Below are 72089 nucleotides of genomic sequence, written 5' to 3' on the forward strand. Positions count from 1 at the left end.
TCGAAGGGCACACAACTGGTAAAGGATGACCCAGCATTTGTGTATTTTTTGTTTTGCTTTGACTTTTTTTTGGTGTGATTCTAGAGCCTGTGTTAACAATGCACAATGTGTGTTCTCAGCTCTCAATGATGAGCTTAGACCTCAGAGAGCCTTGGGGTGAGTTTTTTTTTTTTTAAGATTTTATTTATTTATCATGAGAGACACAGAGAGAGGCAGAGACATGGACAGAGGGAGAAGCAGGCTCCTTGCAGAGAGCCTGATGTGGGACCCCATTCCCGGATCCAGGATCACACCCTGAGCTGAAGGCAGATGCTCAACCTCTCAGCCACCAAGGCGTCCCCTTAGGGTGAGTTTTGGAATATCTAAATATTATTCCTTTAACCTAGTGCTTCTCAAACTTTATTATGCATATGCATCATTTGGGGATCTTTAAATGCAGATTCTGTTCAGTGGGTCTGGATGGGGCCCAAGAAACTGCAGCCCAAGAACCTCCCTGGTGACCCCGAAGCTGCCAGTCTCCAGCTTTGAAAAGGAGGAAAGGAAGCTAAACAACAGTAAATTCTGTTAAGTCAAGCTGCAGTGCAGAGGGCATATCTGCATCTACTTGCTTTGATTGGCTGGACACTTCCAGCTGCTGTGTATTTACCCTTCAGGGGTCAGCTCACTTAATTAATGAGCTGCATAAACTGTTTCATCAATTTGCCCTCAGTGGATGGAATTACAAGAAAGAATCTCTTTGTCTCTTCCTGATTTTTCTTCATGCTCTGGAGCAGGCTGTGAAATAGGTAATTTATGCCAGCGGTTACAGATTACACGTTTATTTAGCTAACTGAGAGCAATAATAAGACTCTGCAGGAGGCAGTACGGGTTTCCAGGTTGATGGGATGCTGACAATCTCTACTCAGATGTAGCAATTATGCAGGTTTCCGTGGTCTCCTCATGCAACCCCAGGTAGAAAAGCAATCAATCCTCATGATATTAAATGTGAATCTGGCTAGTGACCTATTGGTGTCCTTTTCAAAGGATTTCTAGTTCTTCTATATTTTATTTCTGGGCACATAGGAGAAAGCTGAACTGTGTAATTAATTTGATAAGCTACACATGTCAGAGGCAGTAGCACCCCTGATTGCTTCCTTCACCCTGTGTGGGACTCAGGATGAAGACACTCTTTCACTTGGTGTCTTGGCTGCTGCTGCTCTGGTAATCCCCAACAGCATTTATTTTGCACTGATAAGGAGGGGAAATGAAACTATGGTAGTGCCAGCTGATCCCCGGGACCCTTTCTACCTATCTCTCTGGGCCAAGCTCTAGGAGTTACACAATGTGACAAATGGTACCTGTAAGGTCATTGCTCTCAACCTAAGTAGGACAAAGTGACAACAAGGCATATCTCTACGGAGGAGATATTATGTGGGACACACTTGACTTCTGTTAGGTTTATAAAATTTGGGCAGATTATCTTTATAAAGAAGATTACCATATTAGGTGCAGACCCTCTAGTGGTCCTGTGCAAGGGAGGGACTCTGAAGCTTAAACTTCATTAGCTCTCCAGCCAGTTCACCTCTGCCTGTCTTATTGCTTTTTGATTTATCTTCATCTTCAAGGCCTTATATTTTCATTACATTTCTGCCACTCATCATGTCAGCTAAATATATTTTCTTTGCTTGTCTTGTCACTTCATGAGTCCTTGTCTGCTCTGGTGGCTTTCCAGGCCATCATCATCTGTATGGCCCAGAATGACTTCCTGAGGTTTCCTGTGGCTCCAGAGACACTTTAAAAACCAGAATTGCTTCAGGCCTCATTACCTCTTCTCATGCACCTACTCTTCTTCCAGTAATTTTTTGTTGCTTTTTTTTTCCCCTCCAGTTTTCTCCACAAGCCTACAAATCAAGAGGAAATTTTCTTATTTACTGCTACAAAGGGTCTTGGTGGAGTAACATTTAAATGGATAGCTTTGGTTTCCACATTTCATCCAGCAGTTAGCCAGGTATGTCCCATTATCTTCTTATTCACTAGCTATAATGTTTATGGTCTCTAGTATGTGAAAGGTACTAGCATCCCCAGCACTTCATGTGCCATATCTCATTACATTTTTTATATTCCATTCAAAGAATGATTACTTGTGCTGGTGAGCTTCTCCATGTTTCCTGTAGACCTAAATGAAAGTTGATATATTTCCAAGAGTGGGGCTGTGTCCTAAATAGTGCTAGATTTTTTCTTCCCTGGGATGGTGGTGCCAGTTTGTATTCCCACCAAGAGTGCAAGAGATATCATGTTTTCTTATATCCCTGATAGTATTTGATATCATTCTAGTTGTCTAATGTCAGTCTGGAGGAGGATCATTGGTATCTCTTTTAAAATAGTCTACTGTGTTTACTTTTCAATCCTTTTAACTTCTTATTGAAATATAATAAACATGCAAAAATATATATTCTGTTCCCTTTTTACAAAGATAAGATCTATATTGATGACAAATGATCATAGTATTGGGTTTTTTGGCACTTTAAGTTTTTATTTTAATTCCAGTTAACATAACGTTATTAGTTTCAGGTATTTAATATAATGACTCAATAATTCTATACATTACTCAGTGCTCATCATGATTTGTACTCTTAATCCCCTTTACCTGTTTCCCCCATTCCTATACCCATCACCTTCTGGTAACCACCAGTTTGTCTTCTGTAGTTAAGAGTCTTTATTTTTGTCTCTTTTTTCTTCATTTGTTTATTAAATTTCACATGAGTGAAATCATGGTATTTATCTTTTTCTGACTTATTTCACTTAGCACAATACTCTCTAGCTCTATCCACATCATTTCAAATGGCAAGATTTCATTATTCTATGGCTGAGTAACATTCTATTACATATATATATATATATATATATATATATATATATATATATATAATCACATCTTCATTATTTGAACTATTGATGGACACCGGGTTGCTTCCCAAACAAATATCATGTTCCTTTGTTTATCTTTCTGCTGTACAAGTGGTTCTTTTACATTCCAGAATTTACTTACTTGTTTTAAATGTTAGAAATATCTTCTGCTGGCCTGCCTTAGATCCTTAGGTGTTTCTAATGTATTAGAGCTTCTATAAATGAGGACTAGGAGACCTGTATGTTTCAAAAGTAATAATCAATAAAAAGCCAGGGACCTTGTCTTTAAAACAGAAAATGTTTCCACCCATATAGTAAAAGGACTGCAAACTCCAGTCAGTGGTTAGGCATTAAATAGGGTAGTATTTGGTCATAAAAGTAAAAAAGACCATCTTTTTGGACTTTTCAGAAAAGCTAGAAAGAAAAACACATTAATACGCAAACTTAGTTGATCCGATACAACACCTGTTGGTGTTGCTGTTACTTTTCATGAAATAAAGTCTACTTGGCAAATATAATTGCTTTACTTTAACCTTATTGCTTTGCCTGTCTCTTCACTCAAGGGTCCCTGGTTGACAGCTTGATGGCTGCTAAATGGTTTTTTTCATAGAATTAGATCCAAGTGAGTCTACTAAATTAATTGAAAGGGCTTTGGATTTTAGACCACCTGTTCCTCAGCTGTCTTAAAGCTATAGGCATGGCAGATAGTCCACTGGGTTTAATTTACCTTACTTCTTGAAAACAATCAAATTTGTAAAATATAGAAGGAAAATGCAGCATTTAATTGGAAACAGTAAAGACAAACTCCTTGGATTCCAGTATCACTTTTACTCTGATACTTAAAATAAGCCATTATCCAATGCAAGGTAGTATGAATGAGGAACAATGTCACCAGCTAAAATTTACCACAATGACCTCTGTCTGAGAAGGGAGAAATATATTCCACGGGCTCTAAGAAGCGATACTTGGAGAGCCTGTGAGCAGCTCTCACTCATATAGAAAGCTGTTAGGACATAAATGCAGGCTGCACCATACAGCCAGCAGACACAAATTGCTAGAGAGAAAAGCAGTTTCTGTTTTTAAAGATTCAAGTCTGTGGAGTTCCTTGGGCTGGGCTCTTATTCCTTTAAGACACGCCCACAGAGATAAGCACACCTGCTTTCAAAACTACCAGCCACACAGCTCTCAGATGTGAAGGGAATTGAGACAATTAGATAAACTGCAGGAAAAAGAACAGAATTTCAAGAGTAGTTTGGTGCCTGAGGTGACTACATTCCAATTTCTTGACACTGCAGGAAGACAGCAATGCCTCAAATGATGCCTTTCCAGAAAGGAAATGAAAGTATATGTGGGTTCTCCCCTCCCTCAGACATCTTAATTCCATAGAGGCTAAATTAACCTCTTAAGGGGAATGCAGATGAGAAATGTTCATTGAGTATAGGAATATTTCTTTCAACAAACCACAAATATGTAAGTTATAGATTTAGAAGATCAGTTTAATAGATAGGCATGAAACCAAAATTTTTCTTCTCTTAGATAACACTCTATTTGTTATGACTTTCAACATGCCCTACTACTAAATTTCAAAAACAAAAATTTACTTATGGTAATTATTTTATAGACTGAGAATTACCTAGCTTTCTGTATTTGGAATATGGAACCTGGAACTGTGACAATCTTTGTGTTATTATCTTTTTACACTCTCCAAATGGGAGATTGTTGAATACTTGTGTGTAACTAATGCATTATCTCTGACACTCTAGGATACATACCCATTCCAGTGGAGAAACATGGTATCACTTACTGCAGGAGGTCTACTCATAATTCAAGGTGGAATTAATTGCCCAGGAACCAAGAGCCCCTCTACATAAAATGATTAGAAAGACTTCAATTTCATTTTTTAAAAAGTTTGCTGTGCTAAAATACATGTAGAAAATTTGCCATTTTAACCATTTTGAAGTATACTATTCAGTGACATTAATTATACTTAAATGTGGTGTACTTAATCACCATGACCTATTTCCAAAACTTTTCTGTCATCTCAAACCCTGCACCCACTAAGCAATAATTCCATTTGCCCTCTTCCCTGTTCCTAAAAACCTCTAATCTACCTTCTGTCTCAGAATGTACGTATTATAGATATTTTATGTAAGTGGAGTCATACAAATTTGTCCTTTTGTGTCTAGCTTATTTCACTTAGTGAATTATGAGAATCAGAGAATTGATGTATCCTTGAGGCAAGACAGTCAAGGTAGACTGATATCCCCTCAGGAGATAATACTTCTGCTATTTTCTGCTTATCAGAAAAGAGAGAAGAAAGCATTATTCTGATCAGTAGTTACATATCTTATACCAGGGCCATGTTGATTTGCTTAAGTAAAGCTATCTTCTAGAACAACACCAGTCATTGGAATCAACTCCTGATTAAGCTGTCAGCTACCTTTATTGTCCAAGATCTTATTACTAACCAGTCCACAATATTGGTGTTTTCAACAAGTACTTTGAAGGATGCCATTCTTGTCTGCAGCTCATTTGGGTATCAGATATTATATCAGTCAGAGATCCCTTGTGGATAACTAACACTCTTGATAGTTTAAGCAGATATGGAATGTAATTTACAGGACTAGATTTATAAAACTGTTGAAAGAGCCAGGAAAGGAGCCTCCAGGCTGGGCCTCTTGGGATGACTCTGAGAACAACATAACACACTGATTCATAAAGAAAAGTGCTTCCTTTGCCTCAGCCAGGAAATTGTGCCAATTTGTAGGAACAAATCTTAGTTAAAATATGGGAAACAGAAAGCTCCTCCCAGAACATTAATTTTAGAAACATCATTTATGATGTGGAATATCAGAAATTGCAACAAACTTTACCTTCTGGGGGCAGGATAGTTCCATTGTAACCAGTACCTGCAAAATAGATGCCTAGCATACTGCATCCTTATTTAAATCCAAATTCAAGTTAGAGCAAGTATTTTCAACTGATGGAAACTAAATTGTGTCCAGACTCTTAGCCATAAAGACAAGTACAGCTTTTATTTTTCTGTTCTCTGCAGTATAAAATTTGTTCTATAAGCCTGGAGTATATAGAGAATGAATCTGTCATATTCTCAAAGAAGACAATTCTAGCTCCATGATATGTTTTCAAAGAATTCCTAACACCTACAAAAAGGTAAACTTTTTCAGTGTTTGAACACAAGATAATTAAATATTAAGTGGACTCTGATCATAATAAGGTAATATATGCAAAACTGGACACTAATGAAACCCGATAAAGGAATCATCAAAAGCTACAGGAGTGATTTATTTAATCATTGCTTCAAAAGTAGGTTACTATCTACTCAAAAGGCATTAAACTATTGTGTGGCATTAATAGATTTTTGATCAATGACTTGCTTTCTAGTACCCTCTTAAAACCAATAAATGTATAATTTAAGTGCAACCCAGGCAATAAATGCAAATAACTGTACTTTTGTAGGCAGTGTATACTTAGGTCTTGCTCTCTTATCTCTTCAGGCACTCTGTCTTTTGATTGGAAAATTTAATCTATTTACATTTAAGGTAATTATTAATTATGAACTTAGTGCCATATTGTTAATTATATATATAATTATATATATTTTATATATAATTTGTAATTACTTTGTTAATTATATATATAATTTATATATATATAATTTGTATGTATTATATACAAATTAATTTGTATAAATTTATATATAATTTGTCTGTTTTGTAATTACTTTGTCTCTTCTCTTGCTTCCTTTGTTTGTGATTTCATGATTTCTCTACTGGCATGCTCAGATTCCACTCATTATTTTTTGTGTACCTACTATAAGTTTTTGCTTTGTAGTTACCATAAAGCTTACATAAAACATTTTAGAATTTTAGTGGTCTATTTTAAGCTGATAAAAATAACAGCTTAAGTTGGAATGTATTCTAAAGTTCTACACTTTTACTTATACTACTCCCCATGTTTTGTCATTGATGTCACAGTTTATATTTGTTTTATTTTGTACATCCATTAACATGTTTTGTTATTTTTACTACTTTTATTTTTTTAACCTCATAGCAGATTATAAGTGATTAGCCTACCATCGTTACAATATTATTTCTAATTTAACTATTTACCTATGTAATTTATACTTTCATATGTTCCCCTGTTACTAATTAGGGTCTTTTTTATTTCAGCTTTAAAAATTCCCTTTAACATTTCTTCAAAGTCCAGTCCTGTGGTGATGAACTCCTTCAGCTATGGTTTATAAGAAAACCATTATCTCTCCTTTAATTCTGAAGGATGTCTTTGCTGGGTAGATTATCCTTGATTGGCAATTTTTTATTTCCACATTTTGTTGGGGTTTTTTGTTTTGTTTTAAATTAATTCCAGTTAACGTATAGTGTAATATTAGTTGCGGGTGTACAATAGAGTAATCCAAAAATTCCTTATACAACCTAGTGCTCAACACAAGTTCACTACTTAATCCTCATCCCCTTATGCTCCCCTCTCTCTCTGGTAACCATCAGTTTATTATCTTTAAGAGTTTGGGGATGCCTGTGTAGCTCAGTGGTTGAGCCCCTGCCTTTGGCTCGGGGCGTGATCACAGTGTCCTAGGATATAATCTCTCATCAGGCTCCCTGCAGGGAGGCTGCTTCTCTCTGCCTATGTCTCTGCCTCTCTCTCTGTGTCTTAAATAAATAAATAAAATAAATAAGTAAATAATCTTTTTTAAAAAGAGTCTGTTTCTTGATTTGTCTCTCTCACTGTCTTGTTCCCTTTGCTCATTTATTTTGTTTTTTAAATTCGACATGAGTGAGAGCATGTGGTATTTGTCTTTCCCTGACTGACTTATTTCACTTAGCATTATATTCTCTAGCTCCATCCACATCATTGCAAATGGCAAGATTTCATTCTTTTTATGGCCGAGTGATATTCCATTGTATTTATATACCATATCTCCTTTATACCTTCATCAGTCAATGGACACGAGGATACTCCCATATCTTGGCTATTGTAAATAATGCTGCAACAAACATAGGGGTGCATGTATCCCTTTGAATTAGTATTTTTGTATTCTTGGGGTGAATATCTAGTAGTGTGATTGCTGGATCATTGGATAGTTCTATTTTCATCTTCCTAAGGAACCACCATACTGTTTTTCACAGTGGCTACACAAGTTTATATTCCCACCAACACTACAAGAGTGTTCTCCTTTCTCCACATCCTTGCCAACACTTGTTGTTTCTTGTGTTGTTGATTTTTAGCCATTCTGATGGGTGTGAGGTGATATCCCATTGTAGTTTTGATTTGCATTTCCCTGATGATGAGGAATGTTGAGCATCCTTTCATGTGTCTGTTGGCCACTGGTAGGTCTTGCTTGGAGAAAGTTCTGTTCACGTCTTCTACCCATTTCTAAAAGGATTATTTAGGGGTTATTTTGGTGTTGAGTTTGATAACTTGTTTATATATTTTGGATACTAACTCTTTATTGGATATGCTGTTTGCAAATACCTTTTCCCATTCTACAGGTTGCTTTTTAATTTTTCTGATTGTTTCCATCCTGTGCAAAAGCTTTTTATCTTAACGTAGCCCCAATAGTATATTTTTACTTTTGTTTCCCTTGCCTCAGGACACATCAAGAAACACGTTACCATGGCCCATGTCAAAGAGGTACCACCTGTGTTCTTTTCTAGGATTTTTATGGTTTCAGGATTCACATTTAGGTCATGAATGCATTTTTAATTTATTTTTGTGTATGGTGTAAGAAAGTGGTCCAATTTCATTCTTTTGCATGTTGCTGTCCAGTTTCCCAGCATCATGTGTTGAAGAGACTCTCCTTTTCTTATTGGATATTCTTTCCTGCTCTGTCAAAGATTAATTAACCATATAGTTGTAGGTTCCTTTCTGGATTTTCTATTTTGTTATTGATTGATATGTCTATTTCTATGCCAGTGCCATACTGTTTGGATCACTACAGCTTCGTGATGTAGTTTGAAGCCTGGAACTGTAATGCCTCTGACTTTGCTTTGCTTTTTTAAGATGGCTTTGGCTATTTGGGGTCTTTTGAGATTCCATACAAATTTTAGGATTGCTTGTTCTACTTCTCTGAAAAATGCTGTTGGTATTTTGTTAGGGATTGCATCAAACGTGTAGATTGCTTTGGGTAGTGTAGACATTTTAACAGTATGTGTTCTTCCAATCTATGAGCATGGAATGTCTTTCCATTTCTTTGTGTTTTAAATTTCTTTCATCAGTGTTTTGTAGTTTTCAGAGAACAGGTCTCTCGTCCTCTTTAGTAAGGTTTATTCCTAGTTATCTTATTATTATTATTTTTTGGTGCAATTGTAAATGGGATTGCTTTTGGTGTATAAAAATGCTACAGATTTCTGTACATTGATTTACTATCCTGTGACTTTACTAAATTCATTTATTGTTTCCATCAGGTTTTTGGTGAAGTCTTTTTGGTTTTCTATATATAGTATCATGTCATCTGCAAATAGTGACAGTTTTACTTCTTCCCTACCAATTTGAATGTCCTTTATTTCTTTTTGTTCTCTGATTGCTATGGATAAGACTTCTATTACTATATTGAGTAAAAGTGTTGAGAATCCACATTCTTGTTCCTTAGGGGAAAAGCTCTCAGGATTTCTTCATTCAAGATGATGATAACTGGGGTTTCATAGATGGCCTTTAATATATTGAAGTGTGTTTACTCTAAACCTACTTTATTAAGAGGTTTTATCATGGATGGATGCTGACTTTCTCAAATGCTTTCCTGTTTGAGATAATGAAATGGTTGTATCTATTCTCTTATTGATGTAATTTATCACATTGATTGATTTGCAAATGTTGAATCACTCTTGAATCCCAGAAATAAATCCCACTTGATCATGCTGAATGATTTTTCTCATGTATTGTTGATTTGGTTTGCTAGTATTTTGTTGAGGATTTTTGTCTCTATTAGGGATATTGGCATGTAGTTCTCATTTTTAGTGATGTTTTTATATGGTTTTGGCATCAGTGTAATGCTGACCTTACAGAATAAATTTGTAAGTTTTACTTCCTTTTCTAATGTTTGGAATAGTTTGAGAAGAATAGATATTAATTCCTTCTTTAAATATTTTTATTTATTTATTCAGAGAGAGAGAGAGAGAGAGAGAGAGGGAGGGAGGCAGAGACACAGGCAGAGGGAGAAGCAGGCTCCATGAAGGGATCCTGACGTGGGACTCGATCCTAGGTCTCCAGGATCAACCTCAGGCTGCAAGCGGCGCTAAACCACTGCACCACCGGGGCTGTCCAATTCCTTCTTTAAATATTTGGTAGAATTTACCCGTGAAGCCATTTGGTCTTGAGATTTTGCTTGTTGGGAGGTTTTATGTTGTTGTTGTTTTTTATCTGTTTCAGCTTTCTTTGCAGGCTATCAATCTATTCAACTTTTCTATTTCTTCCTATTTCTGTTTTGGTAGCTTATGTTTATAGGAATTATCCATTTCTTCCAGGTTGTCCAATTTATTGGCATATAGTTTTTCATATTGTCTTATAATTGCTTATATTTCTGTGGTATTGGTTGTTGTTTCTTCTCTCCCTTTTGTAATTTTATTTTTTTAGTCCTTTCTTTTATTTATTCATATATATATTTTTGTTTCATGATAAGTCTGGCCAGAGGTTTATCAATTGTATTGATTTTTTTTTTGAAGTACTGTCTCCTGGTTTTATTGATATATTTATTTTTTTTAAAGATTTTATTTATTCATGAGAGAGAGAGAGAGAGAGAGGGAGACAGACAGACAGATGGCAGAGGGAGAAGCAGGATCCATGCAGGGAGCCTGATGTGGGACTCGATCTTGGGTCTCCAGGATCACACCCTGGGCTGAAGTCAGTGCTAAACCGCTGAGCCACCTGGGCTGCCCCTGATTTATTTATTTATTTCTAATTTCTAAATCATTTGTTTCTTATCTAATCTTTTTAAAAGATTCATTTATTTCAGAGACAGAAAGAGAGCAGAGGGAGAGGGAGGGAGAGAATCCCAAGCAGACTCCCTGCTGAGTATGCAGCTCCACATAGGGCTTGATCCTATGACCCCAAGATCACAACCCAGGCTGAAATCAGAAGTCAGACATTCAACCCACCAAGCCACCCCATATTTCTAATATAATCTATTATTCGTCTCCTTTAGGTGTAAGGTTGGGTTGTATATTTCAGATCTGTCTTGCATTTTTCTTTTTGAGAGTGAAAGAGAAGGAGAGGTGAGGGAAGAGGCAGAGAAAGAGAGTGAATCCTAAGCAGCCTCCCCAGTTAGATTGACATGGGGCTCAACCTCGCAACCCTGAGATCATGACCTGAGCCAAAGTCGAGCCAGATGCTTAACTGACTGAACTCCCCAACCACCTCAAATTTTCTTGCTTCTTGATGTAGACATACATAGCTATAAACTTCCCTCTTAGAACAGTTTTGCTATATCCCAAAAGTTTTTGCCGATTTTGTTTTCATTTTCACTTGTTTTCATGTACTTTTTTTCTTTGATTCCTGGTTGACCCATTCATTATTTAGTAGCATGTATTTTAACCTCCTTGTATTTATGGCCTTTCCAGATTTTTCCTATGGCTAATTTCTAGTTTCATGGTATTATGGTAAGAAAAGATGCATGGTATGACTTTGACATTCTTGAATTTGTTGAGATTGGTTTTCTGGGCTAATAGGTGATCTCTTCTGAAGTCTGTTTCATGTTCACTTGAAAAAAAAAATGTGAATTTTGCAGTTTTAGGATATAGTGTCCTGAATATATCTGTTAAGCCCATCTAGTCTAGTGTTCCATTCAAAACCATTGTTTTCTTGTTAATTTCCTTTAGATTATTTGTCCATTTATGTAAGTGAGGTATTATAGTCCCATACTATTATAATATTATTATCAATTAGTTCCTTGATTTTATGTACTTGGGCGCTCTTGTGTTAATGAATAAATACTTAGAGTTCTTATATTGAACCATACCCTTTATTATTATATAGTGTTCTTCTTTGTCTCTTGTTAAATATTTTGTTTCAAAGTTTATTTTATATAAGTATTGCTACTCAGCTTTCTCTTGACTTCCATATGCATGAATATTTTTCCATCCCCTCCCTTTCAATCTGCAGGTATCTTGAGGTTTAAAAATGAGTCTCTTAGACCAGTTTAGGTTTGGGTGACTCATTGGTTAAGTGACCAAGTATTGATTTTGGCTCAGTTAATGATCTCAGGGTTGTGAGATTGAGCTCTTCTCTTTGCTGGTTGTGGAGTCTTCTTTTGATTTTTCTCTCTCTCCCTCTCCTTCTGCCCCTCCTTCCTTTTTCTCCTACTCTCTCTACCTATCTGTCTCCTGACCCCTCCCAAAAAAACCCTAAAAAATAAAATGAGCCTCTTGTAAGAAAAATATAGATGGGGAAAAAAAAGGAAAATATAGATGGGTCTTTTTTTTTTAATCTATTTTGCTACTTTGTGCCTTTTAATTGGAGTATTTAGTCTACTTACATTCAGATTATTTATTGATAGATATGTATTTATTGTCACTTTATTATTTGTTTTGTGGTTGTTTCTGAAGATTTTCTCTGATCTTTCCATGTCTTTCTTTCATGTTTTACAGATTTCCTTTAGTGATATATTTGGATTTATTTCTCTTTACTCTTTTTTTTTTTAAGATTTTATTTATTTATTCATGATAGAGAGAGAGAGAAGCAGAGACACAGGCAGAGGGAGAAGCAGGCTCCATGCTGGGAGCCCGATATGGGACTCGATCCTGGGACTCCAGGATCGTGCCCTGGGCCAAAGGCAGGCGCTAAACCGCTGAGCCACCCAGGGATCCCACTCTTTCTCTTTACTCTTGACATGTTTATTAGTAGTTTTTGACATGTGGTTACCATTAGGTTTGTATATAACCTGCCTCTGTGCATAGCAGTCTATATTAAGTTGGTAATTGTCCAAATTTAACCCCATTCCTTACTTCTTTCCTCCCCACACCTATGTATATGTTGTTATATATTATATACTTTGAGAGGTCCCTGTTTTTTTACAGAAATATTCATTTTATTGCTTTTGTGTTTCCCACCTTATACTGTCACTTTTGATGTCTCCTCCTCTCTCAACGAGTACCTTTCATCTTTCTTGCAGGGCTGGTTTAGTGGTCATGAACTGAAGTTTTTCTTTCTTTGGGAAACTCTTTGTCTCCTTGTATTCTGAATGACAGCCTTGCTACAGAGAGTGTTCTTGGCTGCAGATTTTTCCTACTTAGGCAGTCTGAATAAAACATACCCCTCCCTTCTGTCTTTCAAAGTTTCTGTTGAAAACTCTCCTACTGGCCTTATGGGTTTTCCCTTGTAAGTTCCTGTCCTTTTTTGTCTTGTTGCTATTAAACATTTTCTTTATCACTGTATTTTTCCAGCCTATTTGCACTATGTCTTGGTGTGAATCTGCTTTTGTTGATTTTGATGGGACGTCTCTGTGCCTTTTGGATCTGGGTGTTTGTTTCCTTCTCTAGATTAGGGAAGTTTTCAACTATAATCTCTTGAAATACATTTTCTGCTCCTTTTCTCTCTGCTCTCCCTCTGAGACTCCTGTAATAGAAATGCTATTATGTTTGATGGAGTCACTGAGTTCCCTAAATCTACTCTCATTTTGCATAATTCATTTTCTTTCCTTTGTTCAGTTTGAATACTTTCCATTATTCTGTCTTCTAGGTCACTAATTCATCCCTCTGCTCTTCCATCCTGCTGCTCATTCCATCAAGTATGTTTCTCCTTTCATTTATTGGCCCCTTTATCTCCACTATGTTATTGCTTATGTCTGTGGTAAGGGTCTCACTCATGTCTTCTACTCTTTTCTCAAGTCCTTGTGATCATTGCTTTAAATTCTCTATCAGGCATGTTGTTTATGCCAGCTTTTCTTAGATCTCTGGCAGTGGCTTTGTCCTGTTCTTTCATTTGGGACAGATTTCTCTGTTTCCTCATTTTGTCTGCCTGTCTGTGCCTGTTCCTCTGTGTTAAGAAAGTCAGCTGTGTCTTCTGCTCTTGACCGTAGTGACTTTAGGAAGAAGAGTTCCTGGAGTGCCCTGTAGTTCAGTGTTCCCTGTTCTCCAGAACCTGGCACTCCAGAAGAGCTTGCCATGTGTGTTGCTTATGCCCTGCTGTTGTGTCTGAGTCATCTTTCCTTTCAGTGTAGTTGTCTGCACTGACTCTCTGCCTGTTATGGTCTTTGCTTGGTCTCTGTGGTGTGAGTGGGGCCCAGACAGGCCAGCTCTGAGGGGTTGTGCTGAAGTACTTCAATGTGGGGTGGCAAGGTTAGAAAAATTTGTGCTGAGTCACTAGTCCTAAGCCAGATCCCCCAAAGGGCAGTGATGCCTGGGGGCTTTATACTTGGGCAGCTCAGGTGCAAGGCTGGACATAGTCTGGTGATGGCTGGGCCCAGCATGCTTTGGTGGTGACTCAGCTCTGTGAAGCAGCTGGGTGTGGCATAGTGGCTGGGTACTGTATGGTGTGCAGCTTTCATCTGAGCCCACTGCCAAGGCTAGCAGACTTGGAGTGGATAAGTCTTCAGGAGAACTCATGGGTTTATTGCACTGCTATCAGGTTACTTAGCAAGTGACTGTGCTGTCCCACATCCCCCAGATGGCCCTTTGTTTATTCTAGAAGACCGAGGAGGAAAACTGCACCTGCTATCTCCCTCGTTTTCAAGATATCACCCAACACATTCTAAAATCAATATGAACAGGTCTATCTTCCATTTGTTGCTGGTGTTGTATAAATCGCCATGTTTATGTTGCCTCCTTGTGCAGGCTGCTGTCTCTTTAGGGTGACAATCCAGCTATCACTCACCCTCCCACAGGAGCCTAACTTTAAGACGACCCTGGTTCCAAGTTGCTCAACTACCTCTTGTAATGATGATATTTATTTTTATTCTGTGTAAATCAATTAACTAACACAGATGGTCAGTTCAATTACCACATAAATTTTGAATTATATGACAAATAATGTTCCCAAGTCCTGTTACTTGAGAACTAGTTATTGTTTATCTTGAGAATATGTATCTAATGGTTAATGTCTGCTTGCCTATACAAAGGATAAGATTAGTTTCTGTCTTTAAAACCTGGGTGGACTGGCTGTGGTGTAGATCACATGCTCATTAAACTTATACCCAAAATAAAACCAACTTCTCTCTTTTATCTTCGTGGAGGTTTTCTGGAATGGGAAGATTTTGTTTTACATTGTTGAGAAACTTTGAAAAAATTATTATAAAACTTTTGTAATTAAAACAATATAGTATTAGTTCAGAGATAGAGATTTCACTAGAATAGAGTTCAAAAACAGACCCAAACACATATGGACATTTAATTTATGACAAATATAGTACTATCTCATAATAGGAAAAATTAACATTATTTTCAATATGCAATGCTGGGCAGAGAAATATACATATGAGATGAAATATTTACTCTTTCACACTATTACAAAAATCAGTTATGGTAGGTTTTAGGCCTAAGTGAAAAGGTGAAATAAAAAAGCTTCTAGAAGATAATATAGGAGAATATATTCACATCATTAACATGAAACTTTACCCCCTACACAGCATTAATTACAATAACTTACCAAAGACATAGAACGTCAAAACATAGACTTTATCTGTAACATATGCAACTGATGACATGTTATAAATAATGTAAAAAAGTCATAATTTAACAATAAAGTAGAAAACCTAATATGAGAATAATTGACCAGACTTAAATCTTAATTTCCTAAAAGACGATATCCAAAATGCCAATAACCACGAAAAGGTGCTCATAGTCATTAAGTCATTATGAGAGTATAATTTTAAAAAGACAGTGAGAAAGCTTGAGAGTTCCTACCCTGTTCTAACAAAAGTAAATATTTGGGAAAACTAAAAGATCAACAATTTTTCTTGAATTCATAGATGAGGACACAGGGAAAACTGTTGTCTCCAAGATTGGAGAGACAAATGAATACAGGGAATCATAGCTTATTAGTGTGGAGACTCAGGAACTAGTGCTGGCAGTAGAAAAGCCCAAGCTGTCAATGATAAATTGTGGGGGGCTTAGTGTAGAAAACTAAGTTTAAAAATTCCAGGGGACTCAATCCTAAGGGATCCCCACAATTTTGTAAGATTTACCTTCAAAAGATTGACCAGATTCCCACAGTAAGTGTCTGAGAAAAATCTTCTCAGTCTTCTTTGAAGTGGAGGGGAAAGTGAGCCATTTTGAAATGCTCCAGAGCACTTTGTTCTTTGCAAGGCTTGTCTCAGAGGAAACTAGTTAATAAGACCCTAATCTGATAGAGTATTATTGAAGCCTAACTGACCTGGGGAAGTGAAATACCCAACTCCAGCCAAATTTAACGAATGTGTGACACTTAAGGGGGGAGGAAAAAACCTGAAAAGTCCTTGTGAAATTCATAGTTCGAGGCATAGACTCACTGAGCATCTGAGACCTCATCCTAGGACTACAGAACATTTCCCCTCCCCCATTCTTCACCACTATAATGTCTAATTTATAGCCATTCCTTTTACTCAGTACATAATGCCTATCAAAAAATTATAAGACATAAAAAAGGCAAAAACACAATTTGAAGATTCAGAGAAAGCATCAGAATTAAATATGGTAGAGAATATTAGAATTATCAGATCAAGAAGTTCAACCATGATTAATATGCTAAGAGATAAAGTAGACAGTATGCAAGAACAGATGAGAAACGTAAGCAGAGATGGAAATCCTAAGAAGGAACCAAAAAGAAATATTAGAGATGAAAAAAAAAAAAAAACGCACTGTAACAGAAATGAAGAATACTTTTGATGAGTAACAAATAGAAAGTAGTAACAAATATGGTAAATAGTGATTCAGGAGAAGGGAGGGGCAGGATGGCGGAGGAGTAGGGTCCGCAAGTCACCTGTCCCCGCCAAATTACCTAGATAACCTTCAAATCATCCTGAAAATCTATGAATTCGGCCTGAGATTTAAGGAGAGACCAGCTGGAATGCTACAGTGAGAAGAGTTCGCGCTTCTATCAAGGTAGGAAGACGGGGAAAAAGAAATAAAGAAGCAAAAGGCCTCCAAGGGGGAGGGGCCCCGCGAGGAGCCGGGCTGAGGCCGGGGCGAGTGTCCCCAGGACAGGAGAGCCCCGTCCCGGAGGAGCAGGAGCTGCACCGACCTTCCCGGGCGGAAAGGGGCTCGCAGGGAGTTAGAGCAGGACCCAGGAGGGTGGGGATGCCCTGGGGCTCCCGGGGACACTAACAGACACCTGCGCCCCGGGAGAGTGCGCCGAGCTCCCTAAGGGCTGCAGCGCGCACGGCGGGACCCGGAGCAGCTCGGGGGGCTCGGGGGCGGCTCCGCGGAGGGGGCTGCGGGGCAGGAGCAGCTCGGGGGGGCTCGGGGGCGGGGCGGGAGCAGCTCGGGGGGCTCGGGCGGCGGCTCCGTGGAGGGGGCTGCGGGGCGGGAGCGCGAATCCAACAGCGCAGGCCCCGGAGCACAGGGCGCCCGGACACAGCCCAGGATCCGGCCTCCCCCGGGACAGGCAGAGGCCGGGAGGGCCCAGGACAGCGAGGTCGTTCCTGCCCGGAGCTGAGCAGATCAGCGGCCCCGCCCCGGAGCCTCCAGGCCCTGCAGACGGAGAGCTCTGTGGTTACTGCGGGGGCTGACTCCAGGGCTCCAGAGCTGGCCCCGCCACTGCTGTTGTTCCTCCTGGGGCCTCACGGGGTAAACAGCCCCCACTGAGCCCTGCACCAGGCAGGGGGCAGAGCAGCTCCCCCAAGTGCTAACACCTGAAAATCAGCACAACAGGCCCCTCCCCCAGAAGACCAGCTAGACGGACAAGTTCCAGGGGAAGTCAAGGGACTTAAAGTACACAGAATCAGAAGATAGCCCCCGTGGTTTTTTTTATTTTTTCTTCTTCTTTTTGATTTCTGTTTGCTTCCCACACCTTTTTTTCCCTTTCTTTCTTTTTCTTTCTCTTTTTCTTCTCTTTTTTCTTTTTTTCTTCCTTTTTTCTTTTTCTCTTTTCTTTCCTTCTTTCTCTCCTCTCTTTTTCGCCTTTTCCCAATACAACTTGTTTTTGGCCACTCTGCACTGAGCAAAATGACTAGAAGGAAAACCTCACCTCAAAAGAAAGAATCAGAAACAGTCCTCTCTCCCACAGAGTTACAAAATCTGGATTACAATTCAATGTTAGAAAACCAATTCAGAAGCACTATTATACAGCTACTGGTGGCTCTAGAAAAAAGCATAAAGGACTCAAGAGACTTCATGACTGCAGAATTTAGATCCAATGAGGCAGAAATTAAAAATCAACTGAATGAGACGCAATCCAAACTAGAAGTCCTAACAACAAGGGCTAACGAAGTAGAAGAACGAGTGAGTGACATAGAACAAGTTGATGGCAAAAAGGGAAACTGAGGAAAAAAGAAACAATTAAAATATCATGAGGATCGATTAAGGGAAATAAACGAAAGCCTGAGGATGAAAAAGCTACGTTTAATTGGGGTTCCCGAGGGTGCCAAAAGGGCCAGAGGGCCAGAATATCTATTTGAACAAATCATAGCTGAAAACTTTCCTAATCTCGGAAGAGAAACAGGCATTAAGATCCAGGAAATAGAGAGATTCCCCCCCCTAAAATCAATAAAAACCGTTCAACACCTTGAAGTTTAATAGTTAAGCTTGCAAATTCCAAAGATAAAGAGAAGATCCTTAAAGCAGCAAGAGACAAGAAATCCCTGACTTTTATGGGGAGGAGTATTAGGGTAACAGCAGATCTCTCCACAGAGACCTGGCAGGCCAGAAAGGGCTGGCAGGATATATTCAGGGTCCTAAATGAGAAGAACATGCAACCAAGAATACTTTATGCAGCAAGGCTGTCATTCAGAATGGAAGGAGAGATAAAGAGCTTCCAAGACAGGCAGGAACTGAAAGAATATGTGACCTCCAAACCAGCTCTGCAAGAAATTTTAAGGGGGACTCTCAAAATTCCCCTTTAAGAAGAAGTCCAGTGGAACAATCCACAAAAACAAGAACTGAATAGATATCATGATGACACTAAACTCATATCTGTCAATAGTAACTCTGAACGTGAACGGGCTTAATGACCCCATCAAAAGGCGCAGGATGTCAGACTGGATAAAAAAGCAGGACCCATCTATTTGCTGTCTACAAGAGACTCATTTTAGACAGAAGGACACCTACAGCCTGAAAATAAAAGGTTGGAGAACCATTTACCATTCGAATGGTCCTCAAAAGAAAGCAGGGGCAGCCATTCTCATATCAGATAAACTAAAATTTACCCCGAAGACTGTGAGAGATGAAGAGGGACACTATCTCATACTTAAAGGATCTCTCCAACAAGAGGACTTAACAATCCTCAATATATATGTCCTGAGTGTGAGAGCTCCCAAATATTTAAATCAATTAATAACCAAAGTGAAAAAATACTTAGATAATAATACACTTATACTTGGTGACTTCAATCTAGCTCTTTCTATACTCGATAGGTCTTCTAAGCACAACATCTCCAAAGAAATGAGAGCTTTAAATGATACACTGGACCAGATGGATTTCACAGATATCTACAGAACTTTACATCCAAACTCAACTGAATACACATTCTTCTCAAGTGCACATGGAACTTTCTCCAGAATAGACCACATACTGGGTCACAAATCGGGTCTGAACCAATACCAAAAGATTGGGATCGTCGCCTGCATATTCTCAGACCATAATGCCTTGAAATTAGAACTAAATCACAACAAGAAGTTTGGAAGGACTTCAAACACGTGGATGTTAAGGACCATCCTGCTAAAAGATGAAAGGGTCAACCAGGAAATTAAGGAAGAATTAAAAAGATTCATGGAAACTAATGACAATGAAGATACAACCTTTCAAAATCTTTGGAACGCAGCAAAAGCAGTCCTAAGGGGGAAATACATCGCAATACAAGCATCCATTCAAAAACTGGAAAGAACTCAAATACAAAAGCTAACTTTACACATAAAGGAGCTAGAGAAAAAACAGCAGATAGATCCTACACCCAGCAGAAGAAGAGAGTTAATTAAAACTCCAGCAGAACTCAACGAAATCGAGACCAGAAGAACTGTGGAACAGATCAACAAAACCAGGAGTTGGTTCTGTGAAAGAATTAATAAGATAGATAAACCATTAGTCAGACTTATTAAAAAGAAGAGAGAGAAGACTCAAATTAATAAAATCATGAATGAGAAAGGAGAGATCACTACCAACACCAAGGAAATACAAAGGATTTTAAAAACATATTATGAACAGCTATATGCCAATAAATTAGGCAATCTAGAAGAAATGGACACATTCCTGGGAAGCCACAAACTACCAAAACTGGAACAGGAAGAAATAGAAAACCTGAACAGGCCAATAACCAGGGAGGAGATTGAAGCAGTCATCAAAAACCTCCCAAGACACAAAAGTCTAGGGCCAGATGGCTTCCCAGGGGAATTCTATCAAACGTTTAAAGAAGAAACCATACCTGTTCTACTAAAGCTGTTTGGAAAGATAGAAAGAGATGGAGTACTTCCAAATTCGTTCTAGGAGGCCAGCATCTCCTTAATTCCAAAACCAAACAAAGACCCTACCAAAAAGGAGAATTACAGACCAATATCCCTGATGAACATGGATGCAAAAATTCTCAACAAAATACTCGCCAATAGGATCCAACAGTACATTAAGAAAATTATTCACCATGACCAAGTAGGATTTATCCCTGGGACACAAGGCTGGTTCAACACCCGTAAAACAATCAATGTGATTCATCATATCAGCAAGAGAAAAACCAAGAACCATATGATCCTCTCATTAGATGCAGAGAAAGCATTTGGCAAAATACAGCATCCATTCCTGATCAAAACTCTTCAGAGCGTAGGGATAGAGAGAACATTCCTCGACATCTTAAAAGCCATCTACAAAAAGCCCACAGCAAATATCATTCTCAATGGGGAAGCACTGGGAGCCTTTCCCCTAAGATCAGGAACAAGACAGGGATGTCCACTCTCACCACTGCTATTCAACATAGTACTGGAAGTCCTAGCCTCAGCAATCAGACAACAAAAAGACATTAAAGGCATTCAAATTGGCAAAGAAGAAGTCAAACTCTCTCTCTTCGTGGATGACATGATACTCTGCATAGAAAACCCAAAAGTCTCCATCCGAAGATTGCTAGTACTCATACAGCAATTTGGCAGCGTGGCAGGATACAAAATCAATGCCCAGATATCAATGAAATTTCTATACACTAACAATGAGACTGAAGAAAGAGAAATTAAGGAGTCAATCCCATTTACAATTGCACCCAAAAGCATAAGATCCCTAGAAATAAACCTAACCAAAGAGGTAAAGGATCTATACCCTAAAAACTATAGAACACTTCTGAAAGAAATTGAGGAAGACACAAAGAGGTGGAAAAATATTCCATGCTCATGGATTGGCAGAGTTAATATTGTGAAAATGTCAATGTTACCCAGGGCAATGTACACGTTTAATGCAATCCCTATCAAAATACCATGGACTTTCTTCAGAGAGTTAGAACAAATTATTTTAAGATTTGTGTGGAATCAGAAAAGACTCCGAATAGCCAGGGGAATTTTATAAAAGTTAGCCATATCTGGGAGCATCACAATGCCAGATTTCAGGTTGTACTACAAAGCTGTGGTCATCAAGACAGTGTGGTACTGGCACAAAAACAGACACATAGATCAATGGAACAGAATAGAGAACCCAGAAGTGAACCCTCAACTTTATGGTCAACTAATATTCAATAAAAGAGGAAAGACTATCCACTGGAAGAAAGACAGTCTCTTCAATAAATGGTGCTGGGAAAATTGGACATCCACATGCAGAAGAATGAAACTAGACCACTCTCTTGCACCATACACAAAGATATACTCAAAATGGATGAAAGATCTAAATGTGAGACAAGATTCCATCAAAATCCTAGAGGAGAACACAGGCAACACCCTTTTTGAACTCGGCCACAGTAACTTCTTGCAAGATACATCCACGAAGACAAAAGAAACAATAGCAAGAATGAACTATTGGGACTTCATCAAGATAAGAAGCTTCTGCACAGCAAAGGATACAGTCAACAAAACTAAAAGACAACCTACAGAATGGGAGAAGATATTTGCAAATGACGTATCAGATAAAGGGCTAGTTTCCAAGATCTATAAAGAACTTATTAAACTCAACACCAAAGAAACAAACAATCCAATCATGAAATGAGCAAAAGACATGAAGAGAAATCTCACAGAGGAAGACATAGACACGGCCAACATGCACATGAGAAAATGCTCCGCATCACTTGCCATCAGGGAAATACAAATCAAAACCACAATGAGATCCCACCTCACCCCAGTGAGAATGGGGAAAATTAACAAGGCAGGAAACCACAAATGTTGGAGAGGATGCGGAGAAAAGGGAACCCTCTTACACTGTTGGTGGGAATGTGAACTGGTGCAGCCACTCTGGAAAACTGTGTGGAGGTTCCTCAAAGAGTTAAAAATAGACCTGCCCTACGACCCAGCAATTGCACTGTTGGGGATTTAACCCAAAGATTCAGATGCAATGAAACGCCGGGACACCTGCACCCCGATGTTTCTAGCAGCAATGTCCACAATAGCCAAACTGTGGAAGGAGCCTCGGTGTCCATCGAAAGATGAATGGATAAAGAAGATGTGGTCTATGTATACAATGGAATATTCCGCAGTCATAAGTAAGGACAAATACCCACCATTTTCTTCAACGTTGATGGAACTGGAAAGTTATGCTGAGTGAAGTAAGTCAATCGGAGAAGGACAAACAGTGTATGTTCTCATTCATTTGGGGAATATAAATAATAGTGAAAGGGAATATAAGGGAAGGGAGAAGAAATGTGTGGGAAATATCAGACAGGGAGACAGAACATAAAGACTCCTAACTCTGGGAAACGAACTAGGGGTGGTGGAAGGGGAGGAGGGCGGGGGGTGGGGATGAATGGGTGACGGGCGCTGAGGGGGGCACTTGACGGGATGAGCACTGGGTGTTATTCTGTATGTTGGGAAATTGAACACCAATAAAAAATAAATTTATTAAAATAAATAATAAATTTTTAATAATTTTATTAAAAAAATAGTGATTCAGCTCTATTAATAATTATGTTAAATGTTAATGGTCCAAACACATCAATGAAAACACAGTTTGTGAGAGTGGTTCAAAATATATGACCCAATTAAATATTGTCTATAAGAAATCTACTTTAGTGAACCCTGGGTCGCTCAGTGGTTTAGCGCCTGCTTTTGGCCTGGGGCATGATCTTGGAGACCTGGGATCGAGTCCCACATCAGGCTACTGGAATGGGGCCTGCTTTTCTCTCTGCCTGTGTCTCTGCCTCTCTCTGTGTGTGTCTTTCATGAATAAATACATAAAATATTTTTTAAAAATCTAATTTAAATATAAAGATACATATTATTAAAAGTAAATGGATGGAAAAATATATACCATGTTAATGGTAATAAAAAACAGGTGTAGCTATACTAAGTTCAAACAAATTAACCTTCAAAGCAAGGGGAGATAACGAAGAGCATTACAGAATGATAAAGGAGTAAGTTCTTGAAAATATAACAATTGCTAATAGGAAAGTGCTGAACACCAGAGTGACAAATGACAAAAGGCAAAACTAATGGAAAGTTAAGGAGAAATAAATAAATTCACTATCCTAGTTGAAGATTTTGGCATCCCTCTTACAAAAATGGACAGATACAGCAGGCAAAAATCAGAAAAAAAATTGTTAAACTCAATAATACCATCAACAGAATATAATATGCATCTATAGCTACATCATTTAATAACGGAGAGTAGACAGACATTTGTCTCAAGTTCACATGGAACATTCACCAAGACAGTCCATGTTCTGTGTAGTGGTATCTTTTCAGTAAACATCAAAACTTGGGAGTATTCATCTCAGAAGAGAATAAAAGCTAAGCTAGACAAGTACAGTACTGCCTTAGACAATGAAAAATATTGGGAATGTTTGGTAGCAAATAGGGACATGTTAATAGCAATATTAAAGTAACATAGATAGGGCAGCCCGGGTGGCTCAGCGGTTTAGTGCTGCCTTCAGCCCAGGGCGTGTGATCCTGGAGACCCTGGATTGAGTCGCACATCGTACTCCCTGAGTGGAGCCTGCTTCTCCCTCTGCCTGTGTCTCTGCCTCTCTCTCTCTCTCTTTCTCTCTCCTTCTCTGTCTTTCATGAATAAATCTTAAAAAAAAAAATAAAGTAACATAGATATTTAAGTTTGGATTGCAAAATTCAGTAAATACTACCAGGATGTGTGGGTTAGAATCTGAAGATCTGGCTGCTTGTGGGGCCCATTGCCAGTCAGAGAAGAATGCATAGATTTTAGATTTTTTTTTTTTCCTAGCTGTGATCACAAGGGCCCATGATACCAGAAGCTTCTAGTAGCTTACCCTGCTTTCCATGGACCACCACCCATGTTGCAGTTTCTATGCTCTCCTGACACAAGCTAAGTCAATTTTCCATAATATCAACAACTTGGTGCCAAACAATTCTAGAAAGTTTCTCTAACATTCTGATCCTAAATGTGAACATCCAAATCCTGACATGTGTCATAGCAAATGAGAACCAACTGTCTCTAACTCTCCAAATTAACCCTTTAGGAGCACAGAGAGGCTACTTACAAAAATAAGTTAATTTTTTTAAAAAAGCCTTTTCAGATGCCTGAGTGGCTCAGCAGTTGAGCATCTATCTGCCTTTGGCTCAGGGTGTGATCCTAATGTGGGGATCCAATCCCACATTGGACTCCCTGCAGGGAACCTGCTTCTCCCTCTGCCTGTGTCTCTGCCTCTCTCTCTGTCTCTCATGAATAAATAAATAAAAATCTTTAAAAAATTAAATTTAAAAAGCCTTAGTTTTGCAGGCTTACTCTCTTCCAGAAAACAAACAATACAAACCAAAACTAAAACAATTTCACCAGTCCTGCAAGGACAAGGTGTCACAAAGTTATGGCAACTGTATATTATGATTGCTTTCAAATCTGCTTTTTCCTGTTTATCCTCACCTCCAGTGCCCCAGTTCAAACTCTCATCATTTCCATTCTGGACTGTAACTGCTACTACCTTCTTATTCTTCTTCCAACTTCTAACCCAAATTGAGAGAGCAGTCTTCCTAAAGTATGTTGGATCATCTGAGGCTCCCCACTGCCATGGGGATTATGTTCAAATTCCTCCATGTGGAATATAAGCCCTGCCACCATAACCTCCTTTTCTCCTCTTCCCGGACCTGGATTCTGTACAGAAAGAGCCTTCTTTTCCTCTTAGTGCATTCCTTCTTTCCACTTCTTAGGCCTCAGGCTATAAACCACCATTATAGGTAAGTCTTTCGCTCCTAGTCACTGGAGATAGATTAAGATTCCCTGTTACATGCTGACTTATCCCATGTTAATTACTCTTTCACATGTATAGTACATTTTAAATAAATGAGCAGTTTTTTGATCTTTGTCTCCCCTCTTGGACTTGAAGCTTCATGACATTGGGGTAGTGAGTTGCTCTTCACTTTGTGTGGAAATTGTGTGAACTTAGGAGCTATTCATCATTTGATGGAAGACTTCAAGCTGCCTAATTACAATCATGATATAAATGTAATATTTAAGTAAATATAATTATGTTATAAATATTGATTATAATAAATATAATAAAAGTACATTGATAACATAGCAACAAACTGCTAAGCTGCCACCAGTTTCTCCACTAAATGACTTATCCAAAAGAATGTGTGTCTTCATAAAGAATCATAATTTAGGAAAAAGTTAAGCTGGGGAAAAGGCATTTTTTCATTTTTTAAATCTCTGAATGACAGAGTATTAGAGAGTTCAATTTATTTTAAATTCATAGACTCTGACATGTTAGGACTAAACATAGCAGTCCCAAAGGACACTAACATAGTAGAAACAATAAGAATAACTTAATTCTTTTGTTCATGTATAAATTTTTGTGAAAGCATTTATAGCAGGGTTATCTCATTAGATTAAATATATCTCCCTAAAATGTAATCAGTATTTCCTTTGGCTATCAAGTAGTTTTAAACTAAATAACACATATAGTTTAAAAAAAGAGCACAAAATCAAATATTTTTGCTCAAATTTCACTGATTTCAATTAAATAGAGGTCAGCTTGGTCATTTAATTATGTTTAAACTTCTGACACACGGCCAGCTACATTTTGAGCAATGATTCCAGTTCTAGTGTTGACTGTACAGCTTCCATGTGCCCTCCATATTTTTGTATGAGAAGATATTTGTTATAATTACTTTTTTAGAGTGGAAGCTCTTCAAGAGAGGGAAGCTTTTAGCATTATTGTCACAGCTACAGTTTATGAGCACAGTGCTCAAGACAAACACCAAAGAAGGTCACTGGGGCCAATCTGGGTTTTGATTAAAAGGCTGACAAATATCATGGTCCCCATTTTCTCAGATCTTGTGGAACAGCATTCTTTCATTGGGATAGATGGATTCGGTGTGGTGTTGTGCTCCAGCCAAGAGTCCTATACTCTTGAATGCAGTAAGCACAAAGGATGGGTGCCATGAGCACTAGATCATGGATATTAAGTGGCTTGAGGTCAGGTATCGATGGTTTAGGGAAGTACTGAGAAATGCTAGACTCCCAATGTCAGTTTTCTCACATGGAGAACTTGGGAGTTGTGAGACTATAGGATTTGAGTCTGGGCACTACTGTCCCTCTTAGAAAAGCCCAACACTCTCATATCACCAGGCAACCTGATACAGGTGAATCCTAATGCAATTCATGGCAAATTCTGGCTACTGTCTCCACATACATATTCTTTGTACCTACCCTCTTGTTTTTATGATGACTGAGTTGAGATTGAGCTCAAAATATCTGTTTTTCTTTAAGGCACTGAAATACAGAAGACTGGAAACTTGTTAACAACCAATTAAGAGGAATTGGTCTTTATGTGATGATTTTCTAAATGAGAACTGGAACGAAAAAAGGCAAAGCAACCAAACTTTTTGGGAATACTAGCTCACCCCTGCTATATTTTCTATTCTTGCATTACCCCTATAAAATAGATATTACAGGCCCTCTTTTATTTTATTTATTTATTTTTTCAGGCCCTCTTTTAAAATGAGGAAAAGAAGAATCAGATTAAACAAGGCCTCATCACTTGTTTGAATCCAAACCCCACTTGTTGAGCAGATTTTCTGTGATTCCCTTTAGAGTTATAATACACAATAGCTTGTTTTTATGACAACTACACAAAATGTTTGGGTCAATGATTCAATTATCTGCAGGCCTAAAAATAATTTGTTGCTTACTTTTTTCTCTCTCACACCATTTGACCATTGACTTGTCTTCAGTGGATTCTCTGCTCAAATTCTAATTAAACCTGGGGATCCCCAGGTGGCTCAGTGGTTTAGTGCCTGCCTTCGGCCCAGGGTGTCATCCTGGAGTCCCGGGATCGAGTCAGGCTCGATCAGGCTCCCTGTATGGAGCCTGCTTCTCCCTCTGCCTGTGTCTCTGCCTCTCTCTGTGTCTCTCATGAATAAATAAATAAAGTCTTTAAAAAAAATTCTAATTAAACCACAAATCAGTGGTATTCAAACTTTTTAAAATAAGTGGAATCCATTTTTAAATTAAAGTCTCAATCAGAAGTCCAAAATATAAAAATGACGAAAGAGAAATTGTTCTGGTTAATCTGAGGTAAGGACTCCAAAGCCCCACCTTTTCCTTAAACACAAAATGCCCTTGATCGTATTTTGGAATATCGGTGCTTCAAAAAACAGAGAATTTGAAAACCACTGCTTTGATGAGGAAATATGCTATAAGAAACAAATGAGCATGTCCAGCTGTGAATTTTTTGGTTTCCTGGGAACTCTGTCTTGGAAAGAAGGCCATGCGCCTTAGGAGAAGTGATGGTGGCTCACATCTGTTCAGCTGCTACAGTAGCAAATGAAGGACAACATTTTCTCCAATATGTCAACTCACAAAATGGGAGAATCACCTCATTACCCCTGGATGCCTGTTACTGCAACTCAATTGTATAGTGTACAAATGTTTGTGTCATAAAAATTATGCTCTCTATATATCATGTTGAAATTGAATTAACCTCACCCTTACAATAAACTCTTAGGAAATCACATGGATTTGCAGTTTGACTCCATTTGTCTCCCTGATCTATTAAGAGTGCATTTATCATCAAATGCACTTAAAATAACTTAAAATAACTGACTGCTGTTTGCTATCAACAGTGCAAGTGACCAAGGTACTGACATTATTTGGGGAATACCAACATGAGGCAGAGACTCTATGGGCACACAAGAGGCTAGTAAAGGTTCTCTGAAAGAGGAAAAAAGGAGATTCTGCAGATGGCAGAAATCAAAGCAGAAAATGCAGTCATCGGATATACTACCTTTTGTAATGATGTTACTGCAAATGTGAGGTGGCAAACACAGCTCCCTTTTATGACAACAAGGAATGTCCTACTAGTGTCTATACTTCATCCTACATCAATGGGTTTTACTTACTGAACTTGTTCTAAGAGCCTAAAATGTATATAAATGTTGTGATTATCCTTACTATTTGAGGGTAATTAAAAACAAGAGTTTTATAGTACTGTTATTGCCCTGACTCCAATTTGTTGTACGAAATATAGCAAAAATATGCAGCCCCTTCAGTTTGTGCTTTAACAAGATAGTCTTTTCAGAGACTGCAATGCAAGATGTCCTCTCTCTAAGAGCACCTTCAGCCATTACACCCATATGCCTTCCTCTTCACCTTTAAAACAATACCAGAGCAACAAAACAAAATGGACTCTTCTATTCCTTCTAAGAATCATCAGATTTTTTTCATAGCCAATAACAAACTACCTCAACTTATTCTCACATCACCAGCTTCAGTCTATAGTCATAACCCTGACATCTCTTTCTACCATCATCTACTTCTCCATTTCTGAGTAAGAGCAGAGAGCACTACAGAAGGAAGTCTGTGGGGTTCCTTGGGATTTCAGACTGTTTAGGATGAATCTAAATTTGCTTGGAATCTATACAGTAATGTTGGAAGCATCAGTGGAAGAGAGAGGAAACAATATCCAGGAAGACAGTCTACCTGAGTCATAAATTTTTAAAGTGGAAACTAGGCAGACCAGGAAAATTCTGGGAAGAAGCAATGAGCAGGAAACCTGAAGTCCAATGTGGGATTTCTATTTTTTTAATATTAATATTAATTTTTTTCTGGTGTGTCTTCCTTCTGACAAGGGCACTAGTCCCATCGTGGAGACTCTACCTTTCATGACCTTCTTACTCATACCATCACATTGGGAATTGAAGCTTCAACATAAGAATTTTCTGGGGACGCATTCAGTCCCTAACACTCTAACCTTGTACAAGCTATTTAATAATGCTGAGGCCATAAAAAAGGAAATAAAAAAACCTCCTTCAAAGTTCAAAAGCTTTTGTGATCATATATGAGATGTTGTAGAAAACAGTGTTTAGATTGGTGTGTCATACACAACAAGAACAGGAAAAAAAAATGTGTTCCTTTTTGTCCTCTCAGGAAAATACATAGCTCTTTCTTTCTTTCTTTCTTTCTTTCTTTCTTTCTTTCTTTCTTTCTTTCTTTCTTTCTTCCTTCCTTCCTTCCTTCCTTCCTTCCTTCCTTCTTTCCTTTTTTCCTTTCTTTTCTTTTCTTTTCTTTTCTTTTCTTTTCTTTTCTTTTCTTTTCTTTCTTTCTTTTTACATAGCTATTTCTTAAAGGAGTAAATGCAATCTATCTCAGTAAAATCAGAATCTCAGGTAAATACTAAATAACATATTACAGTACAGTACGTGCACTATTTGGGGCCTATTCATACTAACAAAGTTTTCCTTGTTGATCCAACTTTCAAATCCAATCCTGTGTTCTATCCCTGTATTTTAACTGGCTATTATAGCAACAAGGAGATTAGGGTGGAGATAGCACGTATACATGAAATAGAGATGTAACATCACAGTCATAAACACATATGTATATTTTTACTTGAATACTATGAATTGCTGGGTATGCAAATTTCTGAATGAGCTATAGTAAAGAAATAAGTGGTATAATAAAAATAAAAAGTTAACTAAGCAAATCAAGGAGAAACAAAAGAGTAGAATTACGTGTGCACTCTATAGCTCTATGACAATAAATTTTTAAACCTCGAGACTTCCTAATGGTCTAGACATTCAGCCTTTTGTTGCTAGACTGTGAGATGGCCCAGGGGATCTTTGGGGAAGAGTCCAGGGCAAACACCAGGATTTGGGAAAGAGTTCAGGGATTATGTCAGTAGCTACATACCAAGCAGTATGGAAAGGTTTCAATACTTAACAACCACTATAGCTGTACTAGTAGAAATAAGCTTATCTACATCCATAAATCCCAGATTTACTATTTCTTTTCTTCACAAAGGCCTCTGTTCTATTTGGTTTTTAGATGCATGCTTCAGATATTTTTCTTAGGAGGGAATGGGATGTGTGGATTATTCTAAAAATTCCTAAAATTCCCCAAAATTTAGATAGATGATAGTTAGATAAATAGATTGATAGATGATAGATAGATGACAAAGTAGATAAGAATATAAACATAGAGACACTTGTCAATTAATATTATTCTAAATTTAGAACTCTTATTACAATCATTTTTTTATTTTATTTTAAAGATTTTATTTATTTATTCATGAAAGACACAGAGAAAGGCAGAGACATAGGCAGAGGGAGAAGCAGGCTCCAGGCAGGGAGCCTGATGTAGGACTTGATCCTGAGACAGAGGATTGCGCCTTGAGCCAGGGGCAGGTGTTTAACCGCTGAGCCACCCAGGTGTCCCTACTATCATTTTTTAAATGATGTTTAAGTGTATAGATACATTTCCTCACTTTTATAATAAAAAATTTTATTGAGGTATAACTTACATACTATAGATTGCATAAACGGCACTAATATTTAGTATGTGGCTTAACAAATACCATCATCTATTTACACTTTTGTAGTTACCACTCATTTCAAGATGTAGAATATTTCTAGAGCCCTGGAAGTTTGTCTCTTATCTCAAGGGTAACCAATATTCTGACTTCTCTCCTCTGACACCTAAATGCAAATTTTTGCAGCTGAAGGTTCTGATAGTTAGATTTTATGTTTCTTTAATTCTTTTGACCTGGGAGCTTATATATTTTTGTCCTTAGAGACTTTGGATTTTACCAAATATGCCTAGGAGGAATGCCGTTTGTGGATTTTTTTTTTTTCTGAGTAATCTAGCCTAGAACTTTGAACATGTTCAGTGTAAAGACTGACCTTTCTCTTCAGTGTTAATCTTCCTCTATTATCTGATTAATTATTATCTCTATTCTCTTTGTTCTTTTTTTCTACTTCTGAAATGCATATATTTAATAAGATAAAATTCTTGGTCTTCTGGGGCTCTTATCTTCTTGCTTATGATTTTCAGCTTCTTTTTATTTTATTCAATGTTTTGAGAGATTTCTGGCTTGATCTCTCAGGCCACTAATTGAAGTCTCAAAAATGGGTAGTCTGTTCTTCAATTCATCTAAAAAATGTTTAATTGTGAAGCCTTGTCTTAAAGTGTGAGGGAGTCTCTTTGCTGCTGTACTTGAATTCCCATGGAAGTATTTATTTATTTTTTAAATTACATTTTCCATTTGTCTTCTTCTAGCAATTCCATTTCACTGGTTCTGATTTTCTTTGTCTTTTCTCTCCAACCTGTGCACTCCCAACTCTACTCTGTTGTAGATGAATAGTGATTTTCCTCAGCCCACTGGTCTAAATAATGGTTATAGAATAATCTAAATGGTGATGAAAAGCTACAAGTACTTTCCCCATAGACCTACAGTATGGAAGCGGGACATTTCCCTGATAGTGGTGATCAGCCTTTCTGTGTGCTTATTTTCTTTTTTTTTTTTTTTAATTTTTATTTTTTTATGATAGTCACAGAGAGAGAGAGAGAGAGAGAGAGAGAGAGAGAGAGAGAGGCAGAGACACAGGCAGAGGGAGAAGCAGGCTTCATGCACCGGGAGCCTGACGTGGGATTCGACCTCGGGTCTCCAGGATCGCGCCCTGGGCCAAAGGCAGGCGCTAAACTGCTGCGCCACCCAGGGATCCCTGTGCTTATTTTCTATCAGTTTATTCTCTTCTGTGAATTTCTCTTCCTTGTTTACTCCCTTTCACATTGGATTGTTTTTTTACTGATGAATTTTGAGGGTTCTTTATATTCTAGGTAGTAGTCCTTTGTCACATATGTAGTTTGCAAATATTTTCTTCCAGTCCGTAGGTTATCATCTGAGAACAGTGTCTTTCACAGGACAAAAACATTTAACTTTTATAAAGTCCAATTTACTGATTCTTTTATCTAATGGATCATATTTTTAGTATCATAAATAACAATTTCCCCCAAATCCTAGGTGTTGCAGATTTTCTCCTATATTTTCTTCAACAAATTATACATTTAAATCTGTAATCCATTTTGAGTGAATTTTGGCATACGATAAGAGGCTTAAGTGAAGATTCACATTTATTGGAGCAATTTAGGTTCACAGCATTTTTTTCCCTCTCATTTGATGATCTTGTTTCCTAATTCACTGAGAAATTGAAGAAATCAGAAACTGAATCAATCAGAAGATAATTTCTCATGAGTTTACAACTCACCTACCTATCGAAAATCATGTACATATGCTCTGCCTTCCCTCATGTTATAACAGATTAACTATCTGCCTTTCTTTCTAAAAGCATTTCCCCCATCCTGTCTTGTTTACATGAGAATAAAACTTCAGCAATATTCCCTTCTGTCAAATATTATCTGTTTCCTAATATAAATCACTTATTTTTATTAGCATATGAACATGCTATTTCTTCTATATTAAAAATCGAACTCAAACTAAATCTAACTGACTCACTTTCTTCTCAAACTACCACCCATTTTTATTTGCTCTTTTTCTCATCAAAAGTACTTCCAAGTACTTAATATAGTCATTGTCTCCATCTCATTTCATTCCATTTTGTCTTATAACCAGACTAATCAGTGATTCCCCCCCCCCATTATTCCACTGAAATACTTTTTAAGATAGCCTTTATGTTATTAAGTCTAATGTTCAAATCCTAGTCCCTATCTGATTAGAATAGCTATTGATATAGTTAATCCCTTCCTCCTTTTTGGAAACAAAATCCTGACTTGGCCACCAGTCTAGATTTTCATCCTTCTTCATTGGTTGCTCTTTCTCAGGCCTCATTGTTATTTTTTCTTCTTTTGGCTGGCCTTGTCCCTGGGATTTTCAAACCTTAATCAAAGTTACAGATATTTCTTTCCCTTCAGTTACCGGCATATGGCCTCCTTCTTAGTACCAGCTTCAGGTCTCATGTGCTTTCCACCTGGATCAAACTCCTTCTATATCCAAAGACTTCACTGTGTCTTAACAGAGATGCGCTGTATAGATCTGGATCCCATGGCCCAGAATATTCACAGTGTTCTCTGCTACATTAAAGAAAAGACTCCCCCTTAAGAGGTGAGAATCTAGGGGTATGGGAGAATAATCCAGAAGGCAAAACCATCTGTAATTGATGGACTGGAGAGTAGTAAAACTCCTTTCAGGTAAGCAAATAATTTAAGAGTCTTTGTTTGTTTATTTTTTTATTTTTATTTTTTTTGTGATACTGAAAGACCAGTTGCAGCCAAAGCATAAAGTAAAATGGCAATTGATGAAAGGCTAGAACTGGGGTTTGCTTTAAAATGTCCTATAGCTATGATGCCTAGCTCTGTTGCTGAGGAGATAGCACATCATTGTTAAGTAATATTTTTTCTTAGTATGATTTGTTATCACATTCAAGGGTTTCTTGGCAGGGATCCCTAATAAAAATTTATTATTTTTTCCATTTTTCATTTTTACTTTCATTAGTTTCCTGTAGTGCTTCTACCTGTACCTCTTTTTATTTTATTAAAGCTCATATGTGGAAATTATCATACACTAAAGAACATAAATAAACTTTTATTTAGCAGGCTGTGGAAATTAGGGGTATGCAGCAAAGACGATTGAGTTCATTAAGCACCAGTGGTATTAATGTCTTCTCACTCATTACTCATTCACTCCACTGATTGCCTTAACAGAATAGGAGGCACCACTTCTCTGTTAGATCATCAAACTGTTCTCTATGGGTGTCACAGAAGACAAAAGACAGGGCAGGCAGACCCATGGACCTTGGCTCTTCAGAAGACACAATGGAGTAAGAGCATTAATCACTGACACTTCCAGGTGTGTATACATTCTCTCACTCTTCTTTTTCTCTCTGTCTATAAAGGGAGCAGAAGGAGGTGGTAAGAGCCATGTGAGTTTAAGAGCTCCTCTCAAATGAGATTTTTACACTCAGCATTTGGGGCACAAGTTCGGGGGGATCCAGAAAGCAGCATTTTTATCATTTATATTGTACAATAATTTATTTCCACTATAAACCTGTGTTTACAAGTCCAACACAATTCTACCCCTGAAACTACTAGAAGCATCCTTTACTCACAACAATAATACTAAGAACTTATGATACATTTCATCAAAAGTTTGATTCAAGTTCTTATAACATGTATAAACTGATTTTCAGATTCTGAGAATAGAGTTTCTAAGTTTCTTCTGTTTACACATGGGAACAGATTGCAAGAAATTATCATCTATATCTATGTAAGCTAATGGGCAAATGTCACCTACAGCATCACATGAAAAAGGACTGGAGGGATTTTTACTGAGCTAGGAAAAAATGCTTGAAGTGGACTTATTTGAAACAGACAATGTGGCACATATGGATTCCCTGTGGTGGACCTTACAAGATATGGACGGGGGTGATTTGGTATCTCACAGTGTTAGATCATCCTTTTCTGGAGCAGCTGGTGTGCAATATAGCTGTTCCTCAGTGGATTAGTAATATGACAGGTGCTCCAAGGTGAGTAGCTCCAAGTAGTTATTTATCTAACAATGGCTAATGATTCCTTTGGTAATGACTCTGGTGAACATACCCAGTAATATCATAAGGAACATTCTCTCAGCTCTAGGTATCAGGCCCAGTCCTGAAGCCTCACTTGTGCTATATTATTGAGTCTCCAAAATAATTCTACATGGTATCCCCTTATTTCACAAATGAAGAAAAGGACTAAGTAAAAGGTCATACAGCTGGCAGGCAGTAATGCCAGAAGTGAAAAAGAAGGTTGCTTAACTTGAAAGCTGTAGCACTTGACAGCTACTTTCCAAGACATTGGAAGGCAGAAGCATAACCTACCAATGCTTCTCTTGTAAAAGGCAATAATATACACATCTGCAAAGTAAGTAGCAGGTTGAGAATAGGAAAAGCAGGGCAGTTTGTCACTCAATTTAGCAGCTGTAGACGTTACAGGAAAACCATCATGGAACAATTCCAGTTAACCAAGGGTATAAATAAAGACCAGGGATACCACTTCAACTTTTTTTGTTGTTTGAATGCAAAAACACAATAGAAATGACAATGCACTGAATCAGAATGATACCTTATACCGCACCTCTCTGAGATAGGTTTTTCCTCTCTCCATTCAGTAAGAGTGGTGACAGGAAAGGAGGGAATGACCAGAATTTTATTGATTTTCCAGTGCAGAGTGGTCATTGATGACCCATTTTCAGAAACGATGTCATGGGAACATCAAAAAAAATATTAGTAAGATGACCACATCTAAAACCAAAATTCTACTACTAGAGAAAGTTAGTAAGTCATGGCCTGCACTTACCCAAGCCTAGAGGAAGAACTTCTATGTTCAACAGATCCTGAAGGCATGAGGACTGAATTTTTAAATTTATTGGTTAGGAAAAATATAGGTGGACTTTATTTTATTATCTGATTATAAAGCAAATACACAATTATCCTGGAAAATTTTGAATTCACAGAACTATATAAAGCAATGTACATCATCCATATTGCAAACCTTCTGAGGCAGTCATTGTTAGCTGACTCAACTTTTTCATACTTTAATCCATTGCTAACTTCAGACCCCAGATGACCCACTAAAGGCTAGATACCCTAAAGGAGACTATATTAATGGAAACTGTATGATTTGTGCTGAAAGAACATAAGGAAAGAAATCCTCTTTCCTCTTCTTCCCAAGGTCTGAACAACCTATTTCTTCCCCTGTGATGGACACTTTGATTTAAAAAGACTGTCTACACTCAGAGTAAATTTGACATGTTACTGGGGCAAAGGATTTTTCTATAGCCATTAGAGATAAGATTGACTGGTGATATGGAGATATGTGCTGTTCTGGGGTAGTCAGAACAAGATCTTTAGATAACAGTTTCTTTGTTAGCTTCACACCAAACTCAACAAAGTACCTAAGGGAAAGAAATTAGTTAGCAAACCACTTGCTTATCAAATCTTTTCCTGTTTTAGGGCTGTCACCCTTTGAGGGAAGATAGTGGGTGAAAAGGTGCCACTTCCCATAACAAAAGGTTCTGAGGCACAGAAGGTTCTTTCTCGAGACTTTATTACTTCATGTTAGTAAAGAGTCCTTCTCTAAGCTCTTTCAAAAAATGAAACTAAAATTACATCAAGGACAATTTCACCAACTTTTCCACTGTGGTATTGTATAGTGCGTGGTGGGTGCTGTAACAACTGTATAGTGTCTATCTGTGTAGAGAAATACATCTCTTTGGTGTATTTACCATTCAGAAAATATGGACCATTACCTGCATGTCAGGGGATAGTTTAGTTGCTGCTCTATGGTAATGAAAAAAGTCTCTGCCCTGAAAGGGCTTAATTATATTTTAGTAAGGGATACAGACAATAAAGAAATATCTCATATAATTCAAAGTGTCACTTGGCAAAAAAAGAAAGTAAAAACATCATATGTATAATGAAATGCTTCTATTTTATACATGGTCTGGGAAAACTCCCTAAGGAGGTGTTTTTGAGTGGAGATTTGAATATAGTGAGGGAACAAGAGCATAGATGACTGGAAGGAAAACAAACCAAACAGATGAAAGACTAAGCACAAAGGCACTAAAGGCACTAAAGACTAAAGCCTTGAGAGGGAGAAGTGGGGGTGGTGAATCTGCTTGGCCTCCTTAAGAAACTGCAGGAAAGAGGCCCTTGTGGCTGGAGTGAGGAAGAGAAAGGGGAGGTGAAAGGAAAGACGTTAAGATCACATAAGGAGAGCTCTAAATATCACAGAAAGACCACACCATGATTTTACCATATGCATCCTCCCATTTCTGCAGCCCTGAAGACTGAATTACTCCCGAGGTACCCACTGTCTGTCTCTGATGATGGGGACACCATTCACTGTCTCACTCCAGCCCAGGTTATTCACTCTCATCTGTATTGAGCTATCATGTGCACCCAGCCCTCCAGCTTCTTCCTTCCTCTCTGTAATTGTGTAGGCAATTTCCTCAGCTTTGAATGCTTTTCTCCATATTGATCTGATGAAAGATGACCCTTCTGAGGAAAGACACCTTTTATGTGAGGCTTTTCCTGGCTCCCACTTGTCTTTCTGCCACTTCTATTTCTAGCATATCTATGACCGCTTTGTGGTAATTACCTGTCTGTATTACTGCTTCCCATGTAAGAAGATGAATTTCATGCAGTCACAAACTCGGTCTTTGTCTTTAGCTTCCTGTGCTTAGCACACGTCCATATGCATGGTAAAAAGAAATAATAATAAATGCGGAATAAGTGAACGAGTTTGTGAGTACCTGAATGAATGAAAATTGTCTGAATGAGTTTTGTGTTTGTTTTACTTCAGGTCAATGACACAAAGACTCATCAAAAAATGGACTTCTCTTTTATTCTCATTCAGCCAAGAAGATGATTTTTTTTCCCTGAACTTTTTCTTTTTCTAATAGAAAACTATAAGAGAAGTGAATGTCAAGAATGTTCTATGCATGGAAAATATAATAACTACATAATGCACCTGTCAAAATGGTGTTTAAAATAAAATGCTAACAGACCCATATAACTGAAGAGGTTTTGTGGGAGTTGCTATTATAAAGCAGTTTTTAACACACCGCGCAGAAAATTATTACCTACATGAAACTTTTAGAGCAACTATGATTTAGAATTGGAAGCTGTACTTGTCATTACTAGCAAGCCACTTCAAACATATCATACATCTGATCATTGGTTTGCAAATCCACAGAATGGGCCAACTCACATGTGTTCCAGGATCAGGGAGAGGGATAGGAGACATTTCAGAGGAAAGTTTTTCTTTAAATATTGCCCTTTGTTTAGGATAAATGTCTAAATTTAACATAGAACATTAAGTATCTGAAATTAATATGTGCCTAAATATTATATAGGAATAATGAATGATATTCTATATGATTTAATGATCAAATTAAATTGGAAATAAAGTGCTCTCATGAAAGTTGAGATATTAAAAATCAGAGGTAGGGGAATCCCTGGTGGCTCAGCAGTTTAGCACCTGCCTTTGGCCCAGGGCGTGATCCTGGAGTCCCGGGATTGAGTCCCATGTCGGGCTCCCTGCATGGAGCCTGCTTCTCCCTCTGCCTGTGTCTCTGCCTCTCTCTCTGTCTCTCATGAGTAAAAAAAAAAAAAAAAAAAAAAATCAGAGATAGGATGAGAAAATGAACTAAAGATATTTTTTCTGCCCTGTTTATTTACATCCAACTTCTCTTTTCTAATTTTCTTCTTTGGTCACTATTGCTCTAAGTGTCATAGAACCTCTTTTTCTGGTCCGGGCAGGGATGGGATTATTTGTTTGTGAGGTCCAACTAGCAGGACCTTTTCTATGGAGAAAGTTTCTGTACACCCATCATGGATATTGAAATCATGGATGTGGGCAGAGCTAATCCAAGTGTGGACATCAATTTAGTGGTATAACAAAATGGACGAGTCAAAAGAAGAGTTGATACCTGGGGTCCCAGCCAGGAGAAATTGGGGTGGGGGTAGTAGAGAGCAGAGGAAGGATGAGAAAATACAACTAACACTTATTCTGTGTTTACCATGTTGTCAGGCACTAACCTAAACCCTGGAGCAGAGAGTACAGAACTAACCCCCTGCATCTTGGCACTTATTAGGAGCAGACAGACTTGATTGTTTGTTGCAGTAATAGTCTGGCACAAGTGGCTCGGTTCAAAAGAGAGCCTGTTGATGGTAAAAGAGATTGTCATTAATTTTCATGATTTTACCTTCCCTTGATTCTCTTCTTGCCATGAGCATTTCTCTTTCCCTGGGTTTTTAGTCAATTAATCTAATTGTGGATCCCTAAACCACAGTCATTAACAATCTGATTTTCTCTAAATATAATTGACTGAAAATATTCTCAATGCTTCAAATGTCTAAGGACATCTTGCAGATCTTTAGCCATTTTCTCTACTCAATTGCATACAACCATCACCATGGATGCCCCACCATTCCCAGACTTAGCATAGCTGTTATCTCTTTCAAGACATTAATTAAATTATAAATTCAATGAAGATATTTTACATTTATTTAGTAATTTCATTCTACTTAGATTCAGGCTGGCTAATTCTAGGATTTGTGTCTTTGCCTCTACAGTGTTGCTTAGAGCACCTAGTGCAGTGCTTGACACATGGATGGACGCATCACATGCTCAGTTTATTGAAGTGAACTCAATGGTTGAAGTAGATAGGGAAATGAAATAGCTAAGAAAACATAATCTAGGGGACACACAAGTGGCTCAGCGGTTGTGCACCTGCCTTCATCTCAGGTAGTGATCCCAGGATCTGGGATCGAGTTCCACATTGGGCTCCCTCCAGGGAGCCTGCTTCTTCCTCTGCCTATGTCTCTGCCTCATGAGAGTCTGTGTCTCTCATGAATAAATAAATAAATAATACTTAAAATACTTTGGATTGTTCCAAAAATATCTCTAGCACTAGTCCAACCCTGGAGTCTGTATGTCCATGAGTTTTTTTTCAAAATATTAAGGAATATTATATATATACATATATATATATACACACACACACTGTTGAGCAAAAAAATGCCTATACATATATGAAAAGACAATGATTTAAATGTCAATACTGGGGGATCCCTGGGTGGCGCAGCGGTTTAGCGCCTGCCTTTGGCCCAGGGCGCGATCCTGGAGACCCGGGATCGAGTCCCACGTCGGGCTCCCGGTGTATGGAGCCTGCTTCTCCCTCTGCCTGTGTCTCTGCCTCTCTCTCTCTCTGTGTGTGTGACTATCATAAATAAATAAAAATTAAAAAAAAAATAAATGTCAATACTGTTCATAGCACAAAAATATTTATTAATGCATGCTGGTAAAAGAAATTATGGTACATCACCAAAATAGCATATCACATTAAATACTCTGTGTGTATGTATGTGTGTGTGTTGACAAGAAAAATGCAAGATGCAAAACTATGTGCATATTATTGTGCATGAACTTACTGGAATAATCTACACTGCACAAGAAACTGGGGTAAGATTGGGGTTACAGCTTGAGTTAGCATTAGGGTTTTGGGTAAGAGCTTGAAAGTCAAGCATAAAAGGAAGATTAAATTTTCACTGCATATTCTTTCCAATATTTGCATTTTTATTAGATGATTATATTAGCTTTTTTTTAAAGCTCCAGCTGAGTTAAACAAAAGATAAAACTATTAAAACTACAGAGTAATCTGAGGCAACAAAGTTTAATATTCAAATAGGACCAGAGTCAATTTCCAAAGGTCTTCTGAAGCATTCTTTTTTTGGGATATGACATTATGGCTCAACAGATCAAAGTCAATATCTTTGAATAGCTAGAACTTTTTATATTGCCTTTCCTGTTCTTTCTGTCTCATAGGATTATGAAGTGTCTCTTCAGATACTTTGCCCATTTTTCTAATTGGGTAGTTTGTTTTCCTATTATAGCATTGTAAGACTTCTTAAAATAATCTTGATAAAAATCATTTATCAGATGTGTGACTTGAAAATAATTTTCTCAGTCTGCATTTTGTCTCTTCATTCTAAGAAAATCATTTGAAGAGCCAAAGCTTGTCATTTTGAAAAATCTAATTTTTCATTTTTTCTTTTATAGATCATGTCTTTGATGTAGTATCTAAAAATTCATTGCCAAACCCAAGGTCACATAGGTATTTCTTTTTTTCTTGGAAGTTTTGTAATTTTATATTTTATATTGCTGTTTTTAGTTCATCTTTGTATGAGATGTAATGTCAATGTTTGCTTTTTGGCATGTGGATATCCAAATGGTTCTAACACATCAGCACCATTTGTCCTAAAAACTGTTCCTTCTCTATTAAATTGCCTTTGACCCTATGTGAAAAAAAATCAGTTGATTATATTGTGTGGGTACATTTCTGAGCTCTCCCTTCTGTTTCACCCATCAATGTCTGCTCTTTCACCAACGCCACAGTATCTTAGTTACTGCAATTAATAGTAAGTCTTAATATCAAGTAATTTTAGTCTACCAACACAGTTTTTTTCCCCAGAATGGTTATAACTATTATAGATTCATTACCTTTCCATATAACTTTAGATCAGCTTGTCATAGCCTATGAAAAGTATGCTACAATTCTGATTGAGATTGTGTTGAGTCTATAGATCAAGTAGAACTGGCATTTAAAATCTTGGATATTCAGTTCATGACCATGATACATTTCTCTATTTAGCTTCATACCTGATTCTTTTTCACCACTGTTTTGTAATTTTTAGCCTGCATATTTTGCACATGTTTTGATATATTTATCCTTAAATACTTCATTATTTTGGTACTATTGTGATTAATATTGTTTCTTCCTCCAGTTTCAAGTTCCAGTTGCATATTGCTAGCATACAGAACAATTGGTTTTTATGTAACGACTTGGTATTCTACATGTTAATCTCACATATTAGTTTCAGGAGGATTTTGTGTGTGTGTGTGTGTGTGTGTGTGTGTGTGTGTGTGTGTGTAGGTTTTTTGAGATTTTCTACAGAGACATTCAGGCTGTTACGAAGTACAGAAGTTATTTCTTCTTTCTATTCTGAATGTTTTGTTCTTTATTTGTTATACTGGGTAGGTCTTCCTGTTTGATATTGAGTAGGAATGACATGAGAAGACATCCTGACCCTATCTCTGATCCTTGGGGAAAAGATAATTATGTATGATCAACAATAAATATGAAATAAGATATGGAATGTTTGTGTATACTCTTTAGTAGGATAGGGATGGTACCATCTATTCTTACTTTGCTGAGAGTTTTTATCATAAATGGATGTTGAATTTTATTCATTTTTTTCTGTAATTATTGAAATGAAAATATGATTTTCTTATTTAGTTTGTCATTGCTGTGAATTTCAGTGATTGATTTTTGAATGTTAAATCAGTCTTGTATTCCCAGAATGAACCCCACTTGATTATTACAGTTATCCTTTTTGATACTGTTGTATTTAATTTGCTGACATTTTGTCAAGAATTTTTGTGTCTATATTCATGAAGGATATTGAACTACAGTTTAATGTGCTTGCCTGGTTTTAGTTTTATGTTAACGCTGGGCTTATACAATGAGGAGGAAAAGGGGGAACTATTCCTTCTTTTTTTCTATTTTATGGAAGGGATTTTGTGGAAATTTTATTATTTTCTCCCTAAATATTTTGTATAATTCACCTTTGAAACAATCTGGATCTGACAATCTTCTGTCTCATTTTTAATAAATCTCTAACAAAAATTAAAGCTTTACTAGATATAGGGTTGTTTCTATTACTTTTTCCTTTTTTAGTGGGAATTAGTAGTTTGTGCCTTCTAAAGAATTGGTACATGTCATCTAAATTGTGGGAATTAATGAGCATAGGATTTTTCTTAGTATTCTTTCAGTGTTCTTTTAATGGCTTTGGGATCATTAGTGATGTGCACATTCTTTATATGGATATCTTGTTTTTTCCTCCTTTTCTTTTTGGTCAGCAATGCTAAAGACATCAATTTTACTGATCTTTTCAGGGATCCAGCTTTGGGTTTAATTGATAGTCTCTATTGCTTTTCTATTTTGTTTTCATTATGTTTCCCTTCTGCTTCTTTTTTTTTTTAAAGATTTTATTTATTTATTTATGAGAATGCACAGAGAGGAGAGAGAGAGAGGCAGAGACGCAGGCAGAGGGAGAAGCAGGCTCCATGCACCAGGAGCCCGACGTGAGATTTGATCCCGGGTCTCCAGGATCGCGCCCTGGGCCAAAGGCAGGCGCCAAACCGCTGCGCCACCCAGGGATCCCCCCCTTCTGCTTCTTTTGTGTTTAATATGTTCATATTTTTCTAGTTTCTTAAGGTAGAAGCATAGATCTTCCTTGTTTTCTAACATAAACATTTAATGCTATAAATTTCCCTCTCAACCCTGCTTTAGCTGCTTCTCACAAATTCGATATGCTATTTTCACTTTTACTTAGGTCAATATTTTAAAAATTTCCCTTGAGATTTCCCTTTAGTTTATTTATGTTTATATGTTTAATTTCCAAATATTTAGGGATGTTTCTAAATATCTTTTGTTATTCATTTTTATTTTAATTTTTTATGATCCAAGAAAAAATATAAAGTTGATAAATGAATGCACATATTTAATTTGTTAAGGCTTATTTTATGACTCAGGATATAGTCCAGCTCATTGCATGTTTCATTTGCACTTGAGAAGAATATGTATTCTGCTACTTTTTTAGTGGAGCACTCTATAAATAACAACTGTTAGTATTATTGGAGTTTGATTTGCCAAAATTTTGCATACCACCCAGTGCTCATCCCGTCAAGTGCACTGCCAGTAACTGTCACCCAGTCACCCTAACCCTCTGCCACCTCCCTTTCCACCACCCCTTGTTCATTTCCCAGAGTTAGATGTCTCTCATGTTCTGTCACCCTCACTGATATTTCCCACTCATTTTATCTCCTTTCCCCTTTATTCCCTTTCACTAATTTTTATATTCCCAGAATGAATGGAACCATATAATGTTTGTCCTTCTCCGATTAACTTACTTCACTCAGTATAATACCCTTCAGTTCTATCCACATGAAGCATGGTGGATATTTGTTATTTCTAATGGCTGAGTAATATTCCATCGTATACATAGACCACATCTTCTTTATCCATTCATCTTTTGATGGACACCGAGGCTCCTTCAGTTTGGCTATTGTGGACATTGCTGCTATAAACATTGGGGTACAGGTGTCCTGCCATTTCACTGCATCTGTATCTTTGGGGTAAATCCTCAGCAGTGAAATTGCTGGGTTGTAGGGCAATTCTATTTTTTAACTCTTTGAGGAACTTCCACGCAGTTTTCCAGAGTGGCTGTACCAGTTCACATTCCCACCAAGAGTGCAAGATGGTCCCCCTTTCTCCACAGCCTCTGCAATATTTGTTGTTTCCTGTCTTGTTCATTTTCACCATTCTCACTGGTGTGAGGTGGTATCTCATTGTGGTTTTGATTTGTATTCCCCTGATGGCCAGTGATGTGGAGCATTTTCTCATGTGCTTGTTGGCCATATCTAAGTCTTCCTCTGTGAAATTTTGTTCATGACTTTTGTCCATTCCATGATTGGATTGTTTGTTTCTTTGTTGTTGAGTTTAATATGTTCTTTATAGATCTTGGATACTAGCCATTTATCTGATATGTCATTTGCAAATAACTTCTCCCATTCTGTAGGTTGTCTTTTAGTTTTGTTGACTGTTTCTTTTGCTGTGCAGAAACTTTTTAACTTGATTAAGTCTGAATAGTTCATTTTTGCTTTTGTTTCCCTTGCCTTCATAGATGTATCTTGCAAGAATTTGCTGTGGCCAAGTTCAAAAAGGGTGTTGCCTGTGTTCTCCTCTAGGATTTTGATGGATTCTTGTCTCACATTTAGATCTTTCATCCATTTTGAGTTTATCTTTGTGTATGAGAATGGTGTCAGAGAATGGTCTAGTTTCATTCTTGTGCACATGGCTGTCCAATTTTCCCAGCACCATTTATTGAAGAGACTATCCTTTTTCCAGTGGATAGTCTTTTATGCTTTGTTGAATATTAGTTGACCATAGAGACTGAAGAAAGAAATTAAGGAGCCAATCCCATTTACAATTGCACCAAAAAGCATAATATACTTAGGAATAAACATAACCAAAGAGGTGAAGGATCTATACCCTAAAAACTACAGAACACTTCTGAAAGAAATTGAGGAAGACACAAAGAGATGGAAAAATAGTCCATGCTCATGGATTGGAAGAATTAATATTGTGAAAATATCAATGCTACCCAGGGAAATTTACACATTTAATGCAATCCCTATCAAAATACCATGGACTTTCTTCAGAGAGTTGGAACAAACCACCTTAATATTTGTGTAGAATCAGAAAAGACCCTGAATAGCCAGGGGTTATTGAAAAAGAAAACCAGAAGCTGGATCTGCTCTGGGGGCATCACAATGCTGATTTCAAGTTGTACTACAAAGCTGTGATCATCATGATAGTGTGGTACTGGCAGAAAAATAGACACATAGATCAATGGAACAGAATAGAGAACCCAGATGGGCCCTCAACGCTATGGTCAATGTATGCATTTCATTGGGATAACATGAAATTTATACATTTACTTAGGAAGAATTGATACATGTGCAATATTCCTTGGTCTCCCTTTACATGAACATATTCTTTTTCTCTCTGTTCAAATGAATTTTTTATAATGGGTAATTATTTTAAAGGTTTTCTCATACAAACTTTAAATATTTTTTAAGTATATGTCTAAGTTTGTTTGTTACTTGTGTTTTGTGTTGGGGGACATTAAAGTAAGTCTGGCTTCATGAAATTTGTGTGCAAAAGTTGTTCTCTCTTGCTCTTTCATCATGGAAACCTTCCCACTGTGACACGAAGACCACTACTTAATCCCTGTAATTCTGAAATCTCATTTTCATACACTAATGACGAGCTGGACACAGAGTCAGTTGAAATACATGGGAATCTTTTTTGAGTATATGTGTTTGGAGCTGGTTGAGCCCGTATGAATCTAGGAGGCAGAAGATTGATGTGTAAGCTTAGTAAGGTGAGTTCAAGAAGTTGTAAGTTGGCTTATGGAGCTCTGAGATGTCAGCAGCCCTGCTCTTCCCTTAACTTCATGTGCTCCTTTCTCACCTTGTAGATGGCATCTCTCCTGGGCATATATTCTGTCAGCAGAACATCCTGACATAAATTTTCCTTCACTTAAGTTCACAGGCAGTGTTCAGGAAAACTACCATTAGGAATTGTAACAGTGAAAGTTGAAGCGGGTGGGGTGTAGAGGGATGGGGATGACAATTATGAACTGAAGTAGAAGCATTGTTCTGATGCTGTGAAAAGTGCTTTTAAGTATATTAGTGATATTCCTCTGAAAGCTCGCTTATCAATTCATTCAAAATAAAACAGCCATTATGTGGAAAGTGTGATGCAGAATCAAAGAACATAATGATCCTTTTGTTATAAACAGCTGAGCAAATAAGTCAAGATTCAATCAGGATTCCTAAAAGAAATGTTAAGTATTGGAATTAATGGGTCTTTTGAAAATATTTCTGAATATTAAAAAACTCTTAAAATAATCTGAAAATATCTATTCTTTCTTCCATATATTCTTATTTTCCTTCTTTTTTATACTAATAAGCCTCCCAAAGTTAAATATCTGTCTTAATTAACCTTACTCTTTTTTTTAATTTTATTTATATATTTTTTTAATAAATTTATTTTTTATTGGTGTTCAATTTACCAACATACAGAATAACACCCAGTGCTCATCCCGTCAAGTGCCCCCCTCAGTGCCTGCCACCCAGTCACCCCCATCCCCCGCCCTCCTCCCCTTCCACCACCCCTAGTTCGTTTCCCAGAGTTAGGAGTCTTTCATGTTCTGTCTCCCTTTCTGATATTTCCCACACATTTCTTCTCCCTTCCCTTATATTCCCTTTCACTATTATTTATATTCCCCAAATTAATCAGAACATACAATGTTTGTCCTTCTCCGATTGACTTACTTCACTCAGCATAATACCCTCCAGGTCCATCCATGTCGAAGCAAATGGTGGGTATTTGTAGTTTCTAATGGCTGAGTAATATTCCATTGTATACATAGCCCACATCTCCTTTATCCATTCATCTTTCGATGGACACCGAGGCTCCCTCAACAGTTTGGCTATTGTGGACATTACTGCTAGAAACATCGGGGTGCAGGTGTCCTGGCGTTTCATTGCATCTGTATCTTTGGGTTAAATCCCCAGCAGTGCAATTGCTGGGTCGTAGGGCAGGTCTATTTTTAACTCTTTGAGGAGCCTCCACACAGTTTTCCAGAGTGGCTGCACCATTTCACATTCCCACCAACAGTGTAAGAGGGTTCCCTTTTCTCCGCATCCTCTCCAACATTTGTGGTTTCCTGCCTTGTTAATTTTCCCCATTCTCACTGGTGTGAGGTGGGATCTCATTGTGGTTTTGATTTGTATTTCCCTGATGGCAAGTGATGCAGAGCATTTTCTCATGTGCATGTTGGCCATGTCTATGTCTTCCTCTGTGAGATTTCTCTTCATGTCTTTTGCTCATTTCATGATTGGATTGTTTGTTTCTTTGGTGTTGAGTTTAATAAGTTCTTTATAGATCTTGGAAACTAGCCCTTTATCTGATGTGTCATTTGCAAATATCTTCTCCCATTCTGTAGGTTGTCTTTGAGTTTTGTTGACTGTATCCTTTGCTGTGCAAAAGCTTCTTATCTTGATGAAGTCCCAATAGTTCATTTTTGCTTTTGTTTCTTTTGTCTTCGTGGATGTATCTTGCAAGAAGTTACTGTGGCTGAGTTCAAAAAGGGTGTTGCCTGTGTTCTCCTCTAGGATTTTGATGGAATCTTGTCTCACATTTAGATCTTTCATCCATTTTGAGTTTATCTTTGTGTATGGTGCAAGAGAGTGGTCTAGTTTCATTCTTCTGCATGTGGATGTACATTTTTCCCAGCACCATCTATTGAAGAGACTGACTTTCTTCCAGTGGATAGTCTTTCCTCCTTTATTGAATATTAGTTGACCATAAAGTTGAGGGTTCACTTCTGGGTTCTCTATTCTGTTCCATTGATCTATGTGTCTGTTTTTGTGCCAGTACCACACTGTCTTGATTACCACAGCTTTGTAGTACAACCTGAAATCTGGCATTGTGATGCCCCCAGCATTGGTTTTCTTTTTTAAAATTCCCCTGGCTATTCGGGGTCTTTTCTGATTCCACACAAATCTTAAAATAATTTGTTCTAACTCTCTGAAGAAAGTCCATGGTATTTTGATAGGGATTGCATTAAACGTGTATATTGCCCTGGGTAACATTGACATTTTCACAATATTAATTCTGCCAATCCATGAGCATGGAATATTTTCCCATCTCTTTGTCTTCCTCAATTTCTTTCAGAAGTGTTCTATAGTTTTTAGGGTATACATCCTTTACATCTTTGGTTAGGTTTATTCCTAGGGATCTTATGCTTTTGGGTGCAATTGTAAATGGGATTGACTCCTTAATTTCTCTTTCTTCAGTCTCATTGTTAGTGTACAGAAATGCTACTGACTTCTGGGCATTGATTTTGTATCCTGCCACGCTCCAAATTGCTGTATGAGTTCTAGCAATCTTCGGGTGGAGGCTTTTCTGTTTTCTATGGACAGTATCATGTCATCAGCGAAGAGGGAGAGTTTGACTTCTTCTTTGCCAATTTGAATGCCTTTAATGTCTTTTTGTTGTCTGATTACTGAGGCTAGGACTTCCAGTACTAGGTTGAATAGCAGTGGTGACAGTGGACATCCCTGTCTTGTTCCTGATCTTAGGGGAAAGGCTCCCAGTGCTTCCCCATTGAGAATGATATTTGCTGTGGGCTTTTCGTAGATGGCTTTTAAGATGTCGAGGAATGTTCTCTCTATCCCTACACTCTGAAGAGTTTTGATCAGGAATGGATGCTGTATTTTGTCAAATGCTTTCTCTGCATCTGTTGAGAGGATCACATGGTTCTTGGTTTTTCTCTTCCTGATATGATGAATCACATTGATTGTTTTACGTGTGTTGAAGCAGCCTTGTGTCCCGGGAACAAATCCTACTTGGTCATGGTGAATAATTTTCTTAATGTACTGTTGGATCCGATTGGCTAGTATTTTGTTGAGAATTTTTGCGTCCACGTTCATCAGGGATATTGGTCTTTAATTCTCCTTTTTGTTGGGGTCTTTGTCTGGTTTTGGAATTAAGGTGATGGTGGCCTCATGGAACGAATTTGGAAGTACTCCATCTCTTTCTATCTTTCCAAACAGCTTTAGTAGAATAGGTATGGTTTCTTCTTTAAACGTTTGATAGAATTCCCCTGGGAAGCCATCTGGCCCTGGACTCTGTGTCTTGGGAGGTTTTTGATGACTGCTTCAATTTCCTCCCTGGTTATTGGTCTGTTCAGGTTTTCTATTTCTTCCTGTTCCAGTTTTGGTAGTTTGTGGCTTTCCAGGAATGCGTCCATTTCTTCTAGATTGCCTAATTTATTGGCGTATAGCTGTTCCTGATATGTTTTAAAATCCTTTGTATATATTTGGTGTTGGTAGTGATCTCTCCTTTCTCATTCATGATTTTATTAATTTGAGTCTTCTCTCTCTTCTTTTTAATAAGGCTGGCTAATGGTTTATCTATCTTATTAATTCTTTCACAGAACCAACTCCTGGTTTTGTTGATCTGTTCCACAGTTCTTCTGGTCTTGATTTTGTTGAGTTCTGCTGGAATTTTAATTAACTCTCTTCTTCTGCTGGGCGTAGGGTCCATCTGCTGTTTTTTCTCTAGCTCCTTTATGTGTAAGGTTAGCTTTTGTATTTGAGTTCTTTCCAGTTTTTGAATGGATGCTTGTATTGCCATGTATTTCCCCCTTAGGACTGCTTTTGCTGCATCCCATAGATTTTGAAAGGTTGTATCTTCATTCTCATTAGTTTCCATGAATCTTTTTAATTCTTCCTTAATTTCCTGGTTGACCCTTTCATCTTTTAGCAGGATGGTCCTTAACCTCCACGTGTTTGAGGTCCTTCCAAACTTCTTGTTGTGATTTAGTTCTAATTTCAAGGCATTATGGTCTGAGAATATGCAGGGGACGATCCCAATCTTTTGGTATTGGTTCAGACCCGATTTGTGACCCAGTATGTGATCTATTCTGGAGAAAGTTCCATGTGCACTTGAGAAGAATGTGTATTCAGTTGAGTTTGGATGTAAAGTTCTGTAGATATCTGTGAAATCCAACTGGTCCAGTGTATCATTTAAAGCTCTCGTTTCTTTGGAGATGTTGTGCTTAGAAGACCTATCGAGTATAAAAAGAGCTAGATTGAAGTTACCAAGTATAAGTGTATTATTATCTAAGTTTGTCTTATCTTTGGTTATTAATTGATTTAAATATTTGGCAGCTCCCACATTTGGGGCATATATATTGAGGATTGTTAAGTTCTCTTGCTGGATAGATCCTTTAAGTATGATATAGTGTCCCTCTTCATCTCTCACTACAGTCTTCAGGGTAAATTTTAGTTTATTTGATATAAGGATGGCTACCTCTGCTTTCTTTTGAGGAACATTTGAATGGTAAATGGTTCTCCAACCTTTTATTTTCAGGCTGTAGGTGTCCTTCTGTCTAAAATGAATCTCTTGTAGACAGCAAATAGATGGGTCCTGCTTTTTTATCCAGTCTGAAACCCTGTGCCTTTTGATGGGGTCATTAAGCCTGTTCACGTTCAGAGTTACTATTGAGAGATATGAGTTTAGTGTCATCATGATATCTATTCAGTTGTTTTTGTGGATTGTTCCACTGAACTTTTTCTTAAAGGGGAATTTTGAGAGTCCCCCTTAAAATTTCTTGCAGAGCTGGTTTGGTGGTCACATATTCTTTCAGTTCCTGCTTGTCTTGGAAGCTCTTTATCTCTCCTTCCATTCGGAATGAGGCCTTGCTGGATAGAGTATTGTTGGCTGCATGTTCTTCTCATTTAGGACCCTGAATATATCCTGCCTGCCCTTTCTGGCCTGCCAGGTCTCTGTGGAGAGGTCTGCTGTTACCCTAATACTCCTCCCCATAAAAGTCAGGTATTTCTTGTCTCTTGCATCTTTAAGGATCTCTTTATCTTTGGAATTTGCAAGCTTCACTATTAAATGTCGAGGTGTTGAACGGTTTTTATTGATTTTGGGGGGGATCTCTCTATTTCCTGGATGTGAATGCCTGTTTCCCTTCCCAGATTAGGAAAGTTTTCAGCTATGATTTGTTCAAATACATATTCTGACCCTCTGTCCCTTTTGGTGTTCTTGGGAACCTCGGTTAAACATAGGTTTTTCTTCCACAGGCTGTCGTTTATTTCCCTTAATCTATCTTCAGGGTCTTTTAATTGTTTGTCTCTTTTTTCCTCAGTTTCCCTCTTTGCCATCAACTTGTCTTCTATGTCACTCAGTCGTTCTTCCACCTCGTTAGTCCTTGTCGTTAGGACTTCTAGTTTGGATTGCATCTCATTCAGTTGATTTTCAATTTCTGCCTGATTAGATCTAAATTCTGCAGTCATGAGGTCTCTTGAGTCCTTTATGCTTTTTTCTAGAGCCACCAGTAGCTGTGTAATAGTGCTTCTGAATTGGCTTTCTGACATTGAATTGTAATCCAGATTTTGTAACTCTGTGGGAGAGAGGACCGTTTCTGATTCTTTCTTTTGAGGTGAGGTTTTCCTTCTAGTCATTTTGCTCAGTGCAGAGTGGCCAAAAACAAGTTGTATTGGGAAAAGGAGAAAGAGAGAGAGAAGGAAAGAAAGGAGAAAAAGAAAAAAGGAAAAAAAAGGAAAAAAGAAGAAAAAGAGAAAGAAAAAAGAAAGTAAGAAAGAAAAAGGGTGGGGGAAGCCAACAGAAATCAAAAACCAAAAAAAAAAAAAAAAAAACAAAACCAAAAACCAAAAAACAAAAAAACCCACGGGGGAGTATCTTCGGATTCTGTATACTTTAAGTCCCTTGACTTCCTCTGGAACTCGTCCGTCTAGCTGGTCTTCTGGGGGAGGGGCCTGTTGTGTTGATTTTCAGGTGTTAGCACTTGGGGGAGCTGCTCTGCCCCCTGCCTGGTGCAGGGCTCAGTGGGGATTGTTTACCCCGAGAGGCCCCAGGAGGAACAACCGCAGTGGCGGGGCCAGCTCTGGAGCCCTGGAGTCAGCCCCCGCAGTAACCACAGAGCTCTCCGTCTGCAGGGCCTGGAGGCTCCGGGGCGGGGCTGCTGATCTGCTCAGCTCCGGGCAGGAGCGTCCTTGCTGTCCTGGGCCCTTCCGGCCTCTGACTGTCCCAGGGAGGCCGGATCCTGGGCTGTGTCCCGGCGCCCTGTGCTCCGGAGTCTGCGCTGTTGGATTCACGCTCCGGCCCGCAGCCCCCTCCGCGGAGCCGCCCCCGAGCCCCCCCGAGCTCTCCCGCCCCGCACCCCCTCCGCGGAGCCGCCCCCGAGCCCCCAGCCAGCTGCTCCCGCCCCGCAGCCCCCTCCGCGGAGCCGCCCCCGAGCCCCCCCGAGCTGCTCCGGGTCCCCAGTGCGCGCTGCAGCCCTTAGGGAGCTCGGCGCACTCTCCCGGGGCGCAGGTGTCTGTTAGTGTCCCCGGGAGCCCGAGGGCATCCCCGCCCTCCTGGGTCCTGCTCCACCTCCCTGGAGCCCCTTTCCACCCGGGAAGGTCGGTGCAGCTCCTGCTCCTCCGGGACGGGGCTCTCCTGTCCTGGGGACACTCGCCCCGGCCTCAGCCCGGCTCCTCGCGGGGCCCCTCCCCCTTGGAGGCCTTTTGTTTCTTTATTTCTTTTTCCCCGTCTTCCTACCGTGATAGAAGCGCGAGCTCTTCTCACTGTAGCATTCCAGCCGTTCTCTCCTTAAATCTCAGGCCGAATTCGTAGATTTTCAGGATGATTTGAAGGTTATCTAGGTAATTTGGTGGGGACAAGTGATTTGGGGACCTTTCTCTTCTGCCATCTTGCCCCTCCTCCAATTATCCTTACTTCTTGTTTATACTGAGCCCTCAGTTATTAATAGGAGAGCAGAAATAAATGGTCACCAGAATTAATAATGTATGCAATTATTTTCTATTCCCAATGTTGGGTAGTGACTGAAAATGCTCTTTCTAAATATTTATGCAAAAACTCTCATCAGATACAGAATAACATCCCTATTTTTTTTCATATTTGTCAATATTGATCATGTCTTGGCCATACTAATAATGTGTTTAGAAGAGTAAAAATAATTTAGATTTGGGAGTCAGACACGTGGCTTTGAATTCCAGGTTTAATCTATTTGGGTTGAGTCATCAGATAAGTGTTTAGCCTTTCTGGGAATGGGGGAAATAATGTCTATCTTAAATATTATAGTGAATATTAAATGAGACAATATATCCCAGGTGGATACCTTCATGTCCTGTAAACAAGTTTATCAATGAATGATTGTTTACTACCTGTATCATACTTGTCATTATTTTTCTCTTTTTCAACTCTCCCTCCTCCTTTAGAGAAGGATAGGTCAATATAAGAAGTTCATAAATGGGATCCCTGGGTGGCACAGTGGTTTGACGCCTGCCTTTGGCCCAGGGCACGATCCTGAAGACCCGGGATGGAATCCCGCATTGGGCTCCCTGCATGGAGCCTGCTTCTCCCTCTGCCTGTGTCTCTGCCTCTCTCTCTCTCTCTCTCTCTCTCTCTCTGTGACTATCATAAAAAAAAAAGTTCATAAATACTTGAATAAATAGAAGGATACTGATGTGATCTCTGGACTAATTCAGGTTTATATACTCTCCAAATTTGAAAACCATTACTCAGCAGCTACATTCCACAATGATAAGAACTCCAATTGTGCAGGCTCAAGTCTTACTACGATGGAGGATACCTTACATCCTCTAAGTTGGATGGAAGCTTTTGTTGGCATAAACACTGAGTAGAATGAATTCATTTTTTTCTTTAAATATTTATTTATTCATGAGACACACACACACACACACACACACACACACACAGAGGCAGAGACACAGGCAAAGGGAGAAGTGCTCCATGAAGGGAGCACGATGTGGGACTCGATCCTGGGACTCCAGGATCACGCCCTGTGCTGAAGGCAGGCACCAAACCACTGAGCAACCCAGGGATCTCCAAGAATGAATTCATTTTGAGGTCTTCTTTCCAAGCTCACACAGAAATTGCCTGGACCTCCCATCATTCATTCATCAGATGTCGGGTTACTCTATGTGGTTGACTATCTCTGTGTTCTTCATTTGGCAGTGGGAGGAAAGAACTAATTATTGAAAACACATGGGTCTTAAGCATAATATAATGCACTTTACATACATTTTTTACTGATTTCATAAACTAAATCTATAATGGTACTATAATTATTTCTCATATTTTAGGTGGGAAAATTGGAACAGTATAACTATTTTTTAAGTCAAATGGAAATTAAATAGCACTTTCTAATTCTAATACATGAAATCATTTTACTCTACTGCATACTATAATTTTTAGGGGCTTACTATGAAGTCCTTGCACTGACCTAAGAACCACAAAGGGATACTGCAGAACCAAAGATAATGCTTCACTTTTTCTTCTAGCTGGGATAGTGGGATATAGCCTTAAGATAGAAAACAGGTGACAATCCTTAAGATCTCTGAACATGAATATCATGATGACTCCTTGGCTTTTCCTTTGCCGCCTTCTTCCTGTTATTGAAAAGACTCCAAATCTCAGGATCCTGGGACTTCTTGTACTTAAAACTTCTATAATCAAGGAAGCCATTCTATTTCTTAGGACCTTGATTTCTACAGCTTTAAATGAGGTTGGACAGTATGATCACCTAGACACTTTCCAATTCCAGATAGATTTTGATTCTATAATTTCAAATAAAAGTCATTTTTAAATAGTTTCCTTCACCTCATAGTCAAGCCGTTTATTCATGTTTGAGACTTTCTTTGAAATCTTCAACAAATTATATATCTAATTTGATATGTACTCAGGAACAAATACCATGGTTAAGCATACCACAATAAAAATGTGGGAGCGATACAATCAGTGTTTTAATGACTTAGATCCCACCTACCCAGAGAAGCAGATAAGTATACCACAATAACTGAAAGTCTACACAGGATGGTAAAAATGGTATATGACATTACTTAAGGAATAGGGAGGGAAAAGGTATATATAGGGGGTTTGAAATTCTATTTAATTTATATCCTTATATTCAAGGTCTTGTAGGCTACTGAACAAATCCTTCTAAGTCCAGTAATTTATACCACTTTAAAATTTTTTGAGTGGAAGAAGATTTAAATTTAGGTTATAGTGAAATTTTGTAAGTGATCTAACATTTACTGGAGAATTACCACATTCTTGGCTCTATCCACTTGCATGATTGTTTGGTTTCAAACTCACAGTCTTATGCACAGAGGAGGTCATTAAATACCCTCCATATAAGAACAAAATTACTGAGACTCAGAAGGTTTAAGACTTTGCTATTCATTGCACAAGTAGTAAGTTGCACAGTTAGAATTTGAAGTTGATTCTGTGTAGGTTCAGAGAGGAAGCTCTATCTGTAACAAACAAAGTTATCACAGCTTCTTTCCTAAAATATCATTGTATCAATCCTGTGAACTAAAAATTCCCAGTTCTTGATCATATTGAAAAGGGAAAATCAATTATCACTTTTAAATGGCTGATACAATTTACTTAGTGTAAAGAAAATATTTAAAGAGCCATATGTTGGTAAAAGTTGGCAATCCCCTTGGTGTTAGAAGGCCTTAGGTAGCTGGCCCAATAAGTCTGATGCCCCTGGGAGTTGCTAAATCAGGCTTTTTGTTGTTTATTTGGTTTGGTTTGGCACTAAGACGTCTGGGTCTTCCCTTCCAAATCTACAAGGTGTGCCTTCTAAAAAGAGACAGGAATAATTTTTATACTTTGGAAAGTACAGGAATATAGCACAACCAACATGAGGAAGAAATGGAGACAGTAACTTATTAAGGAGATCTACTTCCCCAATCATTACTATAGATTAGATTGGGTAGATGCTGATGTATATGTGTTTTCAGGCCATGGGAATTTGTTTTAGTAAGAGTAGAGGAAAGAAAGTTGATACACATTTATTGATTTCCCCTTGTGTGCCAGGTTTTGTACAGATGTATCTGTATGTGATCAATGCCCCTACTCTTTGAGGTATCCTCCTTTTACATGTGAGGAAAACTTTAATGCTCAGTAGTGTAGTCACTTCCTCAAGGTGAAGTATGAATGTGAGTCTTGGCATGTCTGACTTGACCCTTAAAAATCTTGAAGATAGACTTTACAGTGAGTCCTTTTTCCTTTTCTTTCCCCTCCCTTTTCTTCTTCTTCCTTATCTTTGAAATAACTCCAACTAATTCATCATCACCATGTTTTTTTTTAATTAAATCTTTAATAATTTTGATTAGGAAAACTTCATTGAAGATTTGTTTAATTTTCACCCTAGTAAATCCCACCCATGCCCCTACTCAGGACCTCTCTCACCTTGGCCTCCTTTCTTCTGCCTTTCTTGTCTCACAGCAGTCATTAAAGTACAGAGAGCTCTGCCTACACATGGGGGATAAGCCATAAGCCATACTGCTGGGGGTTTGAGTTTCTTTCAATATTATAATCTCAGTTGCTTGCTGGAGAGTAATTAGCAAGAGGGGCATCATATAATTTTCAGAACCATCTTTCAATTATTATCACTGTTTCATAGCAATATCTTCTGGCAGGCCTATCTATCTTGCAAGTTTAAAAATTGCAATATCAAGTGACTTAAAAGGACCAGACCAAGAATGAGTGCCAACAGAAGAAGCACAAAAGTGGAAATGATGATGATGATTACCCACCTCTAAAATAATAGCTCCCTCGTGGTTTCTCTAGTGCCACTTGTATTGGAGGTTAGAAAGATTTTCCTAGCAAAATGACATGCTTGTTTCCCAGGTATTGAGAGAAGGGCTGGGAACTGGTGGCACTGCTGCTTCTTTACCCATAGCCGACATTCTCAGTTGTAGCAAACATTCTAGAAATCTGTCATTATTTCAAAATACCAACAGAGGGTATGGCCATTTCTGTGCAGCTATGAATAATTCATTGAATATTTCAGGTAGTGAAGTCACTAAAAATAGCAAGAAAGTTGAATGCCCTGACCTTAAAACAAAATCTTGCTATTGCTGAATACTATTATTTTTGAAACATGACACTGGGCAAACTAATTTCCTAAAGATTTTGCTTGTCTTATTTTAACTTACTGACTTCACAGGAAAATTCCAAGTTCCTTCTGTAAGACTGAACAAATGCTGCGAAGCCATTCTTAGAACATTGCTCTAGTTCTCAGATGAGATCTCGCTTTCCTTTCACATTCTTACCCAGATGCCTTCACATGACTACCACTCTTGAATATGGAATGAGAGTATGAGAGACTGAAAATACATTCAAAAACCTTGGGAAGAAACTGGGATTTGGGGCAATAGCTCTGTTGTTGTTCTTTTAATGTTTTAAAAAATTATTTTATTGAGTTATAACTTGCATATAATATGTAAGTTTAAGGTGTACAGCACATTGGTTTGATACATTTATATATTGTAACATCATTACCACCCTGGCATTAGCTGACATTTCTATCATGTCACATGATTATTTCATTTGTGGTGAGAACAATTAAGATCTGGCCTCTTAACAACATTGAGGTTTAGAATACAGTACTGTTGCCTGTAATCTCTATACTATGCCTTAGATCTCTATGACATATCTATCTACTGGTTTCAAGCTTGTACCCTTATACCATATCCCCCCAGCTGCCTCCTCCCCAAGAGTCTGTAACCACCATTCCACCCTTTGTTTTTATGAGTTCAGCTTTTTTTCTACCACGAAGGTGGATACTCTATTTTGTTAGGGAGAAAACACCTAAATATTGTAATGATAGTCTAGGTTTATAACTTACTATACACACACACACACACACATCCTTGGGGAAATCAATCAGCCTCTCTGTTCCTCTATTTTCTCATCTGTAAAGTAGGGATATAAATGAGAGTATTTTATAGATCAAGAAAAATGAGTGGAAAACTCTGTAAACCTTAAATTAGCAGCACAGCAGTCTGAATATTGTCACTGATTCAAGTGAAGAAAGGAAGTGAGATCACCATAAAGGAAATTTGGATAAGAAGCCCCTCTCCTGTTTTGAGTTAAGGGTATACTTTCATGCTATTTTATTCACACCATACATGAATAAGTTACTGTAAAATATTCAGAATTATATGAAGGAAAATGGGAACGTTTACTTTAATGAATATGTTTAGAGTCTTTCTCCCTTTATGTAACCAGTATTAAAAGTTAGAAATATAGTTATCTCCTTTCTCTTTAACTACACACTCAAATTGTCCTTGTTACATTGGAGGCAGTCATGGAAGTGTTGTGGTTTCACCTTTGTGACCCATGTTTGTCATATTCCTGCTTGTAATGTGTTCATATTTTAGATGTAAAGAAAGAGGAATCTCTTTTTGGATGGAGGTGATGACAAACTATATCATTCACATCCGTCCCCTAAGCCAAAACAAAACAAAACAAACCACACAAAACCTTGTTGCTCTAAGTATTAGCATATTTTTTCAGTGAAAAGACAATTATTCCATTATCCATGATTCATCAATTTTTATACTGTTATTAATATAAAAGTTTGAGAATCAAGCTGACAGGAAAATAGTGCCAAATCATTGATGCAGAGCTTGAAAATGATGCATAATTTGGTTGCTCTGTTGTTTTCAGTGGAATGCAAAGCCAAAACAATCACTTTAAATATGTTGAATGTACAATTTTTTTGTCAAGCTTTTCTGAGATGTTTTTAAATTTTACATTTGTGGTGTTACCTTACTATGCTTGAAGTACTGTGATTGAAAATAGCCACTAGTTTATTAGGAATTTCATAAAATTAATGTCAATTATTAATTGAAAAATCTCCATTTATAAATTATAATACTTTATATTAATTGCTAATACAGATAAAATAATATTTTAATAGACATCATATAATCACAATGATGACAATACTCCAAAACTAATTTTCATTTTCCTATTATATTTGGAAGTGAGAGATTTATATCCATGATCTTCAAGGTTAATATCCATGATCTTCAAGGCTTTTTTACTCCCACAAATAATTTTGAAAGCTACACAACTCTTTACACATTTAGAGTTAACATACAAAACTTTTTATTATAAATTTAAATAATTGGAAAATGTAATTACCACAAATACTGACATTTTAAAATAAAACCCTTTAAGCATATCTAATAAAATAAACACTTGAGAAATTTGATATATGTATTTATCCATTTTAAACAAATATCCAAACTCTTTTTAATCACACATTTTATATCATTCCTTAATGTTTTAAAATTTATATCTATAGGGGCATCTGGGTGGCTCAGTGGTTGAGCATCTGCCTTTAGCTCAGGACATGATCCTGGGGCCCTGGGATCAAGTCCTGAATCAGGCTTCCTACAGGGAGCCTGCTTCTCCCTCTGCCTATGTCTCTGCCTCTCTCTTTCTGTGTCTCTCATGAATAAATAAAATATTTTAAAAAGAATATTATAAAAAAATAAAATAAATAAATTTATATTTATATTTTCTGTAATTCTGGAAAGATGAAGCACAGGGAAGTTAAGTGACTTGCCCAAGTTTACACAGCACATCTATGACAGTTCTGGGTATAAACTCAGAGTCAATGCGGCAGAGTCTGTTATTTACCTTTATTACTAACCATTTTCCGTTTACATTTTGAATTTAAACAAAGCTGAAAACATGCATGCATCATCTGTTTACAACTTGTGCCTTATGTTGCTTCTTCTTTCATCTGTGAGTGCATACCTTTTTTTTTTTTTATTGGTGTTCAATTTGCCAACATATAGCATATCACCCAGTGCTCATCCCATTTAATGCTGTCTTTAGAAGAACATGGTACAGGATGACCCAGTCATTTCCGTGCCCAGGAAATGTATTACATGCTTTTAGAAAGAAAATAATATATTTCTCAGTCTTTATATTTAGCAAAATATTATGAAACTTTTTTGTATTTCTCACTTTATAATCTCTTTGATAAAGAATAGAGAAAACCTACTTTCAGTAACTCAAATAAGAGAGAAAATAATTTTTTGGATGCTATTGCTGCCAATCATCTTTGTGTTTAAAAACAGGGAGACTGATTGCTCTGGGAAGGAGAACCAGAATAAAGTTCATGTTTGTGGAGCTGGACTTTTATTAACCCTTTTGTTTTGGGTCTACTCTTCCTAAGGCAATGGAGAGTCTCAAGTTTTATTCCCACTTTTGAAAAACTTGAAGGATTATGACCTACCCAACAAAAGAATAAAAAACCTGTAGGAAAGTATTGATTGTACTTAACATTACCCTGAGTAGAAAATCAATGAATTTTGTTGAAAATATTTCCTGAATGATTTCTGAACTTATTACTCTCTCTCTCTTGTGAAACCAATGTATTTATTGGGGACCTAACAAGAAGGAAAATGATATTTCCTGAATATTGGGCTAAAAATATCAACTAATACTGTTCACTATTAATCATTAATAATCAATAGCCATTAATTACCAAAAGTGAGGGTACAAGAACACAGGTTATGAATGTCTAACACAAGATAAACAATAGAAGAGAGTTCCTTCTGATGGTCTCTTTTTCCTTGGCTTTTTCTCCTCTGTCTCCTTTGCCATATTTCTCCCTTCTTTCTGTATCTCCCTGTTTCCATCTCTCTCTCTTTTTATTTTTATCTTTTCTCTTTACGATCCTCTTACCACATTATCTCCCCTCCTTTTTCTCTGTCCCTGATTAAGTCTGATTAAGGGCTAATAAGCCCTGCTGTGGTTTTAAAAAAGCCCTAGTTTCAGAATACACCATTGGAAAGTGATACTTGAACCATCTTCTTTGCCCTAGATTCACCCATTTCCACACAAGTATTGTTGATGCCAGTCTCAACAACCATATATTGTCTTGGGGTGGGGGCGGGGCAGAAGGAGAGGAAGAGAGAGAATCTTAAGCAGTCTTCACACCCAGCTCAGAGCTTGATCTCACAACCCTGAGATCATGACTTGAGCCAAAATCAGGAGTCAGATGCTTAACCAACTAAGCCAACCAGGCAACCCCTATTTGTCTTTTTATTCTTAGCAAATCAAAGTGTTATCTAGTAAGAAGCCCACAAAATACTAATGTTGACATATGAAATAGTGAACACCTGCATCTGTCATCTCTCAACTGGAGCTTTCAAAGAATTCTTTTTGTTTTTCAATATATTTCTTTGGTATATCTGTAAATGCTCTAATATCAATGCTCTTATCTCTTCACCAGCCAATACATTCTCACAAAATAACACATTGTGCTTAATCAGCTTATTTGGCTGATTATGGCTATAAAACTAAATGTATGAAGGTTCATACTGCCAACAAAAACTAAAATAAAATCTTTTGCTCTCAAAATGGAAAAAAAATAAAAATAAAAAAAAATAAAAGTAATCAAGATTAAATAGGATGCTGAGTCTTATTCTGAAAGAATTGATAAACCAGTGATAACATCTGTCAATTTCTCTGTGTCACCCATAGAATACATCCCACAGTGTGGAGGGCTTAAAGCACTTGTGAGATGTCAAAATTTATTATTTACTGCGTACCAAATATTGTGCCATCCATTTTAGACACATAATCATATTAGAAATAGATAACATAATTCCTACATCATGTGGATGAAGAAACAGAAGCTTTGAGAACAGTTTAAGGCTATGGAATAGGGATGACCCAGGTCTACTTGGTTCCAAGCTTGTGCAAAGCTGTTTCCCTCACCCCCTCATTGCCTCTAGGCATATATATGGTCATCACCAAATAAATTTTGACTGAAATGGATTATATACCTCAAACTGGTATTCCATGAATAGAATATTTCCAGAAAACTTTAGCTCTTACTCAGGCCAAACCTTTTCCCATAATCTGAATGGTGGCAAGACTCCAGTCTTCTAAGGCATAGATTACTGCCCCATTTCCTTCTGGTTTCAGAATAAATTCTTTTCACTGAGAGTTTGAAGACTCAAACTATGCCTTTTTCTTTGTATTCATGAGCAAATTGAATACAAACTGTTTATGTGAGTAAAATGAACCCTCATATAAACGGAAGCCTTTTTTTTTAATTTGCTATGATACTATGCTATAAACTACAACAGGTTACGATTAAGAACATATACACTCATAAAGTGAAATGTCAGAATGACAAATGTTTAGAGCTAGCAGATTTCTTTCAGCTGTTTTGAAAAGGCAAAACTATGTCTTTTTCTCCCATATATGACCATATGTCTATCACCATGGTATAAAAGCTATTATATTTAAATTCTACTTTTGTTTATTCATTCCATCCTGGCAACAAATATCTAGAAAAGAGCTATAAGGAAATGCTTCAATGATTGATATTGCATTTGCTATCTAAAGCACAAATCAAATTATCTCCAAAGGTACTCAAGTCCCCTTTCTACCTCAAACATAGATAATAAATTAAATTGTCAGCAACACTCTTTGGCTTAAACATTTGTTTTGAAGATTAAAGATATGACCTGTTAGTGAAAATCATACAAATTCTGTTCTTTGGGGGATGGTGGCAGTATGGGTCTATAGAAAGGGGAAAAGCAGTTTATAAATCTTCATCTTGAGTATGAAATTCTTTTAGAACTTGTGTGTCTTGAATACAGCAAAATCATTTTTCTGTAATATGAGAAGCAGGATCTGGTATTGGGCAATACACAGGATCTGGATTCAGATTCTGTCTCTGCTACTTGCTGTGTGGATTTGGGGAAATTCATAACCCATTTCTTCATCTATATAATGAGGATGACACATTAAGTATTAAATGTGATTATGCTGTAAATATCCTCATCATTATCACATCTGACATGTAGTATGCAAGGAGTCAGTAATGGTTTGTATTACAATTATTACATAGAAGGTTGGCAGGGTAGGAAAGATTTGGAAATGCTTTCCAGACTGGTTATAGTCAAGTAAGTTTGCAAAATACACATGAGCATCCTGAATGCTCTGAAAAGTACTGTGCAAAAGAATGTTCCCAAGGTTTATTTAACCAAGTATTTTTCCATGTGTTTACCAAGGACAGCTTCTCTCACACAGTGCCCTAAAACTGTGATATGAACATCCTACAGAAATTAGAATAGTGAGAGGTACCTCAATACCAATCCCTTCATGGGCAGTAAGTTATACTTGAGAAATTTATTGGTTTTGTTGATGATGTGGATTTTAAAATAGAGTGTATGTTTTTTTAATACTAAAGGAATTTGTGGTTATTACTGAAGTTTTAGAAAGTTGGAAATATAAGAGATAACAGTTAATTGTTCTTAGGCTTATCTCTCCCCCTAAAAATTGTTAACTTGAGGTGGGTAATTTTCTATATTTTCCCACCACTTAATTTTATATTATTATATTTACTTATATTCATTCTACATATAAAACCTTGTATCTTTTCCACTTAGCATTTTAACAGTTTATTATAAGCTCCTTATATATATCATTTGTTAAATATTATATTGTTTTCAATTGAGGTGACATGTCATAATTTACCTAACCATTAATTTATGGTAATGTTTTTTATACTTTTACCAAGTCATGATTCTTATAAACTAGTATTAAAGTCTCCTAAAATTATGGATTAAGAGATGCAAAATTCCAGTTATAAAATAAATGAGTCATGGAGATAAAAAGTAAAAAAAAAAAAAAAAGCCCCCCAAATTCTAACATTTTTAAGTTCTAAAGTTTCCTGCTTTAGAATTTCTGATTACCTATTCATAATAAAATCTCAGAATTGGAATGAAAGAAACAAAACTTTATTTACTAATTTATTTATTTGTTTAGCAGATATTTACTAGGTATCTGTCCTGGGTTTGGTGCTATGGCTAGAATCTACCAGTATTAAGCTGTGGATCCTCCCCTGGAAAATGTGCTATCAGATTTTTTAGACTCCAGATATAAATAGATAGTAGATAGATAGACAGATAAATAATAGATAGATGGATAGATAGATTGCTTTTCAAAAGCACTGTCACAATTTGTACTTTGAATTGTAGTGATTTAACTCCAATAGCAATTGTAGAAATATCCAGAAAAACGTAGATACAATATACAGATACAGTTATATATAGCAACAAACAGATATATGTGAATGTTTTTGCACATATTTCACAAAGCAAAGACAACAAAAAATTCTTAAGTTTTCAATATGCTTTCATTGATTTATCAAATTGCCCCAGTATGATTTAGGTAGAGGAAAGTCCATCCTGCCTCTATATCCTGGAATTCTCAGATCCATTTCATTTTAAAAACTTTACTCAGTAAATAGAATTCTAACAAATTCTTTTCAAATGCTTTCCTCTTCTTTTTTTTTTGTATATTTTTTATTGGAGTTCAATTTGCCAGCATATAGCATAAAACCCAGTGCTCACCCTGTCAAGTGCCCCGCTCAGTGACTGTCACCCAGTCACCCCACTCCCTTGCCCACCTCCCTTTCCACTACCCATTGATCATTTCCCATAGTTAGGAGTCTCTCATGTTCTGTGACCCTCACTGATATTTCCCACTCATTTTTTCTCCTTTCCCCTTTAATCCCCTTCACTATTTTTTATATTCCCCAAATGAACAAGACCATATAATGTTTGTCCTTCTCTGATTGACTTACTCCAATCAGCACAATACCCTCCAGTTCCATCCACGTTGAAGCAAATGGTGGCTATTTGTCATTTTAATGGCTGAGTAATATTCCATTGAATACATAGACCACATCTTCTTTATTCATTCATCTTTCAATGGACACCGAGGCTCCTTCCACAGTTTGGCTATTGTGGACATTGCTGCTAGAAACATCGGGGTGCAGGTGTCCCAGCGTTTCACAGCATCTGTGTCTTTGGGGTAAATCCCCAGTAGTGCAATTGCTGGGCTGTAGGGTACTTCTATTTTTAACTATTTGAGAAACTTCCACGCAGTTTTCCAGAGTGGCTATACCAGTTCACCTTCCCACCAACAGTGCAAATAGGGTTCCCCTTTCTCCACATCCTCTCAAACATTTATTGTTTCCTGTCTTGTTCATTTTCACCATTCTCACTGGGGTCACATGGTATCTCTTGTGGTTTTGATTTGTATTTCCCTGATGGCAAGTGATGAGGAGCATTTTCTCATGTACTTGTTGGCCATGTCTATGTCTTCCTCTGAAATTTCTGTTCATGACTTTTGTCCATTTCATGATTGGATTGTATATTTCTTTACTGTTGAGTTTAATAGTTCTTTATAGATCTTGGATACCAGCCCTTTATCTGATAGGTCATTTGCAAATATCTTCTCCCATTCTGTAGGTTGTCTTTTAGTTTTGTTTACTGTTTCTTTTGCTGTGCAGAAGCTTTTTATCTGAAGTCCCAGTAGTTCATTTTTGCTTTTGTTTCCCTTGCCTTCATAGATGTATCTTGCAAGAAGTTGCTGTGGTCAAGTTCAAAAAGGGTGTTGCCTGGGTTCTCCTCTAGGATTTTGATGGAATCTTGTCTCACATTTAGATCTTTCCTCCATTTTGAATTTATCTTTGTGTATGAGAATGGTGTCAGAGAATGGTCTAGTTTCATTCTTGTGCACGTGGCTGTCCAATTTTCCCAGCACCTTTTATTGAAGAGACTGTCCTTTTTCCAGTGGATAGTCTTTTCTGCTTTGTCAAATATTAGTTGACCATAGAGTTGAGGACCCATTTCTGGGTTCCCTATTCTGTTCCATTGATTTATGTGTCTGTTTTTGTGCCAGTACCATTCTTTCTTGATGATCACAGCTTTGTAGCACAACTTAAAATCTGGCATTGTGATGCCCCTGGCTCTGGTTTTGTTTTCAATATTCCCCTGGCTATTTGGGGTATTTTCTGATTCCACACAAATCTTAAGATGATTTGTTCAACTCTCTGAAGAAAGTCCATGGTATTTTGATAGAGATTGCATTAAATGTGTAAATTGCCCTGGGTAGCATTGACATTTTCACAATATTAATTCTTCCAATCCATGAGCATGGAATATTTTTCCATCTTTTTGTCATCCTAAATTTCTTTCAGAAGTGTTCTGTAGTTTTTAGGGTATAGATCTTTACCTCTTTGGTTACGTTTATTCCTAGGGATCTTATTCTTTTGGTGAGATTGTAAATGGAATTGACTCCTTAATTTCTCTTTCTTCAGTCTCATTGTTAATGTATAGAAATGCCACTGACTTCTGGGCATTGATTTTGTATCCTGCCTCACTGCCGAATTGCTGTATGAGTTCAAGCAATCTTAGGGTGGAGTCTTTTGGGTTTTCTATGTACAGTATTATGTCATCTGTGAAGAGGGAGAGTTTGACTTCTTCTTTGCCAATTTAAATGCCTTTTATTTCTTTTTGTTGCCTGATTGCTGAGGCTAGGACTTCTAGTACTATGTTGAATATCAGTGGTGAGAGTGGGTATCCCTGTCGTGTTCCAGATCTTAGGAGAAAGGCTCCCAGTGTTTACCCAGTAAGAATGATATTTGCTGTGGGCTTTTCATAGATGGCTTTTAGGCACTGAGGAATGTTCTGTCTATCCCTACACTCTGAAGAATTTTGATCAGGAATGGATGCTGTATTTTGTCAAATGCTTTCTCTGCATCTATTGAGAGGATCATAAGGTTCTTGTTTTTTCTCTTGTTGATAAGATCTATTACACTGATTGCTTTACGTGTGTTGAACAAACCTTGCATCCCAGGAATAAATCCCACTTGGTCAGGGTGAATAATCTTCTTAATGTACAGTTGATCCTATTGGCTAGTATCTTGTTGAAAATTTTTGAATCTGTGTTCATCAGGGATATTGGTCTACAATTCTCATTTTGGTGGGGTCTTTGGTTTTGGAATTAAGGTGATGGTGGCATCATAAGACGAGTTTGGAAGTATTCCATCCCTTTCTATCTTTTGTAACAGCTTTAGTAAAATAGGTATTGTTTCTTTAAACGTTTGATAGAATTCCCCTGGAAGTCATCTGGCCCTGGACTTTTGTGTGTTGGAAGGTTTTTGATGACTGCTTCCATTTCCTCCCTGGTTATCAGCCTGTTTAGGTTTTCTATTTCTTCCTGTTCCAGTTTTGGTAGTTTGCGGTTTTCCAGAAATGCATCCATTTCTTCTAGATTGCCTAAATTATGGCATATATCTGCTCATAATACATTTTTAAATTAGTTTGTATTTCCTTGGTATTAGTGGTGATCACTCCTTTTTCATTCATGATTTTATTAATTTTAGTCTTTTCTCCTTTTTTTTTAATAAGGTAGGCTAATGGTTTATCTATCTTACTAATTCTTTCAAAGTACCAACTCCTGGTTTCGTTGATCTCTTCTACAGTTCTTCTGGTCTCTATTTCACTGAGTTCTGCTCAAATATTTATTAACTCTCTTCTTCTGCTTGGTGTAGGTTTTATATGTTTTTCTTTCACCAGTTCCTTTAGGTGTGAGGTTAGCTTGTGTATTTGAGGGTTTTTTTTTTTTTTTTTTGAGGGATGTTTGTATTGTGATGTATTTCCCTCTTAGGACTGTTTTAGCTGTATCCCAAAGATTTTGAATGGTCCATTTTCATTAGTTTCTATGGATCTTTTTAATTCTTCTCTAATTTCCTGGTTGACCCTTTCATCTTTTAGCAGGATGATCTTTAACCTCCACGTGTATGAGTTTTTTCCAAGTTTCTTCTTGTGATTGAGGTCAAGTTTCAAAACATTATGGTCTGAAAATATGCAGGGGACAATCCCAATCTTCTGGTATCCGTTGAGACCTGATTTGTGACCCTGCATGTGGTCTATTCTGGAGAAAGTTCCATGTGCAGTTGAGAAGAATGTGTATTCAGTTGCATTTGGATGCAAAGTTCTGTAAATATCTGTGAAATCCATCTGGTCCAGTGTATCATTTAAAGCTCTTGTTTCTTTGGAGATGTTGTGCTTAGAAGATCTGTCATTTGCAGAAAGTGCCGTGTTGAAGTCTCCCAGTATTAGTGTATTATTATCTAAGTATGTCTTTATTTTGGTTATTAATTGATATACTTGGCAGCTCCTACATTAGGGGCAAAAATATTCATGATTGTTAGGTCCTCTTGTGGATAGATCCTTTAAGTATGATAGAGTGTCCCTCTTCATCTCTTACTACAGTCTTTGGGATAAACTTTAATAATCTGATATGAGGATGGCTACCCCTGCTTTCTTTTGAGGACCATTGAATGGTAAATCGTTCTCCAACCTTTCATTTTCAGGCTGCAGGTGTCCTTAGGTCTAAAATAAGTCTCTTGTAGAGAGCAAATAGATGGGTCTTGCTTTTTTATCCAGGCTGAAACCCTGTGTTTTTTGATGGGATCATTAAGCCCATTCTCATTCAGAGTTACTATTGAAAGATATGAATTTAGTGTCATCATAATACCTATTCATTCCCTCTTTTTGTGGATTATATCTTTGGGCATCCTCTTTCTTCTACAGAGTCCCCCTTAATATTTCTTTCAGAGCTGGTTTGGTGGTCACACATTCTTTCAGTTTCTGCCTATCTTGGAAGCTCTTTATCCCTCCTTCTACTCTGAATGAGAACCTTGCTGGATTGAGTATTCTTGGCTGCATGTTCTTCTTATTAGGACCCTGAATATATCCTGCCAGCCCTTTCTGGTGCCATGTCTCTGTGTAGAGATCTGCTGTTAATCTAATAGTTCCCCCCATATAAGTTAGGGATCTCTTGTCTCTTCCTGCTTTAAAGATTTTACTTTATTTGGAATTCGCAGGTTTCACTATTAAATGTTGGGGTGTTGAATGCTTTTATTGACTTTAGGGGGGATCTCTATATTTCCTGGATCTGAATGCTTGTTTACCTCCCCAAATTAGGGAAGTTCTCATGTATGATTTGTTCAAACTGCTCTCTGGGCCTCTATTCCCTCGGCGCCCTCTGGAACCCCAATTTATGTAGATTTTTCCTTCTGAGGCTGTCATTTATTTCCCTTAACCTTTCCTCATTGTCTTTTAATTGTTTTTGTCTTTCTTCCTCAGTCATCAACTTGTCTTCTATGTCACTCACTCTTTCTTCTACCTCATTAATTCTCATTGTTAGGACCTCCTGTTTTGATTGCATCTCATTTCACTGATTTTTAATTTTGGCCTGATTAGATCTAAATTCTGCAGTCATGACGTCTCTTGAATCCTTTAAGCTTTTTTCCAGTACCAGCCATAGCTTTATAATTGTGCTTCTGAATTGGCTTTCTGACATTGAATTGTAATCCAAATTCTGTAACTCTATGGCAGAGAGTACTGTTTCTGATTATTTCTTTTGTGGTGAGTTCTTTTTAGTCATTTTGCTCAGTGTAGAGTCATTGTATTGAGTGGGCTATGTTAAGAATATCAACCACAACCTAATTAAATTTCACCCTAGATGAGGGTCAGAGATCAGAATTTGAAAGCAAAGATCAGAACGAAATAAAACAAAAGGATCACTTAAGTGAAAAACAAATTTTAAAACATAGTAGTAAAAAATAAAAGGCCAGGAATCCTAAAGAAGAAGAGAAAAAAAAAAGAAAAAAGAAAAGAAAAGAAAAGAAAAAGAAAAAAATGGGGTGGACTGGGAGATGGTGGTGAAGAAGTTGTAGTGGAGGGAGAATGTAGTCTACCTGAGGGGTTCCAGAGGGTAGGATCCTCTTGTGTCTGAGTATATTAAGTTCTGTATATTTGAAGATGCTCAGTCTCAAATTTATGTAAACCAGCAATACTTGTAGAGGGCCACAACATTGACCACCAAAACATACATGGGATAAAAGAGGGAGGCAGAATGGGATGAGGAATGTCACAGATGAACCAGCACAGTATACCACTTGGTTCTGGGTGCATGCTGGTTATGTTTTAAAAGGTATTAACTTCCGCCATTGTAGAACAAAATGAGGCAGAGAAAGGAAACAACACAAAACAAAACAAAACGTATCTTGTATATCTCCCAAAATTAAGTTGAGTATGTTGAAGGGAATCTAGAAGTGGAAAATATATATAGGGCTTGTCATTATAGGAATATGAAAGTCAAAAAGGAAGAATCTTAAAAATGAAGAGGTGGTAAAATATTGTAGTTAAGGTGGGAATAGAGAAAAAACTTGGAAATTTACAGTCTGATTCAAAAACGAATTTTACTGGAAAAAGGAAGAAAAAAAAAAAAGGAGGGGTACCCTGTGGTTCTATATACTGTAAATCCCTCGAGTTCCCTGGAGCTTTCCAGCGCTGGGTGGTCAAGAACTTGCTCTTCCCCTGTCCCTGCAGCTGGTCTTCTGGGGGAGGGGCCTGCTGCTGACTCGCAGGTGTGTGCACCTGGGGAGCTGCCCCGCCCCCTGCCAGGTGCCGGGCTAAGTGGGAGCTGTTTACCCCATGAGGCCCCTGTTCCCTGGTGGCCCCGCTCTGTCCCAGGCACAGGGTGACACGCGGAGGAACCACCACAGTGGCGGCGGCAGCTCCCCAGCCCTGGAGTCAGCTCCCCCAGTAACTCCCGCAGCTCCCAGTCTGCACGGGCCTGGATGCTCCCGGGGCGGGGGCGCCGACCTGCACAGCTTGGGGGCGCCCTGGGCACCAGTGACCTCACTGTTCTGTGCCCACCTGTCCCGGGGGGAGAGCAGATCCCGCGCTGTGTCCCCCCACGTCCTGTGCTGCTGGAATCGCGCTCCTGGGGCCGCACAGCCCCCCCCCCCCGCCCCGCCCGGAGCCGCGGCCTGAGCTGCTCCCGAGGCCCCCCGGGCCGCTCCAGCCATTACAGCGCTAGGCCCCGGTGTGCGGGGCGCTGTCCCCCGGGCACCTCCTGTGTTAGTGACCCCGGGACCCTGGGGGCTCCCCCGCCCCTCCCCGGTTCTGCCCAAGTTCCTGCGAGCGCATTTCGGTGGGGGAAGAATCCAGCGCGGATGTGTAAAGTCCCTGCTGCTCTGGGCGGGGCTTCCCCGACCCGAGGCTCTCGCTGGGGCCTCTGGGGGCTCCTCGCGGGGCCCCTCCCCCACTGGATTCTTTTTTCTCCCCTCTCCCCCCCCACCCCGCCTTCCTACCTTGTTAGAAGAGCAAACTCTTCTCTTTGTAGCCGTCCAGCTGTTATCTCTTTAAATCTCAGGTTGATTTCCTAGGGTTTCAGGATTTTGAAAGTTATCTAAGTAAGTTGTTGGGAACAGGTGACTTGGGGCCCCAATTCCTCTGCCATTTTTGCCCTACCCCCTTCCTCTCTCTTCTGAATTCCCACAAATTGGTGCCACCCATAAAATCTTTCTTCTACTTTGGTCATGGCAGCTTAAAGTGGTCTCTCCCTTCAAGGTCTCCCCAACCAGGCCTCAGATCAACATTCCTGAAATCTAACTCTGACCACTCCATCTTCTCAACCAGAAGCCTTCCCTGATTCCCCACTAACCCCAGGGGGAAAAAAATTCAAATACTATTTTTTCAAACCACGTTCTTTTTCTCCTTCACATAACTCCAAATCAAATGCAAATCTTGAACTCCAAGTCTGTACCTTTCACTCTCTCATCTCATTCCTTGGTCTTATTGGTCTAGAAAGCCCCATCACATCTACACAATGATAATAGCTATCTTGTATCAACTATCTGCTTTGTGCTGAGAACTGAATAACTCTTCTCAAAGGTTATCTCACTTTAACCATCACAATTTCTATTTCACGTGGGAAACAATTGTGGTACACTTGAGTGATTTGTCCAAATCCACACAACTTACTTACATGTAGAGTTCTGTTAGACTCCAGAGTACTTGATCTTTCAACCTGAGTACATTTTATGGTCCAAATAGTATTTGTTTTTTAATATTAGATGCCACCAAATTCATGAAGCTCTTTCCAGCATCCCAGAAGTGATTTCTCACCTTCTGAGTTCTTATATATCCTACTCTATCTCTAGCATACCATTGATTATGTTACCTCTTATTTTTTTTTAATTTTTTATTTATTTATGATAGTCACAGAGAGAGAGAGAGGCAGAGACATAGGCAGAGGGAGAAGCAGGCTCCATGCACCAGGAGCCCGACATGGGATTTGATCCCGGGTCTCCAGGATCGCGCCCTGGGCCAAAGGCAGGCGCTAAACTGCTGCGCCACCCAGGGTTCCCTACCTCTTAATTTATTTAGGTAATAGGTCTTCTTTCACTTATTTATTCATTTGATATTTTATTAAGTTTAGGCGTAATAAAT

The 72089-nt window shown here is 38.0% G+C and overlaps 1 long non-coding RNA gene across 1 annotated transcript; it reads right to left on the bottom strand.

The window, feature by feature from the left end:
* Positions 1–33855: 33855 nt before the first annotated feature.
* Positions 33856–57122, bottom strand: LOC112668916 (uncharacterized). Its single transcript, XR_007405161.1, has 4 exons — positions 56700–57122; positions 52669–52768; positions 38936–39058; positions 33856–34241 (listed from the first exon to the last, which is right to left on the bottom strand). It is a non-coding gene; the product is annotated as an uncharacterized LOC112668916 (long non-coding RNA).
* Between the last annotated feature and the right edge of the window lie 14967 nt (positions 57123–72089).

This window comes from Canis lupus, chromosome 23, assembly GCF_003254725.2.
Source record: "Canis lupus dingo isolate Sandy chromosome 23, ASM325472v2, whole genome shotgun sequence".
In the NCBI taxonomy this organism is placed as follows: domain Eukaryota; kingdom Metazoa; phylum Chordata; class Mammalia; order Carnivora; family Canidae; genus Canis; species Canis lupus.